Source organism: Camelus bactrianus, chromosome 31 (assembly GCF_048773025.1).
Source record: "Camelus bactrianus isolate YW-2024 breed Bactrian camel chromosome 31, ASM4877302v1, whole genome shotgun sequence".
In the NCBI taxonomy this organism is placed as follows: domain Eukaryota; kingdom Metazoa; phylum Chordata; class Mammalia; order Artiodactyla; family Camelidae; genus Camelus; species Camelus bactrianus.
In genome coordinates this window covers 21,105,337-21,176,176 of record NC_133569.1, presented here as the reverse complement: position 1 = coordinate 21,176,176, position 70,840 = coordinate 21,105,337, and the positions used below count along the sequence as shown (strand labels likewise).

Genomic DNA, 70,840 nt, shown 5'->3' with positions numbered 1-70,840 from the left:
ATGTGCATAAGGTAAACCCGGAAATATGATGGGTAGGAAACAGCATTAACCAAGGATTTTAGAGCTTTGTAAGACTAGGTGATAGCTTCCTACATTCTTTATTTTGCAGTTTTTACTTTATTATTATACCTTGTGGGGGGTCCTAGTCATAATACTTGAATTTCCTTGACTTAATTTACAGGTATCTCTCAGATTTTCATCTGTATTTCCCACAATTTGAGCTGTTAATTTCCAGATAGATAGTAAAAGGAATATTGACTTAAAATTTACCTCATTTTTAGTTTTCCAACCCAAATTGTTCTTGAAGTTCTGTATGTCTTGTTCCTTTCCTTTTCTTTTTTTCCCTCCCGAGTTTTTTTTTTCCCCCCTTTCCCAGTAATTAACTTTTGTTTCTTTGAATATACTACTGTCATTCTTTCTGTAGGCTAAAGTCTCAGACTTAACACATTCTGATTTTCTCATGACCCTTTCTGTCTGCAGTTTTCCCAAGGCCACTCTGTTGTATTTTGTGCAGCGTGATTCATTGTGCAGAAGCCTCATGGGTGGTGGCGAAGTCCTTGGCCTTTGCAGTCAGCTTACTTGGCTTTGAATCTCAGTTCTACCACTTTCCATCTTGGTTACTTGCAGCAAATTGCTTAGCATCTCTTAGTTTCTTTATTTGTAAAATGATGATAATGATTGAGTTAAAAGAATTAAATGGTAAAATCTTTTGCATAATACCAAGTGCTCAGTAAATACTAGCTTTTATTACTGTTTACTTTTCTTTCTAGGTTATACCAAAATAATCAATTCTATTTTTTCTCTATTCTCTTGCACTCTGAACTGACTCCTCCTCTTTTTTGTTTTGTTTTGTTTTGTTTTTTTCTTTCTGAATTGACTTTTTAAAAATTGTGTCTGTTTTTTAGTAAAAATAATGGATAGTCAATAAGGAAGATGTGGGTACTTTAGAAAAACATAAAGAAGGAAATAAAAGCATTAATAGTTTCATCACCCAAAGATAATGTCTTTGTGATTTGTTTTAGACATATAAAAGGTAATATTTTCAATGTATTTAATTTCCCTAAACTTTTTTTATATGAGGATGAATCTTTTCCTTATAAAATTATGATTAGACTATATATGGCTTTGTATTTTATTTTCATTTAATATTATGTCTTGAACATGTGATGTGTTCATGTCGTTAAACATTATTTGAAGATAAAGAAAACTTAAACCAAAGAAGAAAAAAGTTTATCTATAATCTTGCTTTACCAGAATAACCACTGTGAGCGTTTTGGTACATACCCTTCAGTGTTTTTTGTCTTTGTATATGTCCCTATACATATACTCACATGCAGTAAGTATTCAAATGGTTTCCTTTTTTCCTCAATTTTTTCAGAATTTTTTTTTGTCATTTAATATTTTTCTAAATATTTTGATTACTACCAGATATTTCATTTTATTAATAATTTCCTGTTCTTTTACATTCAAATTGAATTTAGTACTTTCCTATTATAAATGGTGGTTCAGTGAACATCTTTATAACCAAGTCTTTGCATGTGTTATTTTCATAGTCAGATGAATAGAGGTGAATTGTTAGGTCAGGGGACATTTATGTTTTTAGTACTTTTATTATATGTTGCCAATTGCTGTCTAGAAAGTTTCAACCATTTTTTACTTTTATAAGCATAGGGTGAATCTGATTCCTTCTGTTCTTGCTATTATGGTTATTGTTGTTATTTATGTTAGACTTTTATAATATTAAGAAAATCATCAAGGGAAGGGGATAGCTCAGTGGTAGAGTGCCTGCCTAGCATATGCAAGGTCCTGGGTTCAATACCCAGTACCTCCACTTAAAAAATATGTAAATAAACAAACCTAATAACCTCTTCCCCTAAAGAAAAAGATTTTTAAAAAATTTAAAAAAAGAAAATCATCAAAATTTTTTGATTATAGATAAAATAAGTATTTGTTGCTTTTTTAAGAAAGCAAGTAGAGCTCATAGTAAAAATCCTCCATAATTACCCTTCCCCCAGAGATAGTCTTTACTAAATGTGGACTCATTCAGTTTTTATAATGTATACATTACTATTTATTTTTTACAAAACAGGATTATATTAAATGCAATTAGAAAGTGATTTTTAATGATTGCAAAACATCTATCATTTTGATATGTCATCAACTTAGTTATCTTCCTATTTTTGGATGTTTAGATCTAATTGATTTATTATTCTTGACTTTAATGTGGTCTTTCATTATCTTTATGCTTTTTTCCTGCTTTTGTATAAAATATAATAGTAGTTTATGTTTAGCCTTATTAAGAAATTTTACCTTTAATCTACACTCAAGTTTCCCCTTAAAATATGTTTAAAGACTATTTTCATGTTCACCTTGAAATTATAGGTATTTTACATGCATCCCTGGTTCTAAAGAGACAGTGTTTTCAAATCCCTTTCTTGGGAGACCATGTTGGAAGCTTCACTAATTAAAGAGCAGGGCCTATCAGAATTTCATCTGTGTGTGTCCAGGGTTTTATTGACATCGACTCTCATTGCTAGCAGTTGTATTTTTCTGCCATTCTCAGAAGTTGTAACAGGGACAGGTCTATACAGTGGCGTTAACCAGGCCTCAGAACAGAATCAGTGTTTTTCTAAATAGTGTTTGCAGATGGTTCATGTCATAGGTACTTTATTTCCTGTTTAGATTGAAGGACGTGTTCTGCCAATGGAGAGAATTAACTTAAGAAATACATCATTTATCACTTCTCAGGAACTAAACTGGGTTAAGGAAGTAACCAGAGACCTTTCCATCTTGACTGTAAGTGACTTGTGGGGTGGTAAAGAGAGGCCCAGTCTTCCTAAAAGTGTGGAAATTAGGAAGTAGGAATTATTTAGTGTCCTCTTCCAGAGAGAAAGTATCAACTGAATTCCCATCCTGAATTATTTGCTAACCAGGGGTCCGTTAAACAAAAGCAAGTTGATGAGTTGTTAGAGGTCAGCCCTTGCTTGACTATAGACTTCAGACAAGGAAATAAATTGATATGGTAATTCACACAGTGCCAGCCTGTTGCCCACTCTCCCTTGGTTCTTCCTTCGTCGTTTCTCTTTCCTTCCTCTTTTCCCCTAGGGTTTCCATGAAAGAAGTAAAATTAAAACAGCCCCCCAGCAAAGCAACCAAAGAACAAAATGGTATATAATTGTTTTTAAATGTTTTTGGCTAACCTGGTCTCTGTGACCATGTATGAAGTACATACACTTGTTTCTAAAACTTTTTATTGAAATGTAATATATTTATATATTGTATTCTGATTGAATTGAATATATTTCATTGAATATAACATATTTTAATTAAAAGTACACTTGTAACTATATAGCTTGATGTATTTTCCCAAGTTAAATGAACGTATGTAATGAATGCTGAGGGTTGAGAAACAATTTTACCAGTGCCCCAGAAACTGCTCCATGCTCCTAGTTACCACCTACCTCTCACCCTTATACAGCCAGAGAACAGCCACTATTTTGACCTCTAACAGCACTGATTTATTTCAGCTGTTTTTGTACTTAATATATACAGGAAACCAAACAGTATATATTCTTTCATGTCAGGCTTCATTTTTTCAACCTTGTGTTGGTGAGTCTCATCCATATTCTTATGTATAGTTGGAGATCTTCGATTCGCATTGCTGTGTAGTATTCCATCGTAAGACTGTGTCACCGTTTACTTACGATACACGTCTATATTAGTAATAGCCATTAGGTAAGACAGGACTCAAGCAGAGAGAGTGAAAAGCAGTTTATTCTCCAGAATAACATCTCCTGAGTGTGAAATTGGAGTGTTCAAGTTGTGGGAAGTACTAAAGATAGTTCATGGTTGTTCCTAGGTCCCCATGCATTTCTGGGCACTGTTTTACCCAAAGAGAGCAATGGATCAGGCCCGAGAACTGGTGACCATGTTAGAGAAGACAGCCGGCCCCATTGGCATGCACATGAGCCCACCAGCCTGGGTGGAACTGAAGGATGATCGCATAGAGACCTATGTCAGAACCATTCAGTCCATGCTGGGAGTTGAGGTAATAAATTAATTTCATTTGAGTAAATTTAAAAAAAAAAATTTTTATTTTGGGGGGGAGGTAATTAGGTTTACTTACTTATTTTCAGAGGAGGTACTGGGGATTGAACCCAGGACCTTGTGTATGCTAAGCACATGCTCTACCACTTGAGCTAGCCCCTCCCCTCATTTGAGTAAATTTTCAAGATGCCTTTTCTGACATACTTGAATACTTGATTCTAAAGTATCTTGGCTATTGGTCTGCTGTTGATGATGTCCAGGAACCTGTGTGTTAGTCATGTGCACATGAAATACTGAACCAACAAAGTAGTCTTCGTGCCCTTTGGTTGGTTTTGCTTGTCTCATTCTGTGTTGGCACTCTCTATAGCGTTCTGTTCCTCACGTAACTGGCTGAGAGAATAGCTGACTTAACTTCAGTTCGTTATCTATATAGAACACGTTGTGCTCAGAAAGCAGCTTCTTGGGCCAGGTGCCGTCTTGCATGATTCAGTACTGAGCTGTCACAGTCCGGTCTGGCTTAAGATTCGTTTTGCTGCAGTGAAGAACTTGGCAGGAGGCCTATCAGCTTGGTCCTGATAGCTGAATGGGACCACTGGAGCTGAGCGGGTCACAGTATTCAGCAGCTCAGTGGTTCTGGGCTACAGCTCTTACCTGTCTGTACATAAAACAGAGGAAGAAGATGGAGGACGGAACGAAGTTTTTGGAAACAATTAATCCTTGAACTAAAGAGTCAGTTCTTGTGAGATCAGTACTCGAGATAGATTATCTTGGCATCATGCCTCTCTCTTTTGATCCACCACTCTGGGTGTGCCATCGGTAGCAGCACACTCCTGTTCTCTCTGTAATTTCCTCCTGGCTTCCCACGCCTTGGTACTCTGCCATGGCCTCCCTCTGGGCCTGATCATTGATGAATTCTGCTTTGTTTTCAAAAGAAAAACCCGGGTTAGTACATCATTTCCCTCATCTCACAACTTCGCATGTTATCTTTATGAGAGTGTACTGCCAGCAGCCAACAGTTTTCATGCAGCATGGATATGAGTTTCATTCATAATGTTTACTCATATTGGTCTTGTTATCTCTCTGCCATCTTCAGGGCATTCTGTTTTATTATTCTCTTTGTTTAGGGGTCATAAACTCAGATGTCTACAGGAGCCAGATGAGTAACACAAACAAGTGAAGTGGGCGAGGAGGGGACTGTGCTGAACTAGAGAGTAAACCCCATGACTGCAGACAACAGCCCAGCATTGTCAAATTGAGTTTTAATTTGTTTGTTTTTCAATAGAAGCCAAAAATCTAGATTTGCATGTGTGTGTACCTCCCTCAGTTGAGGTGTTAATTTAACAGAGACTTGTAAATCATTATAGGGACTAAAAAACCACATCTGTTTCCTAGATCATCCTGTAGGCTCCCAGCATGCAGCCTGCATTCTACGTGACTTTGGAAGTTCTTTGATGTGATTGCTGGAATATGTGTCCTCTGAGACGTCTTAATCTAAAACTAATCTTGACTTGGAATAGTATACTGTTGGTTTCCATTTCTGGCATAAAGGGTTGACAACTTTATTCCACTTGTGCGCCACTTTTCTTTATTCAGAATTTGAAAGATCCTCCTTTTTTAATATTAGAGCTCTTAAGCAGTGAGCAGTAGAAGATGCTGATACGAGATACACTGCTTACAATATCATTCTGTCTCCTAACTAGAGTTAGGATTTGGCAGCCTTATGAATTTGGCAATAGCATCATTTCCTCTGCATTTGGCTCTGAAGCCTTTCTTCTGGTGTTGCATTCCGTGTTTCCTCATTTAAAGTTCTGTGGCAGGAATGTAATAAATTTACTAAAGAGAGTGGTAAAAAGCATTGTAGGGAATTGAAATCATCAGATAATAAGAAACCTTTGCATATTTTTAAGCGTAGTTCTTTTCCAGGCATCTTAAGTCTTCTAGTAAATAAATCAGGTAATCAGGATCAGCTAGGTAATTTATGGAAACATACTACATAGCTATGCAAAGAAACCTGGAACCCAGCAAATGTCCACTCAGGTTCAAGGACCTTTTTCTGTGTTGGAATGTCCACCATCTTTATTTCAGTCCCCGCTCTACCCTGAAGGTCTTGTGGCTTTACAGACTCTCCAGCTACCCCTGAATGGAGCCCTACCAAGGTCCCCTGAGTTCCAAAGCCAGACTTACATGTACTTTGTCTCCTCAAGGGGAAGATACAGATGGTTGTTTGCATCATCATGAGCACACGTGACGATCTCTATGGGGCCATAAAAAAGCTGTGCTGTGTGCAGACTCCCGTGCCTTCGCAGGTGAGTGGGAGTTGGGCAGGAGGCGCAGGTGGAAACTCTAGCCTCCCCTGAGGCTTGGGAAAGAGGGGTACATGTGTTCAGAAAGAACACATGTTCTAACGTAACTATTAGAAGCGCGTGTATGTAGTCCCACCTGGTGAAGCCTGCCCTATTAGCGTAACCTGGCGAAGGCAGAAGCCCTTTGTAAATGCTGCTTTCGTGTTCCCAGATGAGTGCTTTGGCTTGTTCAGAGGTGAGCTGCCAGGTGGTTTCACGTGACTGGGTTCTGAGCGTATAGGCTTCACTTTGAAAGGGGAATGCTGGTTTTCCTATGGAGGTTAAAAATTATTTTTAGTCTGCATGAGATGGTTTTGAAAGTTTTTGTTGGTTGTTTTTGGTTTTGGTTTGTGTTGTGTGTGCGCACATGCCTGACTAGAAACTAGAATTAGAACTATTAGTGTAAAGTGTGTTACCTGCAAACGAGAGTTTCTCAAACAAATGTAGTATTCGCTTCAGAATTGTTTGCATTGTCTGAGAGGTTGACAGTGGCCTCCTTCCCCACACCTTTTGGTCCCTCCATTATAGGTCATCAACGTCCGAACCATTGGTCAGCCCGCCAGGCTTCGGAGCGTGGCCCAGAAGATTTTACTTCAGATTAACTGTAAATTGGGTGGTGAGCTCTGGGGAGTGGATATTCCTCTGGTGAGTGATGCAGGATACGTCTTCATTCGGTTCTGCTCTCCAGAGAGTCCTGCCTCGCTTCTTTCCTAGTTTTCCTTATTCTCAGTGCTTCATAGGCTTATTGTTTCTGTGTAGCCCACAAGCTGAGAATGGTTTTCACATTTTAAATGGTTGAAAAAAATAAAACCAAGACTAGTATCTCCTGACACATGAAAACTGTATGAAATCAGCTTTCAGTGTCCTTCAGTGCGGTTTTATTGGGACGTAGCCACACTCCTCTACGTTCTGTCTGTGGCTGCTTGTGTGCTGTGATGGCAGAATTGGATGGTTCCTCCAGGGCCTGTGCGACTCACAGGGCCTAAGATATTTACTCTCTAGTGCGCTACAGAAAGTTTACCAGTCGCTGGCCGGGACCTCTGACTTAGTGTTTAAAAAGTGTCAAGTTGTTTACGCTCTTTCTCTTCCTTTCCCAGAACTTACTTTCATATGTTGCTTTGGGGTTGAGGTAGCAATTAAAGATGGGGTGATGGATTGCTTGGGCGTCTTGGTTTGCTTTTGTTTTCTAACCCAGAAACAATTAATGGTGATCGGAATGGATGTTTACCATGACCCCAGCAGAGGCATGCGCTCCGTGGTCGGCTTCGTCGCGAGCATCAATCTGTAAGTGCTACTCCTGGCTCCGCTGTGTTTGGTTTCCTTATTTTAATACCTGATCTTATTGTAAAGCCAGCAAATCTTTTGAATATTGCATATTGTAGTAAAATTATGCTTTTATGAATTAGAATAAAAATATGCTTCTACATATTAGGTAAAAGTATACTAAATTCCTTCCTTCTCTACCTTCCTGTGATGTTAATTTGTGCAGTCTATTTATGAAACTCATCACATGGGTAAGTTTGTTCCGTGACTGCAGTGTAATCTCTTTCAGAATGGGGTCTGTGTCTTGGTGGTGGTGTTTTATTCCCCCCAAGAAGTGAGGGGTTTTATTTATTTGTTTGTTTTTTCTGATTGTAAAATACACTCATGCAAAGTGAAATTTCTTCATGGTCCATCTTTTATTAACCACCACCTAAGGTTTGATGTATGTATATATATTTGAGATACTCTTTTATGCGTGTATTAACACATATAGGTAGCCGATGTATATACACACACACCCGCCATATTACTGTGTATACTGTTCCTCATCTTCTTAAACTGTACATTTTCCCGTATCAATACCAATAAATCCCAACCAATTCTTTTTAACTGCTGCATGGGATTTATTATACGCTACAGCACTATTTATTTAACTAGTCCTCTGTTGGTGGATATGTAGGTTGTTAAATTTTTTCAATTATAAGTAGTTTTGTAGCAAATATCCAGTTATTTTTATTTTTACAGTCTGTGGATGGCTTACATATATCTTTTTCCTTCATCAATATGTGTTTTTATATGTAACATAAAGGAATTTGCTAGTACTTGTTGTTTGGTGCATAGAGAAGCCTGTGTGTGCTGACATCAGACTGTGGGCCTTCCTCTGTGAATGTATGTTCATCTTTCTCTCGTTCTCTCTCTCTCTTCACCGCCTCTGCCCCAGCACCCTTACAAAATGGTATTCCCGAGTGGTGTTCCAGATGCCGCATCAGGAGATTGTGGATAGCCTGAAGCTGTGCCTGGTGGGCTCCTTAAAAAAGTTTTATGAGGTGAGGAGAACAGCAATTCTGAAGTATCACGGTTTTAAGGACTGCCTTCCTGACCCTTTTAGGAGAAAGTCCGATTTAGTGGAAGGGATCCCAAATCGAAGGTGAGTTTCCTAAACAGACTGACGGGCAGCTCAAAAGGACTGTATTTGGGCTTCTGCTTGTACAGAGCAGCTTAAAGGGCTCAGTGCTTCGATTTGGTTTGGTAAGTGATGATTATTTGCCAGGTTCTCAGTCTGGTGCCTATATGTTTAACCTTCAGTCCCTTATTATGGAAGTTAGGGTAAATTTCAGTAATTAAAGCTGCTTATTCATTTTTTCATCTTTTTTGGCTGTCATGAGGCACTGCCTCTTTTCATTTAGGTTCAAGACAAATGCCTCCTCGAAAATTACCCCTAGAACAGCAAAGAATGCTAACCATGGGGAATTGCTGTCATTAAGCTGATATTGGGTCTGGAACAATGAGCAAGCAAGGTACTGGTTTTTGCCTTGGCCAGTACATCAAAGGAAGCACTGATAAGTGGCTTTCATTTCTTAGGGTCAGAGTTGGCCCTTTGCATAGAGATTAAACAGCAAGAAATTTAATGATTTTGCATGATTAAGGTCAGTCTCTAGAACTCCACCTTGTTTCTTTTTAGAATAACATTTCCTACAGTATCCTTCAAATAATTTGATACTGTTCCAATATTAGAGACTATGTAAGCCAGAATTTTTGTCTTTAACGAGGTCTGTGTGATATACTACTTTGTCACCGAGTTCTACCACAGCTTCCTTCTTGTTACTGTTTTCCTGCAAAGTTCTGTCTTTTAGGCCCTGGCTCAGAGGTTACTTCTGTGAGGCTTTCTCATTTTCCCTCCACTGCTCCATCCCTTAGCTAGACATTTCTTTATGCTCCTTTCCCAAGACCTTTTGTTTACATTATGTAAAGTGAATACCATATCCTGCCTTTTATTATTTGTTTGTATGCGTATTTACCTCTGTCTCTGGATTGTAAATTACTTGAGCACTGATTAGTTATTGACGGCTGTGTCCCTAAAACTTAGTGACATGCAGGGAGCATTTGTGATGTTCACTGTCAGGAAGTTGGACAGGGCACAGTGGGCTCCAGTTCCTCTCCTTGTGAGCCTCTTCCTGCAGTCTTTTCACATGAGCTGGTCTGGGCTTCCTCACAACATGACGGCTGTGGCTGGGTTCAGAGCCTGCGCATTCCAAGAGACTGAGAGAGCCAGGTGGAAGATGGGTTGCCTTGCATACCGTAGCCTTAAAAGTCACGAAGTATCACTCCCACTGCATTCTGTTTGTTGAGCAGCATCGTCGTGAATGTGCCTAACATTTGGAGGAGCCAGTGTAGCATAGGGTTGGAGTTAAAGAGACAACTAGTCTGCTCTATAAAGCCATTAAATTTTCATATTTTTGTACTAATTACTCGTTTCTCCCTGCTGTTATAAGGCACTGTTTGTACCTTGCAATAAACTTATGCAGAACTTCCTAGCATAGAAGTTAGCTGGCGATTAGCTAACCCTTTTCCCTCCCAGGCCAGTAATTTGTCTGTCAGTATTACACCCTGAGGAGACTTTAACCCAGTTTCCCAATATATTTGCTTATCAATGTCAGTATTATCATAAGACTTGTTTACATGATATAGTTGAATCTTACCAGCAAGGTTAGTCAGCCACATCACGCCGTAGTGTGGCAGAGGTACAACCTCAAATGTAAGAATCAACAGCAGCGCACGCCTGAAGCCCACTCAGGAAGGAGTAGTTAGTTCACTTCACCATCATCCTGGGTGACCAGAACATCTCCCAGAGCTGTGCCACGCAGGTTTGCAGGCTTCCGTTCAACACTGTCAGGTTCTAAAAGCAGGACTAGTCTCAGCAGCGTGGCTTCGCCACGTCAGGCACCTGGTATACTTGAGCCAACAGACAACATCATCTCTTGCTCTGAGCTGCTTTTGAGGCACCAGTGTAACATTGGATTTTCCTCATTGCACAGCCATTTATTCATTTCCTCATCCTCAGCTACCATTACCCAAATTTTTCTATGTTTAAATAGGGCGTTACGTTTAGCCACTGTGCTGGTCTAGGTTGCTGCCAGGGATGCTAGTCTAGCAAGTGCCTCCTCCTCAGTCCACTGCCATTCACGTGGGGTCGGATTACACAGGTACAGAACTAGTGGGCCCTCTCCCCGCCTCGGCAACAGACATGAGAGTTATGGAGTTAAAATATACACATAATAGGTGGCCCAGAGAGGGTAGGGGGCAGAAAAGACATTCTAAAAGTGATAAAAGACATCAAGTCACAGTTCATGTATAACTGAAAAATTGTGCTCTACACTGGAATTTGACACAACATTGTAAAATGACTATAACTCAATAAAAGTTAAAAAAAAAAGACATCAAGTCACAGATACAAGAAATCCAACAAATTCCAAGCAAAATGTAAAAAGAAAAGTACACTTAGGCACATTATAATAAAACTGTTGAAAGTAAGGACAAATATATATACATATTAAGATGAGTCATAGGAAAATGAAAGAGAGGTTACCTTCAAAGGAGCAACAAATGGACTAATAGTAAACAAAAGAAACAGTCTAAACCACAAGATAATAAAATAATAGCTACAAATGGCTGAAAGAAAATAGCTACCAACGTGGAATCCAGTATCCACTAAAAATAACTTTAATAGATGGAAAAGGACACTCCTTGGCAAATAAAAAATTGAGACTCTGTTACCAGCATATCTGTGCTAAAGGAAAATACTACAGACCATTTTTCATCTAGAAGGAAAATTACCCCAGAAAGAAACTTAGAAATGGTTACAGGAATATATATACGAATAAAAGAGGCAAAAATGGGGATAAATTAAAATGAATGCATACCATCTAAAATAATGTTTTGAGTGGGTATATATTTGTATATGTGTATATAAATTTTATGACGATAGCATATATATATCTGGAAGAAGTAAATGAAATTCCAATGCTTTTAGTTCCTTGAATTTTGAGGAAAAGGTAAAAGTACTAATTTATATTACACTTTAATACCCTAAAAAGCTGTGGTGTAATTTCTAGGGTAGCCACGGAAAGAATAATGAAAGAATATGTAACTATCAGGATGAGAGAAAATAAAATTTAAAAAAAATTTTAAAAAGGAAGAAAAGAATGTAGAACAAGGAAGGCAAATAAAATAAATAACAAGCAAAATGTTATGCTAAGTGAAAGAAGCCAGTCACAAAAGACCACATGTGATTCCCTTCCTATGAAGTGTTCAGAATGGGGGAATTGATGGAAACAGAAAATAGATTAGTGGTTGCTTAGGGCTAAGGTGGGGAGAGAATAGGAGATGGGTAGGTGGTGATAGCTTAAGAGTATGGGGTTTCTTGCTGAGATGATGAAAATGTTGTAAAATTGATTGTGAGGGGGCAGTGGGTATAGCTCAGTGGTAGAGTGCATGCTTAGCATGCATGAGGTTGTGGGTTCAATCCCCAGTACCTCCATTTTAAAAAAAATTGATTGTGGTGATGGTTGTATGTATCTGTGAATGTACTACAAACCATTGAATTTTATACTTTAAATTGGTGAATTATGTGGTATGTGAAGAACCATCCTGAAATTTGAGAATTGTAAAATGTAATAAATGAAGGGACTTAACATCAGATTTGATTAGGCAGAAGAAATGACTGGCAGATTTGAAGATTAGGTCAATGGAATCTTGAGGAAAAGAAAGAAGAAAAAAAAAAAAAAGAAGAAAAATTAATAGAGACTCAGAGATCTGTGAGACACCATTAGCCATACCAGTATATACATAATGTGATTCCCAGAAGGGGAGTGATGAGAGAGAATAGGAAAGAAAGAACATTGGAAAAAAATAATAGTAAAAAAAATTCTTAATTGATGGATAAGAGTAATCAGTTCATCCAAGAAGTCCAATGAATACTAAATAGGAAAAACTTATACCCACACATAGATACACCACAGTAAAACTGCTACAAGACAAAGATGAAGACGGCATCTTGAAAGCACCAAGAGAAAGCCACTCATGTTCAAGGCATCTTTAATGAGATTAAGAGCTGACTTCTCATTAGAAATTATGGAGACCAGAAGGCAATGGAATGACATATTCCAAATGATGGAAGAAGGTTGATAAGAATTATATGTGTGTGTGTGTATGTGTATATATATATATATATACAAACTACTGTTCAGAAATGGAGAAATCTTGTAATATTATACTCAGTGAAAGAAGACATAAAAAGCCACGTATTATATTCTTCCATATCTATGAAATGTCCAGAATAGGCAAATTTGTAGAGACAGAAAAGAGATACTAGTTTCCAGAGAATGAGGATGCTGGCAGGAATGAGGAGTATGCTAATGGGTACAGGGTTCTTTTGGGGATGATGAAAATATTATGGAATTAGGTAGTGTTGATAGGTATATAAATTTGTGAATAAGCTAAAACCACTGAATTACATACTTTAAAATGGTAAATTTTATTTATATAAATTTTTTTTTAAAAAATGGAGAAAGACATTCTCAGATGAACAAAAACTGGGAGAATCTGTCACTAGCAGACCTGTCCTACAAGAAATACTTAAAGGAATCCTTCAGGTAATGACACTAGACAGTACCACTGGAAAAGGTAACTATATAGATAAATGTAGAAGAGAGCAAAAGTACGTTTTTTGTAACTTTTACTCCATGTCTTAAGAGACAGCTGCATAAAGCAGTAAGGATAAATCTAAGTGGATGATGTATAAAGATGTAATTCGTTTTATATATTTTTTTATTGACGTATAGTCAGTTTACAATGTTGTGTCAATTTCCAGTGTACAGCATAATGCTTCAGTCACACATGAGCATACATATATTCATTTGCATATTCTTTTTCACCATAAGTTACTACAAGATATTGAATATAGTTCCCTGTGCTATACAATATGAACTTGTTTATCTATTTTATATATATTAGTATCTGCAAATCTCAAACTCCCAATTTATCCCTTCCTACCCGCTTCCCCCTCCCCCGTAACCATAAGTTTGTTTTCTTGTGTCTGTGAGTCTGTTTCTGTTTTGTAAATAAATTCATTTGGCTTTTTTTTTTAATTCTACATATAAGTGATATCATATGGTATTTTTCTTTCTCTTTCTGGCTTACTTCACTTAGAATGACAATCTCTAGGTCCATCCATGTTGCTGCAAATGGCATTATTTCATTCTTTTTTGTGGCTGAGTAGTATTCCATTGTATAAATATACCACGTCTTCTTTATCCAGACATCTGTTGGTGGACATTTAGGTTGTTTCCATGTCTTGGCTGTTGTAAATAGTGCTGCTGTGAACATTGGGGTGCAGGTGTCTTTTTGAATTAAGCTTCCCTCTAGGTATGTGCCCAGAGCCTTTGGAGGAAGCATGGCCCTGCTGATATATTGATTTTGAACTTCTACCTTCCAGAACTATGAGAGAATAAATTACTGTTTTAAACAACCCACTTTGTGGTTGTTACAGCAACCCTCGAAAAGAATTCAACAACTAAGTTGTGCAAGACTGGCTCAGCATTTGAAAATCAGTTAATGTGGTCTAGCACATCAGTAAGCTAAAGAAGAAAAATCCTATCACATTAATAGGTGCAGAAGAAGCATTTGATGAAAGTCAACTCCCATCAAAAACTCCCAGCAAACTAGCAGTATAGGGACGACTTCATAACCTTAATACTGAACATTGACAAAAATCCTGCAGCTAACCTTATACTTAACTGTGAGAAGCTAGACATTTTTACCCTAAGATCAAGAACAACTATTTCTTCTCTCATCACTCCTGTTCAGCATCATACTGAGAGTCTTAGCTAACACATGTCAGAAGTTAAAACTGAGAACAATTTAAATGTCTTTAAAATTTACTTGGTAACTCAGTACATGTTAATAAGATAAATAACATTTTAAATTAAAGATAACTACTTTCAAAATGTTTGATGATGTTTTGCATTTTGGTGAATGGCTTTAATGGTTGGGGTAATAAAAGGCAAGTAAATATTCTACATTTAATTTATTGCAATGTCACACACATCATTTACTCTCTGGAAAATTCTGCGGGATATTTGTGAGAGAATTAGAGTGAAAATGGCAGGTAGTGTAGTAGCAGTACCATGAAAATAGTTTTGACTTTGTGAATTCCCTAAAATATCTCAGGGACTCCTGGGTAGAGAAGGGTTGGAGCCCAGAGCACATGTTGGGAACCACTGCTCCAGCGCATACCATTCATCCGAGTTCCTAGACCATATCTCCAGTTTTCTGCGTGGCCCTTCTACTTGGGTGTCTCACAGGCTACTAAAAGCTAACGTGTGAGCCTGAGTGCCATTGTTGCCTTTCCTGTGCATGTGAAAAAACCACACTACATTCTTGACGCTTGCCTTAGCTGTATCTTGCATGGTTAGTAATCACTTGATGTTGAGTTCATCTGTCATTTGGCCTGAGCTTTAAGAAGATTGAACTCAGCCCCTGTGGCTGCTGGTGTGGCCCTGGTGTGGCTGCAACTGCACATTGCTAGACTGGTCTGACTAGTGTTTGACCCTGGAGCCAGAAGGAAGTGGGCCAAGGTATTGCCTTTGGAATCAAAAGTTGCAGGCAGCTGGCTTTAGAATGTGTGAGAGTATAGGGTCTTTGTGCTTTTCACGTCCACCTTCACTTCCCTTTTCTCAGCAGAATGGGGAGGATATTGGAGTGGAGAGTTATCTCGAGCAAGGAATTATTTTGGGAAAACTTTCAGACTTCAGCCTGCCCTTTCTCATGTGCCATTGCCAATAGCTTGCCTGGCCCCTTTTCTTCCTTTTTTTTTTTTTTTCCCCAAATTTTTTTAATGGAGTAAAATACACGTAACATAAAATTTACCATCTTAACCATTTTTAAGTGTAACATTTCAGCGGTATTAAATACATTCATAATGTGCAGGCATCACCGCCGTCCGTCTCCGTAACTCGTTTCATCTTGTAAAACTACAACTCCGAACCTCTTCAACAGCCACTCCCCGTGCTCCCCTCCTCTTAGCCTCTGGCCACCACCATTCTACTTTCTGTCTCTGAGTTTGGCTACTCTGAGTACTTCATGTAAGTGGAGTCACACTGCTTGTTTTTGCTGCGATTGGCTCATTTCACTTAGCATGATGCCTTCGAAGTTCATCCATGTTGTAGTATGTTGCAGAATTTCCTCCCTTTTTAAGGCTGAGTAACATTCTGTTGTACGTATATACCACATTTCACTTATCCACTCATCTGTTGATGGACACTTGAGTTACTTCCATCCTCACACAGGTGGGCCTCCAGTTGCTCACCTGTCCTGTCCAATCACAATCCAGACCTTGCTCGCGCTCTCCCTGGAACCCTTGACCTTTCTTTTCTGACTGAATTGTCTGCTGATTCTTTTGCTGAGGCATGATACTCACTTCCTTCAGAGAACACATGTCTTATTCTTCTCTGTTCTCATAGCATTTTGCTTATACCTTTAAATGTTATTTATAATGTATTGAGAACATTTTGGTCTGTATTTGTTTCCCTGGTTTTATTTTGAGTTCCATTAATACTTAGAAGGTATCAAAATAATCGTAAAATTTTCTGAGACTAGCACAATGGCTTATATCTAGTGGGCATTAAGAGTTTGTTCAGTGAATGAATGAAATCATACCAAAAAGCCCACCTCGAACTTTCAGCAAATACTCATTTTCTGCTGGGCCCTCGCTGTTGTGGTCAGTGCTGGGGACACCAAGCCAGCAAGCACAGTCCTGCCTTCAAGGTTCTCATTCACTGCTTCGTGTATCTGCCCGAGTACCGAAGTGATTTAATAATGTACCTTCAACGTTTATGTTTCAATTTTGTGACTTGTCTCTTATTTTGACCCCTTCCCAGATCATAGTCTTATCATCTGTGAAATGAGAGAATGGGCCAGGTGACCTAGAGAAGTCACCCTTGTTGCCTGTTGTTCTTAGAGTCTAAAGCTCCTTCATGACAGGAATCATGCCTTTCACTCCTGCTGGAAGCTTACATAGGGCCAGGCATAGTGTCTCACTCAGCGGTTGGTTAGCAGTAAAAGAGGCAGTATCAGTGAATACTTCAGACAAATTTGATTCTATTTTTCACTCCATTGATGTTGTCAGATCCCTTCCCTGTGCTTCAGAATATCCGTATTTCCTTGATCTAGCTCGTTCTCAACTTTTGTGTATAGTTTTAAAAAAAAACCCATACATACAGACACTCACTTTATCCCTCTTAACCTTGAGAAGAAGGTAAGGTGGTTTACCTCCACTTTTCAGCCGAGGAAACTGAACCTTAAAGATCATAGCTGAGGAGCAGCACATTCAGACTCAGTCCCAGGTCTCCTGACCCCGGATCCAGTACAGTTCTTCTCTCTCTATTCATCTGTGAAACCAGGCTTTCTTCCAGATCTAGGTGCTTTTGTTACCCACCCTCTAACCCAGCATGTAAGTTGGGGGTCTTTGGGAAGTCAAAGAAATGTGCTAACTTTGGCAAAATGGGGATTAATTGGTAAGATGATGGAGAATCTCCAGGGACTGGCGAGAAAGTGAGCATCAATCTGGGAGATGGACAGGAGCCACAGTAGTTCCTGGAGTTCCAGGAGCAGGGAGCTTCTTATTCTCTGCTGCAGAGTCAGAGTGAGGGAGGCATGTTCTACTGACGTGGCTTGAATCATCTCTGTGTCCTTGGGTTAGTGCGGTGGTCCTCAGCTGGGGGCAGTTTTGTCTTCCTAGGGGGCAGCCCAAAGACACTTTTGGTTATAACCAGAGATTGCTACTGGCATCTAGTGGGGAGAGGCCAGGTATGCTGCTGAACATCCTCCAGTGTCACCCCAAATAACGAAGGTCAACCGGCCCCACGTGTCAGAGGTTTAAGGCAGATAAAACCTGGGTGAGGGGGAGGCATCTCAGTTAATAATAATCCACCAGACTGTACCCTGTTGGAGGCAGGAGGACACTAAAATGCTTTTACCAAAAAAGGCGGGATGGCTGCTAGACAGCCAAAAACAACGTAAAAACAAAGAAGTACTACAAATGGGAACAACAATTCCAGTGTTGGAAAGTGAGGATGAATTACATGTTTGTAACTATAGTCCTGAAGGTGTCTCAGAAAAAGGGACATTTATAAAATACTTGACTTTCAAGCTTAAACTCCAGAAAGATTCTAGGTGATTACTTATTTTTAAAAATGGGTTCTTTGAAATGAAGCAAGTTTTCATGCTGAGTACCTATAAGAATGTATAGTGTATGTCTATGAAATTCGGTGATAATTTAGGGATTTAAGGGGAATTGTGAATAAAAACCTAGATTGAACCTCACTCAGAGTCAGACTGTCCCTTACTAGCTGAATTAAACCAAAGCACTTTTAAGGAAGCTTCTACTTTAAAATGAAACAGCTTATTTCTTTGAACTATTGAAGTCAGATACAACTAGAACATAATTATATTCTCTAAATGGGGAAAAAATTATTCTTGAGACTGATTCAAGCTGCCATTTAATTTGGACGCATGGACAGTTTACCATGACTGCTATTTACTTATAGTAAGACTGTTTCACCCTATACCTGATGGTGGGATAATATTTAGTGAAGGACCCTTGCATTTGTTAGCAATTCTGGATGTTGCTGATACACAAAAATGGGAGGGTAGCGGATCTGTGGGATGTGCGGTCATATGTTAGAATTTCTTAAACAGTTCACCTTGTTCTTTCCCTAGACAGTAATTAGTGTTAAATCCAAGTAGAAGGAAGACTGATTCAGCCCATAATTTTCCTTCCTTTTAACTTTGCTCACACGGATCCAGTATAAGCTGCATGTGACTCATAGCTTGCTTATTTGGTCTCATATTTTATAACACCTTCGCTGTACCAGACTTGTTTTACTGCCCTGAGGAAGCCTAGAGATGACTGGAAGCTGCTTCTCCTTGACCTTCTGACATGATGGCTCTGGGCCCAGCTGTCAAAGGGACCTACTGCTGTGTCTCCAGGTTGTTCGTTGAGTGAGCCTCCCGCTGCCCCAGGGCTGCACAGTTCACCTCGGTACGGTGTCGTTTCAGGTGAACCACTGTCTCCCAGAAAAGATTGTGGTATACCGTGATGGAGTGTCTGATGGCCAACTAAAGACAGTTGCCAACTATGAGATTCCTCAGCTACAGAAGTGTTTTGAAGCTTTTGAGAATTATCAGCCCAAAATGGTGGTATTTGTAGTTCAGAAGAAAATCAGCACCAATCTGTACCTGGCTGCTGCCGACCACTTTGTGACTCCCTGCCCTGGGACTGTGGTAGATCACACAATAACAAGCTGTGAGTGGTAAGTGGGCGGGACGTATTTCAGCCTGAACAGGTAGAAGAAGTTATCTGTTCCCTGGGTATTGGGCTGGGGAGGTTGCCTGGAGAGATGCAGCATGGAATCCTCAGAGAGCTTACTGTTAAAAAATAAAACTGTAAAAACTATTTTAAAAACACACAGACCAATAGTGAAGCTTTTATCTCATAAGTATAAAATATTGAACATACATTTTTTTTCTAAGAAGATGAGTGTTTGACCTGCATACAGATGTGTTTGCTTCTTAAATAGCCTGTTGAGTCAGGAGATCTGAGTTCTAATCCTGATTTGGTCCTGGTATGTCCTTGATCCAGTCATTTGACCTCTCTGAGCCTTAGGTGAAGGAGCTAAAATGATCTCCAAGATCTTTTCCAGCTCTGTTTGGCCAAACCCAACCATACCATTGCTTTGTACTTTTTCCTCACTAGGGTGGACTTCTACCTTCTTGCCCATCATGTACGACAGGGTTGTGGCATTCCTACCCATTATGTTTGCATTCTCAACACTGCAAACCTGAGCCCGGATCATATGCAGAGGTGAGCTGACCGGTAACTTACTCCGTCTCATCAATAATTCTACAGTGAGCTAAGTCTAAAACCTGGAATTTAAAAACCACTGAATCAAATTGGATCACTGGTTTTGGCTTAACAGTTTTCTGATTCGCTTTGGAAGCATTTTGAATTTCTCTTTTGAAATTGGATTTCCTATAATACTCACTTTCTCTTATACAGTCAGAAAAGGCAAATACTGCCCACCCCCAGGAGTGCTTACTTCTTGAGTTTCTTCGTGACTTTCATAATAATGGTATCTTTTTGAGGAGTAATTGATAATCCCTGCTGTACATTAAAATTACCTGAAGAGCTTTCAAAAAAATACTAACACTCAAGCCTCACCCCTAAGTATTCTGAGGCATTTGTGTTTTTTAAAATGCTCCCAAGGATTATGACATACAGCCAGGTTTGAGCCCTGTTGCTCTTGAGCTTAGATTATATAACTCTGCTGAGGTACTTAACCTTCTGCAGCCTTTTCTTGAGGCAAAAAAAGTTCTCCTTGTTGTTTTCCTTGTTTTAATACAAAACAGGAGCACCTAAAAAGTGAGGGAATTTACCCGTGGCCTCTTGACTTACAAATAGTGGGAGTAGAAGCAATTCCACTTAAAAATAATGATTCTAAAAAGTTGCATCATGTAATTATGTATTCCTCAGCCCCTCAAGTTTGCCGGCAAGTGTGCTGAGTGTTATGCACCCATAAGTACATAATCGTGTTCCAAATTGAGGGTGGAGAGTAAAAAGGATCGTGTTTTCTTCTTGGCCTTCAGGTTGACTTTCAAACTGTGCCACATGTACTGGAATTGGCCTGGTACCATCAGAGTTCCAGCTCCTTGCAAATATGCCCACAAGCTAGCTTTCCTGTCAGGACAAATCTTGCATCATGAGCCAGCCATCCAGCTGTGTGAGAACCTGTTCTTCCTGTGACTGGACAGTCAGGACATGGACTGGGCAGAGCAATCAGACTTCCGAACTCAGCTGTGAACTCAGCTGTGAACTCAGCTGTGCAGGATCCAGAGCGACTGAAAGGGTTTTTTTGTTGGTGTTTTCCCGTCACCAACCCAGTAGAATAAGATTATCTTCTGTTTCTCTTTTTTTCCTCTTTTAAACCTGATATCATCAAGAAGCAGGTTCCATTCTAAATTATCAGCTAGAAATTGTCTTGCTGCCTTTGTAGAGCCAGTGCTACTGCGTAGATGGAGTGGGTGGAGACGGGGGACCGTTTAAGAGCCTCCAGGGCCAAAGAGCTGTAGAAGCCTGCGGAAGCATCAATTACACCTACAAACGCTACTTACCAAGCGGTTCCCATTTCTGGCGCCAGAGGTGATGATGAACGAAGTCATTGCAGGTTTCTTAAAGTAGAGAGCTACTTTATTTAGGCAACTGGGGGAGGTAATAAAAAGGCAGAGTTTTTCAAGATACAGGCTGTTGCTGGCAAGTGTGAAAGGCGTGTAGCAAAAACCAGCTGGTGGGATAGCAAAAACCAACTCTCTAGGGATTGAGTTGGTGACACCTGTGACTTGAGCAGGCTTTGAAAGGGACACTTAGCTATTTCTCAGCCTCCAGAGAGAGGCCAGATGCATCTTTTTCTGTGGATTTTAGTTGCTTTGTAGTAGGCCATGTTGATTTCTTCCTCCCTCCCTCCTCCCCACTCTCCCCCTGCCCAGGCCACGTAGTTACACACACACACTCACACCTTTGCTCCTTGTTACTATCTTTAGTAAGTTTCCGTTTTTTTTAAAGTAAGAATCAGAACATGCGAAATTCAGCAGCTAGGAGGGTTCATGATGGGGCATGAGCTTTTCTTGACCCTTTCTCCTCAGGGTGTCGCCTTCTTTTCTGTTGATATGTTTGCAAATTGAATCACTCATTTCCCTTGCTCAATACCCACTTCCCGGCCATTGGCTCATTTTGTCAGGAATTTTTCTGAATCCACATTAAGATTTCCAGAAGTTGGCTTTGGGAAATGTGACACTCCTGCCAAAGCCTGGGCAGTTCAGTTTAGGAAGTTGTCACTGTGCCTGTGGGTTTCAGTGTTTTGGGGAAGCACTTTTTTGTGTGTTTCTTTTTCCCCATTTTAAAATCTTCCAGTCCTTTCAGGGCTAATTCAGTCTTAACTTTGCTTTACCTGGGTTTTAAAAGCCAGTTTTATTTAACCTTTTCAAATTTTTATTTATTTATTTATTTATTTATTTTTGGTGTGATGGCTGGGAGGAGATGAAGCAGAAATCCTCATTTTATATGACAGTGTGTGAGAAGAGAAACTTTAGCTTAAAACTCCTTAGAAGAAGAAAACCAAGCAAATGTTCTGTTGGCTGCAGTGCCTGGCAGAGGCGGGGAGGCCCTGGGTGTCCACCGTCTCGAGTGCACGTCTGGTCCCCTTCGGAGAGGGGGTAGGAAGGCTGAGACCTGGGATTTAAACACCAGGGGAACAGACACACTGGATCGCTGGTTTTGGCTGAAGTTTTCTGATTCCCTTTGGAAGCATTTTGAGTTTCTCTTTTGAAGTTTGATTTCCTAATACTCGTTTTCTCTCATATAATCAGAAAAGACAAATACTTGAATATAATACAAAAATTTCTTCACTTTTTAATCCTGGTTTTCTTGCCTTGGTTTTTCAGTCTTAATGTGAAATGACTGGGTCATGGGGTGGGAAACAAATAAAACCAAATTTGTATAAGTGTGTAATTTTATTTGAAATGATGTCATTGACATCGTATTGGTATAGTTCTTTCCTTCATAGAGTTCTGGCATTTGTTAGAATTATTAACATGCCACTATGCATGCTGGGTGCAGCTCCAGTATTAGTACCCAGGTAATTTTGCTGTGATCTGGGCAGTAAGATTTCTTGGAAAACACACTAACAGTCTTACTTCTGGCACAAATGAGGCGTGTGTGGGTGTGGGTGTTTGTGTGGGTGTGGTCTTGTTTTTAAAGATCTCTTTTCCTGTCAGTTTCTGTTAGCCTAAGTGAGAGGCAGCTCCAAAGGGGAGCCCTCTCTTCTCATCTTTTTCTAGTGCTTGCCCTTCTCTGCATATACCCATGGTGTGTTTTATAACCCTTAGAAATCCCTCCCCAAAGCACCCTGGCTGCTTGCGTTACCACTACATCCTTTTCTCTTTATTTAGAAGCTCGATTCTTAAAGGATGCAGTGCTTCTTGAACTCATTCTAGAAAGAACCGAATTTCTATACAGTGTTACAGGGCCCTGTTCACTTGGGCAGCATTTTGTTGAATGGTGTGAAAAAGGGAGCAGTTTTGTCAATGGTTAGCTCTTTATATTGAAAACGTTAAAATCTGTGCCTGAAATTTCTCAGTGATTTGGGATTATTGGAGAAGACCCTGCTTTCTCTTTGTGGTTCCACACCTAGCTTTTTCTGAGTTTCTTAGTAACTTTCCCTGCCTGGGCTTATTTTCTTTCTTTAAAAAAATGAGGCAAATCAAGAGAATGAGAAAACAAGCCACAGACTGGGAGAAAATATTTGGAAAAGACACATCTGATAAAGCGCTCTTACTCAAAATATACAAAGAACTCTTAAAACTCAACAATAAGAAAACAAACAACCTGATTAAAAATTGGGCAAGAAGACCGAAACAGACATTTCACCAAAGAAGGTATACAGTTGGCAAACCAGCGTGTGAAAATATGCTCAACATCACATGCCATTAGAGAATTACAAAGTAAAATGAGGTCGTGCTACACATCTGTTAGAATGGCCAAAATCCAAAACACTGACAATCCCAAATGTTGGTGAGCTCACATTCATCACTGCCTCAGAGAATATGAAATAGAGCCACTTTGGAAGGAAGTTTGTAGTTTCTTACAAAACTAAACATACTTTTATCATATGATCTGCCCACATGAGCTTACTGCTTATATCTACACAAAAACCTGCACATGGATGTTTATAGTTGCTTTATCCATAATTGTCAAAACTTGTAAGCAACCAAGATGTGCATCAGTAGGTGAATGGATAAACAAACTGTGGTACAACCAGACAATGGAATATGATTCAATGCTAGAAGGAAATGAGCTATCAAGGCATGAAAAGACCCAGAGGAAACTTAAATGCATATTACTGAGTGAAAGAAGCCAATCTGAAAAGGCTACATATTGTATGATTCCAACTGTATGACATTCCAAAAAGGCAAATACTATAGAGACAGTAAAAGGATCAGGGGTAGGAGAAAGGGAGGGATGGAGAGGCAGAGCACAGAGGATCTGGGGGGCAAGGAAACTTCTGTATGATTTGTAATGGTGGATACATGTCATATATTTGTCCAAACCCGTAGACTGTGAAACACCTAAGCATGGCCATGGACTTTGGGTGATTATGATATATATGGATGTAGGTTCATTAACTGTAGCACATGTACCATTCTTGTGGTGGATGTTGATAGTAGGGGAGGCTATGTATACAGGGAATCTCTACCTTCTGCAAATTGTACTGTGAACCTAAAACTGCTTTAAAAAAATTTTTTTTAAATTTTTTTTAAAGAATGAGTAAGGGAGACTTCTGGCAACACGGCAGACTGGGCTGACCACATTGACAAATGCTGGCTAAAATGGAAAAACATTTTTTTTTAATGTTAAGTAGCTGGATATGGGGGAAGTGGAACAAGGGGAGAGAGGAAGTTGTGGGTGGGGAGGAAGGAAAATATCGAGGTACAAGAAGGAAAGGGGAGCCAGAGTGGCTACAGTTGATGCTGGCACAGCTCCCAGGGCTACAGACAAAACGCAGGGACAGGAGCACTGAGGTTTTTCAGGTAGGGATACAAGATGCAGCCTTAGACCCAATAGGTGCAGGATTGCTGGAGTGAATTCTCCTGGATGAAGAGAGCTGGAGCCTTGAAGGGGAGTAGAGATTCTGTGCCAACCATCCTGGGGGAACAGCAAGAACACTTGGGGCAAAAGGCATTCATGAGAAATCCCCGAGCCTGGGCCACAGACAGGTGTGTACAGCCTGAATCCATGTTGTTAGCATGTGGAAAGCATGTCCACACACTGGACAAATCACCATGAAGACTGGCCCAGGCTGGTGTGAGCCCTGCGCCCTGCAGAAACAAAACACTCAGTCAGTTGGGTTGCAGCTAGAGAGGTCTAAGTGGGAACTATGGAAGAGAAGACATAGAAGCGAATGAGTTCCTCCAGGTTAAAACAAAGAGCCGCACAGTATGGAAGATATAAAGACAGGGTTTTCCAGAATGAGAGACAAGCATGAATCCTCCGCCTGAAGAAACTCACTGAGATAGCGAAGAGCACAGCCACCCCTGGATGTACTGTGGTGAAGCTCTAGGACACCAAAGAGAATCTTAAAAACTGCCAGAGAGACTGCTCACAGGGAAAAACTGGCAGCAGACTTATCAGCAACCACAACAGATACCGAAAACAAAAGGAATAATAACTTAAAAATGCAATGTCCACTTGTAATTCTGTTCCCAGCAAGACATTCATTCAAAGTGTTGCAGGAAAATAGGGCGCGAGAGGATGGTCACATTTCAGGTCTTGGGTGAGTCCCTGGGACGAGCCTCCAAGTGAGGGTCCTTGGCTTCACACAGGAAAGGACTCGACAGCGAACCGAAGTAGAGTGAAAGCGGGTTTATTCAGGGAGATAACACACTCCATAGACAGAGCGTGGGCCATCTCAGAAGGCAACAGTGGGCCCCGAGGTGGTGGTGGAGGGGTGGTTAGTTTTTATGGACTGGGTAATTTCATATGCTAACAAGTGGGAGGATTATTACAAATATTTTGAGGAAGGGGCAGGAATTTCCAGGAATTAAGCCACCACTCACTGTTTGGCTTTTTATAGTCAGCCTCAGAAGTGTCCTGGCACCTGTGAATGTATCATTTAGCATGCTAATATATTACAATGAGTGGATAATAAGGCTTAATTAAGATCTACTGGAAGTTGAATCTTCTGTCATCTTGGGTTCTAAGTAGTTTTTGTCCTATCCTCAACATTCTTTTAAAGGTTGTGCCCTGCCCCTTTCCCTCCTGTCTCAAAAGGTGAAGACATTTTCTAATAAAGATCAGAGCAGAAGTTAATGAGATAGAGGACAGAAAAACAATAGAGAAAATCAACAAAACCAAAAGTTGCTTCTTTGAAAAGATTAATAGAATTTGCAAAACTTAACCTAGATTGGCCAAGAGGAAAAAAAAAAAGACAAATTACTAAAATCAGGAATGAAAGGAAATAAAATACCTTACAGAAACAAAGGATTATTAGGGAATACTGTGAACAATTAAATGCCAACAAATTAGGAATCTTAATGAAATGGACAAATTCCTATAGATAACTTGCTATTGAATCGACTTATTTTTTCCCAGTTGTCCTTTTTGTCTGCTGAAACCATCAGATGATAACAGAAGTGACTGAGGCTTCTAAAGATGTTCTCTTTTGGCTGACAGAGTGTGGGGTGCTAGTCCTCTGACAGGATTTTGGAAAAACTAGAACCTTCACATTGCCTTTGATCCTTTTAAATTCTCTGACATGCCAAAACATAGAAAACTCATTTTTCTTCTTGAAAGTATCATAGAACACCAGCCACTTCAGTCTCTCTAGAGCTGGCCTGATAGCTGGGGAGTGGAAAGGGGATCTTTGCCCCACCCTGCTGACCAAGTTGCTACCATGTCAACGCAAACCAAAGAGGGGACTTTAATTTCCTGAGTCCCCAGTCCCTCCCTATACAGTCTCAGGGCTGGGGTTTCATTTCACTAGCTTCTTTCCCGAGACTGTGGGAAATCTGTCTGCACATCTTTTGGCAGACAGCTGTGGTATCTTGTCAGAAGGGAAATAGCTGTCACAAAAATGTCAGATTTTTGTGCAGTCCCTTAAATACTGCCCGACATTATACTTAGAGCTGGCCTTTTCATTCATCCAATATTTATTGAGCATCTATTATGTGCAAGATGTTATTGTAGGGGATACAGGTATATATAGAAATCTTCGGTAATCAAGAAAGATTAAGGTCTAATAAGGAGGTTAGAGAGAAATGAAATTTTAAGGGGAAAATGGAAGTACCATAAAGCATATGAACTATTTTAATTCTGTGAATCACAATCCAATAATGGAGAATGGAATCAGTTTGGTGGGCTTGTTGCCACTTTTTAAAAAACTGAAATAGAAATATAACATATCCATACGTTGCATATCTAAGGAAGTTTTCTAAGATTTTTGTTTGCTCTATTGTTATTTGTACTGGAGATGCAATGCAAAACATTTTTTTACTGTGGGTTACAGTTTAAAAATTTGAAAAGATAGATCAAATATGCTTTGAAAGAATCAAGAAGCTTTGTGAAGGGAGGGGGCTTTGAAGAGTTAGAAATACAACAAGTGGAAATGGGTAATAAGAGGAAAGAGGGGTATACGAGGCAGACAGTAAGATAGAATTGGGGCCCCAAACCTGGCCCTAGGCTGGAAAGACTGAGTGACAAGGCAGGACTTTGGGTGCACCTAAAGAATTTAGTGTGGGGGTGGATGTGGAGAGTTAAGACCTTCTGATTTTGAGCTGTGTTAATAATTAATTGAATTCCCTAATGGATTACTGATAGCTTATCAGCTCTGGTGGACTTCGGCAGCTCTACCCTTCACTGGTTGCAAACAAGTGAGAACGCTGTGATAGGCCCTGTGGTGGGGTGTCTTGTCCTGCCCCCCTCCCATCTCTCTGACACATGCCTTTTTCCCCCAGTTTGTAGAATTGACACACTGCCTGGAAGAACCTTTGGGATTGCTTTTAGACCTCAGTTTTAAGGGAGAATTTAACATCTCTTTGTAATACATTTATGGGTGTCATACTTTTCAGAGCTCTATATATTAGAAGCATGCTTGTTTCACTTAATCACTGGGTGAGTTTCTCATTCCTTTTCCAGAACTTCAAGAAAAGGGAGGGGTGGTAGAGACTGGGCCATTTCTGACAGCCTATTGGAGATGGGGTTGAGTCTCAAATAGATGACATAATGTCTGAAAAATACCTAAGTTTAACCAAGAAAGACAAATATAAAGGGTTATTACAAAGATGAAGGGGCTCTGAGGGAGATTCTGCAAGAGATACTATTACTTTGAAATCTCTTGGCAAATGAAAAGAATATCACCCCACCCCTTACCCAACTGGAGCACTGTAATTGCAGGGTGAGGATAATTAAATTTTAGAAAAACCCACCATCCAGCTAGTCTCTTCAAGAGTGGCAGAAACAGTCTGGCCTTCTCTGGCTTTGCTTCAGTGCCTTTCTTTCTTCCTCTCTACCTTCCTCCTAAGGAGGAACAGGCTGCCACTGAGTCACAGATTCTTCCTACCCCTTGCTCCTGGGATTGTCTGCTTCCCTTTCATATGGGAACTGCCATCATGGGCCTTCCTTTCCCTTGCAGAGTGGGATATGATCCCCCTTCTCTGTGCAAATTCTCAGAAACACTTAGTGCCAGCTGGGCACCAGTCACTGAGCTGGAACAAGGATGTGGATACTAACAGGCAACAGTCCTGCTTGGAAGGCCCTTCCTTTGAGTCCCCTAAACCCAGGTGGCAGCTGGAGTAGCTGCAGAGGAAATAATCCTGATGTCCAGCCAGAATAGAACAATAGGAGTTAAATGGTGGCTTATTTTCCCAAGAAATTTGCATTTCCGAGGCTTGATATCCATCTCAATAGAACCACTCCACATCAGAAAAGGGTCCTACGACAATCCTCACACAAAAATTAACATTTCTCCCAGTTTTCTGGTTAAAAACTATGGCTTCCTAGGGAGGCTGATCGTTTTGGGGGGAGTGGTTTAACATCTAGTTTGGAAAAATGAGTATAGTATGGCTCATTTGGAACTTGAACTGAAGTTTTTTGTTCTTTTGTCTGGTGGAAAAATGCAGAAGAAACACCGTCTGTGGGTGCGTCCCTTTCTAGGGTGCATTTTGGAATCGAACATTAATCAGAAGATACATGTGTTTATGTACATACATACGTATGACGTGGGTAGCAGTAGCAGTGTTACTCCGAGGGGATGGAGGCCAGGTTGTGAGAACGCCCCCGGTTAAGGAGGGAAAGGCCTTTTCTTTTTTTAGTTCAAGTATGGTCAGTTACAATGTATCAGTTTCTGGTGTACAGCATAATGTCCCGGTCATGCATATATATACATGTTTGTTTTCATATTCTTTTTCATTATAGGTTACAAAATACTGCATACAGTTCCCTGTGCTATACAGAAGAAATTTTTAATCTATTTTTATATATAGTAGTTAACATTTGCAAATCTCAAACTCAAGGAGGGAAAGGTCTAGTAATGGGAGGTTTCCAGAGGAAGGAGGAGCCTGTGGGGCCTCGTGAAAGATGAATGGAATTCGCAGCAGGGTTAGAAGATGAAGCTGATAGAGCAGAGCTAGGAAGTGAGCTAGGATCTGGTGAGCTAGGGTCTCGGCCGGCGCCTAGAGGCGCGGAAAGGCGCTGGCTCGCTCCGCAAGCCTGGGCAAGCCAAGCGCTGGTCTGGGTCTAGCGGGCGGCTGGCAGGCAGCTCACACACGTCGCCCTACCGCCAGCCGGGGTCCCACGTGGCAGGCCCTGGGGACAGCGGGGTGGGGCGGGGCCGAGAGCGGGGGCGGGCCGGGCCGTGACGCGCAGGGTATATAGCGGGGCATGCGCGCCGCGCGGGGTACAGACGCAGGCAGGGGGGCGAGGGCGCGCGGGCTGCCTGCGGGGACTCACCGACCTAGCTGCGCTGCCCGTGCCGCTGCTGCTGCGGGCCGCCCGAGGGCCTGGCTTGTGAGGGTGCAGGGGCCCAGTGGCGTCCGCCCTGCTTCAGGTGAGGGGCGGACGGCGTGTGGGCGGGGCCGCGCCATGCGCCGGGGATGGGGCATCGCGCGGAGGAGCAGCGCGCCGCCAGGGCTCGGGGTCACCGGGTGGGTGTGGGGGCAGGGTTGCGCCGAGGATCCGGAGCCCGGCCGCGGTTTCCGGAGCCGCTCCGGTGAACCGGACCGGCACACGGGCCTGGACACTGGATGGAGGCGACACCTGGCCGCACTGCCACGACGAGGGTTACTTGGCGAGGGAAGGGGAAGGCAGAGCTGCGGTCCCTTCGGCTGGAGAGCGCGGGATGTGGGAGACAGAGCAGGATGTCGGGAACGGCGACAGCCGCGCTAAAAGGCTGAGAGAGGTTTCCTGGAGCCTATGGACACCAGGACAGAAAAAGCATAGAGTAGACGGGCAAATCTGGTGGGCAGCTCTCGGGGCGGCTCTGATTGGGCACTAGTGTCTGGACTTTGCTTTCCGGGAACTGTGTCCACCCTCCGCTACCCAACCCGGCCAGACCACCTACAGCTAAAGATAAATGCCCCATATCTTCCGGCAGGCCGGTGGCAGGAGCTGGAGAATGGCAAAGGAGGGACTAACTGAACTCCAACCTGGCTTATCCCGTGGGCATGGCTTTTTAGCTATTTTTGGTCCCTACCGAGTGAGTTAGGTGGTCTGGCGCAGGCTGCCCTCTCTTGGTGGGTTAGGGCAATGGGTGTCATCCAGTTTCACCGTGTGATCCTGAGGTCCAGCTGAGTCAAGAAATTTTCCTTAACTCTGCGTTGTGGCTTCCGTTTTGAGGATCTAGTGTCTGCTAGGGTCTGGGTGTCCTAGAGGACCAAGAGAGCATGATTTGGTGAGGGGGTGAGTGCTCTTGATGGCCTAAGGAAAGCTGTGGGGACAGGAGGAGCTTTGACCTAACCCTCCTGGAGCCTCCCTGGGCATGAATTTGTCTGTAGTCACTTTTTCCTCGGAACCCCCACTTAGGTGGGCTGCTGGGAATTGGTGGTGGTAACCTGTAGTGGGTACTACCCTGGCTACCTGGCCTCTGTCCCAGCTCTGCTCCTAACTTGTCCTATGGCCTGAGGAAGGGTCTTGCTAAGTCAGATTAGATCTGTGGTCTCTTATCCACAGCATCTACAATTAATCCTTAACTCTTAAAACAAGAGCCATAAAAACTGAGACAGACTTGATGAAGCAAGAGAAAGAATGTCGAGAATCATAACTTTTAGCAGCTGCAATTAAAAACTACACATTCCATTTCTTGTTGGAGGCTCGGAGGTGAGTTTTTCGTAAATTGTATAGACTAGTGGTACTTTTCTTTGGTTTGCAGATATGACTGGAGGGCACCGAACAGAATTGTCAGCCCTCTGTGAGGTACCAGAGCCCTGTGATTCTAAGTATCTCATCCCCTCAGTATATAAATACATGGTGCCTGGTTTGCGCTTGGCTCTGCACTGGCCACTGGAGGGTGCGAAGAGAGAATGGGGCCTGGCTCCTGGAGACACTTGTTGGGGAGAAAGAACACCCATACATATAGAATAACATGGAGACACAAGAGAGGTCACATTTTTGTGTTCAGTCAAGTTCAGAGAAGACAGCGCTCTACTAGAGGTGGTGAAAGGTGGCGGGAGAATACCAGGCTTTTTTGAGTCAGATTAGATCTATTTAAGTCCTTGGCCCGGTCGCTCTCCAGCAGGGGGGTGCTGCAGCACGTTGTGATTGTGCCAGGAGCCTGGTAGAGGGCTTGTTATCGGCATCATCATCATCATTATCATCTCTGTGGGATGGAGTGGATTATTCAGGGGTCCTAGGCATAGATAGTTACGTTGGGTTGTAGGAATGGTATGAGCCCAGACTTACGGTTGATTCATCGTCTCCAATTTCCCTGCCTTTCTGGGTAGGCCTCTTTTCTTTGGCCTGCCAGGGATTGTTGCACAGATTCACTGCCCCTAAGGCTTTTTCCCACTTTTAGTTTTTGGAGCTACTCTGATTTCTTCAGATTATGGAAGTACTCCTTTTCTGGGCTGATAATTAAGCGGGAAGGACTAATAATGTGTGCGTGTGTATAGATCAGTGTGCGCGCATGCGCACATACAGTATCTTCCAGTCACTGGGTGGGTTCTGTTTTCAGACCATTTCCACCCTCTTTCTCTTGCCTTACCTCCCCACGCCTCTATTCCAGGAGGAACCTCAATCCATGCCCAATATTTACAGGATCTTGGCATCTAAGTGGTAGTGCTATGAATAGATGTATATGTCTGGAAATCGGGACCTCCTCCAAAATAATTCAGCCTGTTCGCCCTGGATGCCTGAAGACAGCAAGACTTAAACGTTTTGCAGAACCACAGACGATGGGAGGTTGAACTGGAAGGACTTTGGGAATCTTTGCGTCTAGGACTTTGTTTTACAACTGAAGAAACTAGGTATCAAGAGGTTAATTGGTGTTCCCAAGTAACGTTGCTTGCTGGTGGCCAAGAGGCTTGATAGAGAGGACCAAAGGAAGGTTTGATTTTTTATTCCTAAATGTTATAAAATTGCTGATAATCTTAGACTTTTCCTTGAAAACATGAAGGAGGAAGTGCTTATTTGGCGGGAGGTGGTTCTCTGCTTGTATGGATAGAAATTTCTTCTGGAGGAGTCTTCCCTTTTTCCTTCTCTTTCCAGACTCCCTAGAGACATAGGAGGGTGGGGAGTGGATGAGGAAGGATCATGCTGCTGGAGCCCCAGCCAGGACTTTCTAGATGTCTACAGTGAGACTTCTCTGACCTGGAGGCTGGTGGGCTGGCCGAATGCTGGCAGATAAGGAGTCCAGAGTCTGCTGCCAGCCAGGGGCCTCGTGCTCTCCCTGGGGCAAGCAGGGCAGCCTCATCACAAGGTCTCCGAGGCCCAGCTGCCCTGTCCTCATCCTCACCCGTGGCTATCGAGGTTCCTAGATGGGGACCCCCCCACACACACACACAAAAGCAGGGGTGGGAGGGTGGCCACAGAATCAGCCTGGAGAGAGTGCTTGGCTTGCTCATCTATGGGAAACCAAATTCCCTGCCTTGGAAACTTAAGATCGATCTGACTATATCCTCAGGCCTCCTAACCTTCTTCAAAACTCAGGCCCAGGAGAGTCCTGGAGTTCCCTGAAATGAGAATGTGACTCTTGAATTGGGTCCTCCTTATTCAGCATTAGTAATAATAAAAACTGTCAGCTGAAAGTTGGGAATTTTTTTAAAAAATCCATGTTTTAAACAATTCATTTTACCTTAAAAACATGTGCATGCATTTTTTTTCTTCCAGTTTTATTTTAAACAGCACTGTTTAGGGTGTACAGCATAATGGTTTGTTTTATACACAATTATGAAATGACTTACCACAATAAACTTAATGAACATACATCATCTCATAGACATACAAGATTAAAGAAACAGAGAAAAAATTTTTTCCTTGTGATGAGACAGCCTTATTAGGATTTACTCTCTTAACAAGTTTCATATATAATCTACCGTTGTGTTAACTGTGTTTGTCATGTTGTGTGTTACATCCCTAGTACTTATTTATCTTATAACTGAAAGTTTGTACCTTTTAAGTGCCTTCATTCAGTTCCCTGCTTCCCACCCCCATGTGCATGTATTTTTATTTTCCAGAACTTTGATTGAGGGCCGAGGTCTTTTCTTTGGGTCTCCAGGTCCCCTAATTAGACTTGCAAATTGTTTATATATACAGATCACACCTGCATGTATCACCTGTGATTTCTCATTTCACTTCTTTTATTAAATTTTTTTCACTATATGTGAATTATATCTCAATAAAACTGGAAGAAAAAAATTTTTAATGGGAAAAGCTTTTTCTCTAGGCTGTATATTCACATAGTTCAAAGATCAGAAGGATAAAAAACAGTTTAAAAGGCACACACACACACACACACACACACACACACACACACACTCACTCTCTCTCTCTCTCTCTCTCTCTCTCTCTCTCTCTCTCTCATACAGTGAAAGGTCTTAACCTCTGCCCACCCCACTCCCATTTTTACAAATGCTACAGGTTAGCATTTTAGACATTGTTTAGCATGTTGCTTTTTTCACCCAGCAGCTCTGGTAGATCTTTCCATATCACTGCATAGAATGCTTTCATTATTCTTTTACTATAGCTGCATATTGTTCCAGGATAGAGAAGTAAGGTAATTTTTTAACCAATATGTGTTGCCTCCCTCTCTCCCCTGACTTGGGTTGTTTCCAGTATTTTGTCATTATGTGCAAGCTGCTGTGAATAACTTTGTACAAATGGCATTTCCTACCTGTGTAAGTATGCCAACAGAAGAAATTCTTGGAAGTGGGATTGCTGGGTGACAGGATATATACATCTGTTAATTAATCTCCATTTAAAAAATAATAAAGCAAGAATTAAGACATTTACAAACCAGTCCCCTTGCAGAATGCTACTTTCTTAATGCACACACTGAATTTAATCTTTTTTGTTTGTTTGTTTGTAACACATCTTTCTAGATGAGCAATTCTCAAACTTTTTGATCCTAGGATTCCTTACTATTATCTTTTGTTTATTGGCTGTATCTGTTAACATTTACCATGTTAAAAAATTAAAACAAATGTAAAAAGTTATTTATTCGTTTAAAATAATAAAAAAAAAGTCATAACATGTTAACATAAAAGGCATATTTGTGTGAAAAATAACCATTTTCCAAAGTTGAAAAAGTAGAGGAAAAATGGCATTATTTTTACATTTTTGCACATCTTCAGGGTTTCAAAAAAATGATTTATTAGATAATAATGAGATAACAGATTATAATAGGCATAGCATAAGTTTACTAGTAAATACTCGGTTGAAGTCCTGAGAACAAACTGAGTTAATCTCTGAACACACACAAGTTTACACCCTAAACTTCTGCCTTAGAAATTTTCAGAAAACGTAAGACTGCACAGGCACAAGTTCATCACACTTCACGCAGCCTCTGAAAAATGGGAGTGAAAAACCTTTTAACGTCCTAATTTTATAATAAAACTAGTTTTTACCATGCAGACTTCCTGAGACAGTCTCAGTGACCCCAGGTGTCATCTAAGACCACAATTTCAGAGTTGCTGTTCTAGATCACTTAGTTTAATTTTTATAGAAATCAAAACTTTTTCTTCTGCATTTTAATTTCAGTTACTATTAACTTAGAATCATAAAAACAAATAGAACTGGCATGAAGAGGTTTGGGAAGAGGCACAAAGACTTCTGGTGCATGCATCCTGGGCCAATGGCAGCAAAAGGGGCACCTCCTTGCTGCAAGGATGTGCAGAAGGAACGAAGGGGATGGGCCCCAGCAGAGCCCAGCTAAGAGAGCTCCCACTCCACGGAGACAGGCAGACACTGTCTCTGTCCCAAAGATCCTTGTGTGGAGATGCACTGAGTACTTGTGGAAACTTACATGCTGTCGTGTGGCATTCTTTAAGCCCCACTGAGTGGAGCAGACAAGAGACCCTTAAAGAGGCCAGTGGAAGGCGAGGTGCTTTGGGGCAGGGGTGGTCTGGGAAGGCTTCCTAGAGGTGGAATTGAGCCAAGGTTTGAAAGCTAAGAAGAGGGGGGGCGTGGGGGTGGTCCTGGCCAGGAGAGTTGTGTGAATAATGGCACAAAGATGTATATTCCCGGGGCAGGGGTGGTCACTATAGGCCAGAGTGTCTGACAGAGGGAAGAGCAAGCGACATGGCTAGAAATTTAGCTTGAATCCAGTTATTTTAAAGGGCTTTGGGGTTTAAGGTACCAATATTCTCTGATAAGTCTAATCATTGGATTTAGGGTCCACCCTAAGTCCAAGAGGATTTCGTCTTGATATCCTTAAATAATTGTATCTGCAAGGGCCGTATCACTCAATAAGGTTACATTCTGGGGTTTTGGGTAGACATAGATTTGGGGAGATGTTATTCAGCCCGCTACACTCAGGATAGAGGAAAATGTCCTTTGTAAACTCTGGTTCGCAGAGCTGCAAGAGAAAAGGGAGATTTCTTTTTAGACCTAAGACAGAAAGCAGGCCTGACTGTCATGGAGGCAAGGGCCCAGCCTCAGGCTGCCTCATACTGACACAGATCTGAGAACTAAGTGGCTGTAAATTCTAACGCTGGCCTCAGAGTCCCTGCATTCTTGGGATCCAGACACTTTATAATACCAACATCTTGTCTCTGTGCAACGGCATCTCGCTGAGTGTTAGTTTCCCTATAGGATGGGCAGGGCAGAGATTGTGGTACCCATTTGGCAGAGAGGGGGAACTGACTTCAAAGAGTTTAAATAAATCACAGAAGGTCATAGCTAGTCTGTGTCTAGTCCAGCAGTCCTGACTAGACTGAAATGTCAGACCGGTGCCCCAGACAAGAATCTGGCAGAATTAGGTGGACTGATACCTGGATCTCACCCAGGAAGCCCTGATTCAGGTGGACTGGGGTGAGACCCTGCTCACTGGGGCAGCCAGGGTAAGGAAACCATGCACACACGAAGTCCAGACCACAGCAGATTAGGACTGGAATCCACCTCCAGGCTCTTAAGTGAGATCTTAAGTGAAGCTCTTCAAAGATGGGAGAGAAAACCCTTCTACTTGGTCATCATTAGGCGTTTCCCATTTCCTGATTGCACAGTTTTAAAAAGAAAGTAGTCAAGTTTTTTTTACCAGAAAAAATAAAAAAAATTAAATGTGACATTGACACAGGCTGGATAAATGGAATGAAACAGAAACATCCAAAAACAGACCTACAGTACATGTAGGAATTTACTAAACAATAATGGTATTATTCTTACTAGTTGTGGTGTGATTTTGAGCAACTCTTTTTAGCCTCCATATCCTCATCTGTAAAATGGGGATGATACCATATTTCCTTAATTTTAAGATGCTGTTTTGTTTTCATGTTTCTGAAATAGGGATGTGTCTCACTGATGTGTACATTTAATGGAGTCGCTTTTTCTACTCTGAAAAGTGGTCATTGATACTTATATATAGGGAAATACTGTAGAACCCATATCTTAAAGTTGTTGAGAAGATTAAATTAGGTAATGAAACAAATTGCCTAGCACAGTGCCTGGCAGACAACAATAAATCCTAGCAATCCTTTTTTAAAATCAGTATGGCTGATTTAAAATGTTGTGTTAGTTTCTGGTGTACAGCAGAGTGATTCAGTTATATGTATATATATTCTTTTTCATTATAAGATATTAAATATAGTCCCCAGAGCTGTACAGTAGGATCTTGTTTATCTATTTTGCATATAATGTTTTGTATCTGCTAATCCTAAATTCCAAATTTATCCCTCTCCAACCGCTTTCCCCTTTGGTAACCATGAATTTGTTTTCTATGTCTGTGGGTCTGTTTCTGTTTTGTAAATAAGTTCATTTGTTCCATTTTTTAGATTCCACATATAAGTGATATCATACATTTGTCTGACTTCACTTAGTGTGATCATCTCTAGGTCCATCCATGTTGCTGCAAATGGCCTTATTTCATTCTTTTTTATGGCTGAGTAGTATTCCATTATAGGTATGTTTGTATGTGTGTGTATATATATATGTATATATACACCACATCTTTATCCAATCATCTGTTGGTGGACATTTAGGTTGCTTCCATGTCTTGGCTATCTAGCAATTCTTATCATTATAAAATTAGGGAAGAAAGGATTGTGATTAATAGGAGTGCTCAGATGCAAATACTAGTGCCCTGTCAAGGCTGGTTTGGGCAGAGAGCATATGAAGCATCTGGCGATCAGCCGTGGGAAGCCAGTGTTCCTGCTCAGTTCCTCCTCAGCCTGCAGGAACCCAGGCTCTCTTCAATGCATCTTTCTGCTCTGCCATCCTTGGCACGTAGGACTTTCTTCTCATAGTTGTCACTTGCCAGCCTGTACCTCTGAGCAGGAAGGAGGAAGGGATAGAGATGGCACCACCACCGTATATTTACATTTTATTAGAACAGCCACCTGTGGCCTTTCTTAGTACAAAGGATGTAGTTGACTGCACCTCTGTGTCTTACGTTTTATAGACTCTACAGTTGAGGTTTACAAGGGAAATAAACTATTCATTAAACAACCGTGGATAATAGGCTAACTATTAAAAAAAAGTTAGTTTTTTTTTTCACACTTTGTCCAATTAAATTCTGGATGAATTAGAGATTTGCATTTTTTAATGCAAGAAAATATAGGTATATCTATAATTTCAAGACAAGAAAGAGTTTTTCAGGCATGGTACTAAAAGCGGAAACGTTAAAAAGAAAAGTGGGATGTATTGACTTTACTTAAAAATTTCGGCAGTAAGACCAGTTAACAATTTAAAGGCAAATGACGAATTAGGAAGAATATTTGTAACATGTGACAAAAGGTGAATTTTTTTAATCGTATGATGAACTGCTACATATACCGATAAGAAAAAAAGATAAATGGAGGTCAGCAAAAATGGGCAAAGGAGAGTCACAGACAATTTGTAAAAGAAGAAATTGAAATGTTGGTAAACCTGAAGATGTGTTTAGCCACACTGGTAATCAAAGAAATGCAAATTAAAAGAATTGTACGAATAGTTTTTTTAACCTATTTGGCAAAGATAGAATCCTATTTTAATACTCAGCATTGGTGAGACTCTCATGAAACAGGCATCCTTATCCACAGATAGGACTAGTAAATCAGTTAAATCTTCAGAAGGGTAGTTTAGCAAATTGTAAGTTCTTAGTATTTGTTGACTGCAGCCCTGGGGGCAGGGACTGGCCACTGGCCAACTGGCTCCTGGATCTCACTGATTCCTTCTAGGAAGGTCTCCTCTCCCCTTGGGGTCTTTTCCTGTGTCCTGCTGCCAGGTCACCTGAAGACCTTGCATACTACCCCTGCCCCCACAAACAGATGGCGGGAACGAGGTGGTGGGGTGCAGACCTGAACCCAAACCCAAACCCGCTGTTTTATTCTCACTTTTACTGGAAGCCTGAAAGGTTGGCTTGTGTGGGAGAAAGTGAGGTGGCGGATGTGTGTCCTCCTAGTCAAGAGAGTCCTGTAAATCACGGGGAGCAGGCTGAACTGCCGGCTGCCCTCCTTTCCTGGAAACCAGAGGGCTCCCGGCCAGCCCCGGGGACTCTCTCTTTTCCAAGAGCACAGAGTACGTGAGGCGTGGTGCAAGGTGGAGCCATGCTGGCCTGCAGGGAAGCTGGCCCTGCTCTCCCTCCTGGGAATGAGCCAGAGGCGGAAGGCCCTGGACTCCCTCCCTGCCTCTCCTCTCCCCCTGCTCGCTGACGGCCAGGCCCCGGTGACATTGATTAGCGCATGTGTATTTCAATACTGACCATTTCCCTGCTGTGGGAGCCTTTCCCGCCTGAGAGGCTGGGCAAGTTCTCAGCATACCAGGCCCCTGGGGGGTTTCCAGGGATAACAAGCCACAGCAGTTCTCATCACCTTTCCCAAAAAAGTGCAAAAAGTACAAAGTCACTTACTTCCCCCAGACTCAGGCCATGAGCCAAAGTGCCCTCTCAGGCACCCTGACCAGCCCTAGCAAGGGATAACGTCCTGGTTCCTGCTCCTGCCGCCTCAGCCACCCCCCTGATGTCCAGCAGATGCTTGGAGGTTCCTCCCACAGCAGAGGCCTTGACCGTGGGTAAACCATGGTGTGCACAGCTGTGCTGGCAGGATTATGCCTGTGACCTTGGCTGCTTACACCATGCCATCTTCTTGGCAGCAGCTCCCAGCTCCGAGCCCCTTCCCCTGCATTTTGGGATGTGTGTAGTTGGCATGTTGAGAGAGGTGGTGAGCAGCAGGACCGAGACTCAGAGTTTCCATGAGCTGCTGAGAAATTCTAGAAACAGCCTGCACTTGTACTTGTGGGGTTTCCTTTTCTTTTCTGTCCCAGCCATGGGTAAAAGTTAATGTGTTATTTTCGGCAGGACTATCAGATGTGCCTGTCCTTGGCACATTTGCTTTCAGGGCAGGGAAGGGAGGCTGCCTGCCTATGCCTACCTCTCTCCCACCATCTTCCTTTTGGATCCCCCACCCCACCTTATGTTCTATAATTTTTTTTTTACCTTATATTTTGTGTTCCTACGCCAGACAGGCTTCTCCAGCTCTCTGGGAGACATCATCTCTATTGAAGCTGCAGGAGGAGGGGTCCCTCCCCTTAAAGTTGCTAACAGTTCACCTGGGGGTCGAGACCAAAGAACAATAACTAAACTGGGGCACTGCGACCAGGGCGGGGGGAAATTAACACATCATTCTGCAGGTGTTTTTGGGGGGCTGTCTCAGTGCCAGGCACTCACTCCTCTAGACTCAGAGAAGAAAATAGGCCTGAGTCTCCTCCGCTGTGGAGTTTACAGTCAGTCGGAGGAGACAGATAATAAACATTTAAACAGAACAAAGATAACAGAACAAACATTAGATAGTGATATATGCTAAGAAGAAAATGAAACAGGGTGTTAGGATTCTGAATGACTTGAGTGGGCTTTTTTTTTTTTAAACTAGGTGACCCTCTGCTTTGAGGAGCTGACATTTGGATTGAGACTTGATATGAAAATCTAGGAGAAGAGCATTCTTGGCAGAGGGGGCTGCAAGTGCAACGGCCCTGAGGTCAGAATGCGATTGGTGAGCTAAAAGGATAAGAAGAAGCCCAGGGTGGCTGGATTCTAGTGAGATCAGTGGGGTCAGCAAAGGCCAGATGACACAGTGACTTTTAGGCCAGGAAAAGGAATTTAGATTTGATTTCCCTTGTACTGGGAAGCCATCGCGAGTTTAAAGCAAACAGAATGCCATGGTCGGATTTGTACTTTAAAAGGATGACTCTGTCCCTGAGCTGTACATTTAAGATTTGGACACTTTTTGTGTGTATATTATACTTAGAGAGAAGGGACCCGGACAGTTTGAGGGTAAGTGCCCAGTAGAAGCTGGAAGGCTGGTTAAGAGATTTTATTTATTATATTTTATTATTATTCAACTAGCATTTCAACATTTCCTCCACTCAAATCCCTTGTCTTGTGATTCAGACAGCCCTTCTACATCTTCTGGAGAGAGGTCTTGCGTGGACTGGTCTTGAGTGGGGTCTTGAAGAATGACTAACGTTTAAAAGGTGGTTGTTATTGAAAACTCGTCCTGTACACCCGGTCTTAATGCTGCTGTAGTCCGTCCACTTTGTTGTATACTATTCCGTCGTGAGAGTTGGTTAGTTTACTTATCCACTCCTGCTCGTGGGCTTTGGGGTTGCCTCCAAGGTTTTTGTGTTGTGCATAGTGCTGCTGGCAAGATCTTTTGTTTTCCTCTGTTTGAGGTCGAAAGTCACTCAGACTAGAGGATGTCTGAGTTGCAGGCTGAATCTGAAACCCTTTCCAGGTGGCAATCTGATTGCCCCTTGAGGTTGGTGTTGGCAGGAGAGGGTAAACCTTTAAGTCTGGTGAGAATGTTGATCCCTTTTTAATAGGCTGGCAGTTTGTAGGAGGCGGGGGAGGGGAAGGGCAAATGGAAATACAGGCAAGAGGGGTCGTCGTGTTGTCAGGGAAGTCACCTGTTTGCATTATATTGTCTGGAGACTGCTACTGTACCCACAGCCCTGAGGGCTATTTTAACCTGAGGAAGGGGAGCTTGGCCATCCTGCTGGCCCTGACCCCTATCTGAGTATGATAGGAGCCAGAACCAGGGTTGCCTTTGCTCTGGAGTCCATCTGTGTGTGCTCTTGGCAGCCTCTCTCTCGAGCTCTGGCCAGCAGAGGTGGGGAGTCAGGAGGGCAGAGTGTCAGGGTCCTTACCCTCCCCTCTGTACCTGTGACAGAGGGAGCTTTGAGAAGACACTCGTCCACTCCTGCCCTTGACCCCATGGCCCTAAATACTGCATCTTCAGTGAAGCCTATCCCCGCCATCCTGTACTCTGTAGAGAAGGTGAGGGTCTGTCTGTTTACATACGCATTTGTATTTACATGTTCCTGCAGCAAGTGCTTATTTAGATCCTACCAACCTCCTAGGATTGTTACGGAACAACCAAGAAAATTAACTGAAAGTATTGGAACTGTCATTCTGAGACAGGGCGCCTTTGAGCCAGAGCGGTGGGATCCAGAGGAAGGTGAGGATGCATTCCTGGTGTGGGGGATTTGGAGTGGATCAGAGGCGGTGCTTTTTCCTGCAGTTCATCCTTTTTTTTTTTTTTTTAATACATCCAGGCCCTTCACACTTGTGGAGAGTGCTTAGGACACATGTGGGCCACGTTCCGCTTTCTGACAATATTAATCAGACTTCCTCGTGGAGGAAGGAGACAGGAGGGTATGTGGTGAAAGGGGACACGGGTGGGGAATTCCAGGTGGATCCCAGGGTCCCGCCCAGAGAGTAATGGCAGCTGAAGATGAAAGGTGATGGGAGCTTAGTTGGAGAGACCCTTGACTGTCAGGCAGAGGGACTAAACTTTGCGGTTGGGTGAGGGGAGTGAGGGAAGTTAGGTGTTTTAGCCGGAGAGTGATATGATCAAAGCAGGTGCATTGGAGGGGATGGGGCAGAGGAGGGGATGAGGCAGAGCGGGAGTAAGTGACTGACACGAGGCAGTGCACCCCAGTGGTTTCTCTTCATGAGCCCGAAGAAGAGGGGTGCTTTGGTCACGTGGTGAGGCCCACGGTGAGGAGCAGAGGGTGGGGGAAGGCCTTCGCCTCAGTAATCCCGTGGTGCCTGCCAGCGACCTTGGGCCAGGGAATGAGCCGTGTAGGAGGTTTGGGAAGTGGGAGGGGAAATGGATTATGATTCAGGAATGTAATTACTCAATCTTCCTTTCTTTTTTGCCACCTTTCTTACTCTGGTTTGGAAATATGGGCCTTTTTCCCTTTTTCCCAATAACCCTTTTTCTCTTGAGAGTAGGGCTCACTTGTGACTGCTGATAAATATTTATGGTCACTGAGAAATCCAAGGCCCAGGATGCAGCCTGTGCCTGTGACCAGGTCTCTGGCCGTGTTGCTCATAAGCAGTAACTGTGGCAAGGGGCCACCACTAGACAATGGTTTTTGCCCTTGTTGTGAAGAAATCTGGAAATCTAATGATCTTTCTCTGAGAGTAGTGGTCCTCAGACTTCCACGTGTATCATGATCCCCTGGAGAGCTTCCTAAAACAGATTGCTGGGCCCACACAGAGCTTCTGATTCAGCAGATTTGGACGGAGGGGGCTGAGAATTTGTGCTTCCCACAGGTTCCCAGGTGGTGGTGATGCTGCCTGTCCCAGGACCACGCTCTGAGAACTGCTTTCCTTAGACACACTATCACACCCAGTTCAGCATCTCAGCCGTAGAGATTGGCGTGGTCGGAGTCTTTGAGGAGGATTGAGGGGCTTGCACTGGCTTAAGGATGGGAGGGTTGTAAAGGGGGAGATAGTGGTGCAGCAGGACTTGGAGGGAGGGAGGAGGGGTGGACTGGCCACAGGACAGAGAGTCTTTGCTGCAGGCAGAGCAGTGGGGCTGTCTGGGGCCTGGCTGCTGGTGGAGGGAGGTTCCCCGTGCAGGCTTGCCTCTGCCTGCTGTGGCCCAGGGTCTGTAAAGGCTCACTGTCTGAGAAGAGCTCACCTCACCTCCCAGAGAGAGCCTGGGGCTCAGAGGACTCTTCTTCCCCATTTTGGGAAGAAGGGAACATAAGAGACTTCTTGTGAGAGGCCGTTGGTGGCAAATTCTGCCCACAGAGTGTTGCTGCCCGGGAGTTGCAGTTGGCATTTACAAATGGCCCTCCTGCTACAGCAGGAGAGTGGAGCAGACTTGTCTCTGCCTGACTCAGGAAATGATGGGGGTAGGGGGTGGGCTTTTCAAGCTCACTCTGATGCTTTTGGTTATCAGGACAGTAATGTGGCTTAGTTCTCTCCTGGTACCCATTAAAGAGGAGACTGTTCCATTCTTTAATGGAAAACTACAAGGCCAGTAGCCCCAAGGGTCAGGGAAGCACCCCGGGCTGGGTTGAAGCTGGGAGAAAGAGAAGAAGCTTTGCTCTTTAGATCCAACTGGGTGCTCTGTTCTCCCACCTGGAACCCAAGGAGCCTCCTACCTGGGCTTCTGGGTTTTGTTCTTGCCTGCCTCCTCGTCCGTTCTCTACCATGCAGCCAGACCAGTATCCTAAAAACACAGATCTGACTGTATCTCTGCTGAAAATGATCCCCAGTGCCCTACAGATGAGATCTGGGCACCTTAACATCGCCTGCAGGGCTGTCCCCTCCCTGGCCCCTACCATGTCCTCTTGTGTACACCCTGGCCACACAGGACTCCAAGTTCTTAGATGTGCATTTTTTTTTGAAGTATAGTCAGTTTACAGTGTTGTGTCAGTTTCTGGTGTACAGCATGTTTCAGTCATACATGTACATACATATATTCCTTTTCATATTCTTTTTTATTGTAAGTGACTACAAGATATTGAATATAGTTCCCTGTGCTATACAATAGGACCTTGTTTATCTATTTTATGTATAGTAGTTAGTATCTGCAAATCTGCAAATGACTAACTACATAGTAGTTATTGTCTGCACAATGTGCCATCTTGGCCAAGTCTTTCCAAACAAAGCTGCATCTTTCTGGAACACGCCACCCCCTCCCCTCCCCTTCACCTCCACCTGGCCCACTTTTCCACACCCTCTAGGTCTCGGCTAAAATAATGTCTCTGTTTGGAGGCCCCCGACCCCTAACACTAGATTTGACTGCCCTGTCATCTTCTCCATAGCTCGCTGGGATCTTTGGTGGATGGTGTGGATTGCCTTGTTCACCAGGCGTCCACCCCAAGGCATCCCTATGTTTTACTCTTGTTGTCCTGGTTTGTTTACTAATAGCACCTCCTTTCACTATCAAGTGCATTACTTTGGATAATAAATTACAGTCCAACCTGCTAAAAGTAGAGAATCAAAACAAAACAAAACAAAACAAAACAAAACAAAGCCATACGCACTTTCCAGACATCCTTTTGCCAGAATTCCCAGTGTGACTTGCATTCTGCCAATTGCTGGGCTCGATCCAGCCTTCAATGTGTGGGCATCCTTTTCCTCAGGACGGACTCTGGGGCGGCCATTTTGCTGGTGTGGCAAGGGTGGCGTGGTCCTGGACTGGGCAGCGTCCTTGTGCCATAGCTACCTGATGGTGGTGGGGGCAGCAGCTCCTGCCGGCTGGCTCTGCACCATGATCTTGGGAGTAGCTCCCGGAAGCTCAGTCTAGGGTCCTGTTTCTTCAGCTTTTCCCCTGATTCTCTAGGCCCTTTCATATGTTGCACGAAATCCCTTTCTGCTTAAATTGCCTAACTGAACCCTGATCAGTACACAACCCTTGTCATCATTGTTCTTGTAAGTTGCTTGTTGAATTGTTTGCTTTCCCTGCTCTGTGAGGGCAGCTATGAGGCATCCTCTAGCATTATTCCCAGTACGGAACTGGTAGGCAATGACTATTTGTTGAATGAATGATTTCTTGGACTGAGGGTTTTTAAAAAGTCCGGCAGGTGTAGCTAGCCTTTTTTTCAGTGGATATAAACAAAATGGAAAGAATGGGGATTGTTTAGTCTAGAGAAGAAGGGAGTAATAAGTACTCTGGGCATCTGACTTCAGATAATGTTTGAAGGCCCTGGGAAGTGGGGGTGTGGGGGTAGGATGTCTGTGGAAGGAGGCCCTGAGCGCCCTGTTCCTCATCGAGCTGCAGGGGCAATGCAGGCAGACGTCAGTCAAATGGGAGGCTGGACTTACCTTCCAGCAGAAATTCTTTGCTTCTCCTGGCTGATGTACCCAGCACTGGTCCAGGCGTTGTATTATAGGGAAGAGTAAGGGGAGGACTCCCTTGCCTTCAAGGAACAAAAATCTGAAGACCCCCTGGGAGACCAGGTCATTAGGAGTCCAAAGCAGTTGGAGGTGAGTGCTCAGAGTGGTCCAAGAAGGCTTCCTGGAGGAGGAGGTAATCTGAGACTAGGCAGGTTCAGGTGTAGGTGAGGGGATGGGCCTGAAAGCTTGGACAGAGAACAGCAGGAACAGACCTAAAAGCTCTGACCTTTAAGCTCTCTCTAATTGATCAGAGTTCCCCCAAGAGACTGGACATTTCATAGCTTAATTGTGCTGATGGTACATGGTAACTTAGTGGCAGGCCCCAAAATTGAACCCGGGTCTGCCTGACTTGTCGTGCTCTCTGATGAGCTAGCCACTAGATCATACATTTTACTTTTGACCCTGAATAACAAGTTGGGGGATTTTGCTTCAAGTGGGTGATGTAAGTGGTGGGTGTGAGTACCTTGTTTCCTAAACCACATGCTGGGCCCCATGGTCTGACAAACAGGAATGGACTTAGAGGGACAATAGGTCAGAATTTTGCAATGGAGTGTCTGGGAAATGGTGATGGATGAATGATGAGAATAGCGGTGACTCTTGCCCTGGCCTCCGGTGGGGGAGTCCTGCGGGCTCCCGCTTACTGGGCTGCCTGACTCAGTCAATTAGTTTTGGAAGACTTCTCTGCTTGGTCTAGCCTGGGTCCCGCCAGGCTGGACGGGTGGAGCCTGGTAAATGCAGTCCTCTCCCCTGCTGGTCCAGCCCTCTGGGCCTGGCTGTCCTTCGCCTCGCTCCGGGCTCAGCGTGTGGCTAAATCAGCTGCCCCAGCCCTTCCCAGCCTCCCTCCCACAGGCACCGACACGCACAACGGGGGCTCAGTAAACACTGGCTGATGAGTAGCAGGCTTCTGGTTCTAATTTTGTTCCCTGCTTTTGGGTCACCACTCACTTTTTTTTTTTTTTTGGTAAGTTTTCTATCCTGCCTCTCCCAGCAATGTGAGGTTTCATAAGGACAGTGAGTGGGCTACCGGCTCTGGGTACCCCTGCCCCCCTCCTCCCTGGCAGCCCCCCTGCACTGTCTGCAGAAATCTCCCACCCTGGGTGGCCTTTGGCTGAGCCAAAGTCTGAGGCTAAGGTTCTGGGAGTGGGAGCTGGATGGAGGACAAGCGCACATCCTCTGGGAGTGCGAAGGAGAACGGTCGAGGGAGCAGAAGAGTCAGCCTGTTGAGTCTGGGCAAGGCCGAGGGCCGGCTTTCAAGCTGTGTTATTTGCACGGTGCTTGCAGGGCGAGGGGTGCTCAGCTTGTCCGAGAGGAGATTGGCCTCTTGGACGATGTTCATTTGGTGGGTGGGGAGGACTGCAGCTGGGTAGTTTTTCACAAAACTCTTTAAACTCCAGAGAGCCCGCAGGGGGATATGTGCTTGCGCATCAATCTGCAAGACTGTTGCTTTCCTAACTGGGTCTACTGGGAATACACAGAGGCCTGTGTCATCGTTAGTTTGACCATGGACACTGGAGGTACACTGTTTATAGAACACTTGGCACTTTTCGTAGTCGTATGTATTAATTATTGCTTTTACAGGTTCTAGGTTTTGTGCCATATGAGAAAATTCTCCCTAACTCCTTGTTATAAAAATAATCACCGATGTTTTCTAATATTGCCCTACCTACACCACCCCTTGGGACACATCAATGATGCATTAACAGAAAGAGTTAAAAACAAATAAAAACCCCAAAACACTCTAGATCCCAGCACTCAGAAGTCATCACTAACGTTAGGTGGCCATGATTCCAGATAACCTTCCAGGCATGCTCACAGATTAATGGACGTAGAGAAATAAAATACTCCTGTAAAAAAAAAATTATTAACACTTCCCTGAATGTAACAGAAGAGAAAGAAATCGTAGTAAAATTGAAGAAATTATTAACTGTAGAGAGATATGTCTTCACAAAGGAGGTGATTTCCTAAAAGACCCCAAAAAAGGTTAAAAAAAAAAACTTGTGAATCATCTCTGTAATTACTTGTTTCCATTTTAGACAGAATTTATTGACTCTGCTATGAAAAATGGAGATGTTAGCATTTTCCCATTTTTTTCCCCTCATCTCCTTTCTTTCCATCTTTAGATTGTTAATTATATTATTAAATGGTCCATGATTATAACATTTAAATTCTGTCCTACAACCATAATCTCCATAGTTTTTTAAAATTATTTATTTGAAGAGTTTAAATGCTTACCCATGATTTCTGCTTTCCTGAGCTCTTTAATTTTACTTTTCTGTTAATTAGCTGCATTTCATTATCATGTCATTTTTCCCACCTAGGAAGGGGACTGAATTCTTTCATGCTTGAGAATTTCTGCCTGTCGTCTTTACCAAATTTGTACCACATCTTGGCTGGGAATGATTCTCAGTTGGCTCATATTTTCTGTGTCTCGGAATTATGTAAACATTGTTGCCTTTCTTCTGATGCTAAATGTCGCTATGGAGAAGATGAGGGCAGTCTGAATTTTCTACCACTTAGAAGAAGTTCTAGTATGTTTCCTGATTTTTGTAGGAAAACATTTTGGGGGAAAAACAGTTTCTTCTGGATGCCTGGAAATGTCTTAAGTTCAGTAACTTAACTAGGCAGTGTCTCAGTGTTGAACCTTCTGCATCAAATTTTTGTGGAGTCCAGTGTAATATTTCAGTCATCAGATTCTGTTTTCCTTTCGTTTCAGGGAAGTCGTGTGTTATCTTTGAGCTTAGCTCCTGTTCCCGACTCGGGTTCTCTGCTTCCGGAACACCATTTATCCGTCCGTGATGTCTTTGTCTTCTCACTGTATGCTTTGATTTGTCCTTTCCATCTGCTTGCACTATAGTTATCTCATACCTTCTTGTGTCAGTATTTCTGTCTGACATCACTGGCAGCATTTTGTTCTCTGTGCATTATCATCTATGTACTAGTTCTTCAGCGTTGTCTTGTTGGTCTTTTTTTGGTAAGCCTGCATCTCCTTTTGTTTTATAATCCCATCTCTGAGCCCTGGTTTTACTGCGTGAATGTTCTAATCGAGTTATTCCACAGTGTGGAGCAGTTGTGAGAAATTCTTTTCTCTGGAGTGATGTGTTCCTTTCGGTTGACATCTTCGCCTCTTGCGTGATTGGCCCGCTGTTTCTTCTCACCGTCTCGATGCTGCCCATTTTTCCGTTCTGTTGGCTCTCAAATAAGACAGTGACTTTCTTCCCACCACACCGAGGCAGGCTTGTCCCCCATCCCCACGACAGCAGTGCTGAGGGCGGGGTATTGGTGGCTTGTTCTCTTTAGCCTGAATTGGATGGGGGCAGAGATGGAATTGCCCCTTTCTGGGACTTGGTGGCGGCCCCTGTGGTGTGGCGCGGTTCCGCCCACTGACTGGGGAGCTGCGCCCCATTCTGTTGGGGGGCGAGGAAGACTCACTGGAATTGGATAGTTTCCCCAGCTCAGCCTGTGGCCTCGGAGAGCCCATATATCCCTCAAAGGGAGTCGGTCCCTTGTTCTTGTTCCCAGTCCACCTGTTTCTTTGTTTCCCAGCACCTTTCCCACTACTCCCTAACTGAGGAGGAGGAGTTGGCTGCAGTTTGCCTCTCTCCAGATCCGGGAGGTTTAGTGAGAATTCTGGTTCTCCGTCATGACTGGAGCAGTCGGGGCCCGGCCGGGGCCGGGAGGTTAGCCTCGTGCCGTGCCTCCAACAGTCCTTCTCCTGAAAGTTATTATATCAGATACGCCTTTTTCCTTGTTTGCTTGCTGTGGGTGACTTTTTTTTTTTTTTTTTGGCTTTTTTACTGTTTTTTTTTAAGTTATCAAGGAAAAGAAAATTGTGTTGCCATTCCAATTCTCCGTCTTAATTCAGAAATCTTTATTTAGTGTTCCAACCTACTTTATCTTTCTTCGTACTCATAAAGCTCTGTGGCTTTGTTTTCCTCTTTCCAACATCAGGAAACATCAGACCTTGGAGTTGCTGCTAACTGGACCTCTCACACCAAGCCCAGTGGTCCTCCTGTTGCCAAAGTCCGTGCATCCCTCGTTGTTGGCACCCACAGCACAGAAGGCAGATGCCAGGGTTTTTGAGCCTTCAAGGCCACCACCTCCATCCTGTGGCCCGGCTCTGTCTTTGGTCTTCAAGTTTCGGGGTTTTTTAGACGCCTCTCCTGCTGGAGACTCAGGAATGTTGCTCCCTGCGCTCACCCAGACCATCTGCAGTGTTTACTCCTCGTAGGGAGTGTTCAGTGGGGAGACATTCCTATTAGACTGACAGGTGACAGCCTTAGAATGGGGTGGGCCCGGGGACTGGAGAAAGACCAGTGTGTTTGAAGGTCTTCTGCAGCGATGGGCTGTTGACTGAGAGAGAGCCCCTGGGGGTGGGGGGGAGGGCAGCTGCCTCGTGGTAGTTAGTGGGGCCTTACCATTCACTGTGCTCCCACACAGCCTGTGCTTCGAGGGGGCTCAGAGCGGGTATGAGGAGCCACAGTTGCAGGCACATCCTTTACCCATTTCCTGTGGCTTACCAGCTGGCCTTGGAAACCGCTGTGCCTTAGCCAAATTTGTCTCTGGAACATTCGATCTTATCTCCTGTGTTTCATTCCTTGGCCCAGAGGAATCTGAGAGGGAGAAGATAGGCTGCCCGCCCAGCTCGTGGTCAGGGAAGGGAGTGGATGTTTGAGGGCCCAGCAGTTCCCAGGCCCCTCAGGTCTCTGTTGTCTGTTCTGCTCACATCAGTGTCCAGCCTCTGGACCAAGTATCATGGCAGCTCACTGCTCTGTCACCCCAAAGAGAAGTTCATGTTTGCTCCTCTCTGCAAGGGAAGTGAGCATGGGAAAAAATGCATCGTGGTAAATGCAATAGTAAAGTCTGTCCTCGGGGCAGAAGTGCCAATTCTGGAATGAGCTACTTCTGGACCAAGTGGAGGGCTGACAGGCAGGTGCAATTCAAAATGAGGAGCCTCCAAGATGGGAAGGAACTTCTGATGGTTCCACAGAGGGTCCGAGAGCAGGCATCTCCTGCCGACTCACAGGCCTCGCTCCCCCATGGAGGGTTGGGTCTGGCGCCTTGAACACAGACCTAAGGCACTGAAATAATTTACTTCTTTGAACCCGAGCCAAGGGAACAAAGGGGTGGAGAGACTCCAGCTTCTCTTTCGTGGGGGAGCCTGGTCCTCTGCGCCAGCAGCACACTCGGGCCTTTGCCTCCAACTTGTGTTCTGCCCGGTCCCATGCGCTCTTCTTGCTCCTGGAAGGAAGGTGGCCTTGAAGGCAGATGGCTCAGCTCCCCCCGGCAAGAATGGTCTCCTGGGCCGCCCATTTCCACGGCCTTAATAAAACAGGCTTCCTCCTGCAGCCAGGGCCATGCAACGAGGACCCTCCAGCCTCACCATCCAGCCTTACCATGAGCTGTATGTGTTTTTCCTCTCTTCTTTCTTTCCTCCAAAGAATTTCTTTTAAACTTTTTTTTTTTTTTTCTAAGAATAACTTAAATCTCCATTGGAGCAGAAAGTTCCCCTTTCAGGTCTGCCAAAAGGCCCGGGTCACTTGGATTTGAAGTGTCTTTAGTGACTCCAGGATCCCTGGACCAGACTTCTTACTGCCCCCCAGTTGTTTCTAGACTCTGCTCTGACTCTGGGAAGCACGGGCCAGGCGGGAGGGGGCCGAGGGGCCACTGGGTCAGCCAAGAGCAAACACCGAGTACATGCTAACCTTGCTGTGAATGCCCATCCCGGTGAAGCTACCTTGGGTGTCTCACCTTTTTGTATGTTTATTGCTGTTTCTGAGTGTCCTGAAGTTGCTGCAAATACATTTGAGAAATACAGCTGGAGTGGGAACAATTGTTTGTTTTGTTGAAGAGATTCTGCAGAAGGAACCTCGTAACACGGCTTGTCCCCTAAGGCACATTTGGGGGTTCCCCTACACAGGTCGTCAGGGCATCTTATGCCTGCGTTTGGGGCTGGTAGAAATTGGGGAGGTTCTGACCAGAGACATGCAAGCTTTGGGGCTCTGCAGGGGACCTGGGTTGTGTATGTTTTTGTCTCCACGTGCCAAGGGGTTGTTAAGAGTGCCCTGACGTCAGCATCATTTAGACCTGATTCATGAAAAAATTTGGTTTCTGGCTTCACTGCTCTACTTGCTGGCTGTAGGTCACATTCCCTAATCTCCAAACCCCAGTTTCCGCATCTGTTAGATGAGGACAAGTATCCCACCTTCTCTTAAAGGAATCGGTGAATGTCAGGTGCTCAGCGGGGTCACATGGGTCGTGATGCTAGCTGCTGTCCTCATCTCTTTGCCTCCCCTTTTCTAAACCCGTGCAGCCCTCCTCCCCTTTGTTTTGACAGCACAGCACATGCCTTAGACAAATTACAGTGTGGTCAGGCGGAGAACAGCTTTCTTTGTACAGTGGGGTTTTGCTGTTTTGGACTAAGATCCATCCTGCTGACTGTAACTTAACTTTTGGTGCTTGGTGGAGATTTGAGAGTTGCTCGTCTCAAAGTGACACTTCTACAGGCTGTCGTTTTGGTTGATGCCTAATCCATCCATTTGTGTGACTCAGTATATTCCATTCAAGGGTCCCCAGATTCTGTGCATGCCCCATGTCCCGGGTATGCTTCTGGTCAGGGGCCTGGGTGATGTGTGTGCTGCAGGCCTGGAGTAAAGCTGGCCACGGGGTGTTCCTGATGGTTCCATTGGCAGCTTAATATCTGGACTGAGAGGGAGTCAGAGTGGAGGAACCCTGCTAATTATAAGTCTTAAAATAATCGCAGCCACATTGTATCAAGTGCTTTCTTGAGCCTAGTCACTTGCCAAAGCTCATGTCATTAAATCTTCATAATAGTCTAGTGAAGTAGGAACCAATTTTATAGATGAGAAAACTGTGTGTGGAGAGGGGCTAAGGAACCTGGCCAAGGTCACTTCTGGGAAGCAGTGTGGAAATTCCAGCCAGGTCTTTCTGACACTGAAGGCCGTGGTACACTGCATCAGTGCTCTGGGTGATTCTAGAATGTTGACTCTGGTTAAATAACTTGCCCAACATCACACAGCAAGTGAGTGGTAGAGTCGAGCTGCAGACAAGCCTGCTCTTAACCACTCTGCTCTGGTTGCTCTGTCCCAAGCAAAGGCGGGGAGGTGGAGTGGCCCCCACGAGGCATCAAGCCAGAGCCCTGGGTGCCTGGGGCTGCCTGGGAATAACTGCAGTGCCTGGATTCCTAGGCCTGGATTAAATAGGCTCATTTTCCCCTGCTGGTGTTTGTTTATTTCACTAAGTAAATTATAACTGTACGAAGGGGAATGATTAACAAAAGAAACTCAGTCCTGCTACCGTAAGCTTTTGATTTTATCTGTTCCTTGTCAGTTCTTAACTCTGTTTTACATAATGGTTCTGCTTCTTTATTTAACGTTAAACTCATGATGCCGAACCTTTTTATAGCTGCGTACTATTCTATGAAATTGATATAATTCACTTGACCACAGCACATCTTTCTGCCTGTAGGCTTTTTATTTTCGGATTGCTTCTATCAGTGTAAATTCTAGAAGTCGAATTACTGAAGGATTTAAATACATTTATTATCATATAACTTTTCAAGAATCATGTTATTCATATAGCCACCAGAAGTATGTTATTCTGTTGTTTGCCCTCACTAACATTTGGTTTTGTATATTTTTAAAAAAAATGTTTATTGAAGTATAGTCAGTTTACAATGTTGAATCAATTTCTAGTGTACAGCACGGTGCTTCAGTCATACAGGAACATACATATATTTGTTTTCATATTCTTTTTCACCATAAGTTACTGCAAGTTATTGAATATAGTTCCCTGTAGTATACAGTGGTTTTATATCTTTTTTTAAAAAATCTGCTTTGCTGTTTTAATAAGTAGCAAAGTAGCACCCTCCATCTTGTAAATTTGTGTTCTTAACAAACCAGGGAGACTGAGTATTTTTCATGTTGATTCCCTAATTTAGGCAGTTATAGAGATAACCCTTTGGCAGGTTTGATGGTGTGTATTTTTCCCAGTTTTTTTTTTCCTTCCTTCTTTTAGTTGTAGTATTATTTATTTATTTATTTATTTTTTAGATTTTTGTTTGGGGAAATTCAAAACATACAAAAGTAGACGGAATAGTATAATGAATTTCCATCTACCCACCGCTCATTTTGGCAGTTATCAACTCCTGCCCAATCCTGTCTCATTGACTCTAATGCAAATGTCCCCTCCTTTGTGATTTTGAAGCAAATCCCAAGTAAGGTATTTAATCCATGATGATTTCAGTGTCTCTAAAAAAGACAGGGACTTGAAACAAAAACCAAGAGCCATGTAGTTTTTCTATTTTTGTCTTTTTAAACTTAGTCAAACCTGTTGAATTTGTCCTTTTATTTCATGTTCTGTTCCAGAAGAAGGATTTTTCTCAAAAGCTAGGCATTAGAGAAGGGGTGAAGGGTCAGCGCAGGTACTGACTGGATTCAGAGTCTGAGGAGAGACCCCACCTGTCTGGAGCATGGCTGAGGGGCTGGTTGTGGTTGCCTGTAGCTGGGAGGGTGGAAGGAGAGGGTGGGTCTCCAAAGCCTTGCCCCCACCTGGCTTTTTGCTCTTGCAGGCTCACCTGTCGCCATGAAGCTGCTGCACCCAGTCTTCCCTGGCTGCTTCCTGCTGACCCTGCTAAGCGTATGGACAGCTGCTCCGGAGGCTCAGGCTGTTTCCCCGGGGATGCCCGCCATCAGCGCAGCCTCTTTCCTGCAGGACCTCATGCATCGCTATGGGGAGGGTGACAGCCTCACCCTGCAGCAGCTGAAGGCCCTGCTCAAGCACCTGGATGTGGGAGTGAGTCAGAACAACATCACCCAGCCTGTGCAGGGGCAGAGGAACCTCTCGACGGTAAGGTTTCCGGCTCTGCCCAGCGCTGCCTCTGCCCTTTTGAGGTTCACAATCTAATTGGGGACAGGCGAGCCTTGATGACAGAGCATGGGGCCACTTCCTCCCCTGTTGTCTGGATCAGCTAGTCTGAGTCCCCAGCAGCGCCTCCTGACCTCCCACATGGGTGTTCTGAAGCCCTCAGCCAAGGGCAGCCAGGAAGTAGAGGTTCTCAGCCCTCTAGATCCTTCCTCAGAGCTCACTGGGATCTCCTGGTGAGCTGGGGCCCCCAGGATGGCTAGTATTTCTAATAATGTTTATACAAAGCCCTTTGCCTGCTGTCCCAGGTGAGCCTCGAAGCACCGCTAGGTGTAGGTGGAAAATCTTTATTATGTCCTGTGTATGCTGAGATACTGAAGGCCCACAGTGAGTTCTGGAGGGAGCAGGATTAAGGCTCAGGTCTTCTGGCTCCTGGTTCTCTGTTCTGTCTTCCATTTCATCTTGGCTAATCAGAGTCTGAGGCCATGTGTGGAGCCAAATGTAAGTTAGCCAGCAACGCCTTCATGTGTCTGCCTTGTTCCCTGTGCTGTGTTGTGAGAAACAGAAAAATGACTACTGTTTAGGGAGTTTACCCTCAGGATGGGGAACTCCACCAACCACGAACAAAGTTAGCTGATACTGAAATGAAGCATTAGATGCTGTGGGTTGGACAGTCATTGTAGGATTCAGAAATCAGGCAAGGGGGTGAGAGTGCACTAGAAGATAGTCAAGGAAGCGTCACAGGGGAGGTGTCCCAGGAGCTTTGCCTTGAAGGAGAGTAGAGTTTGGAGGGACCACGTGGCCTGAAAACCGCAGGGGCATGGTGCATGAGCTGGTCGGGAGTGCTGCCCTGGGGGGCTCCTGCGGCCTGACCCCAGAGGCCTCCCAGCGTAGCAGCAGGATCGCGGGGTCACAGAGTCCAGCCCCCAGCTTTGTAAGCCCAGAAACTCTCGCTCATCATCACCGCCTGCAAGGGCTGACTCCCTTGGAGACAGACCCATGTAAAACCAAATTCAGATAAAGACTGACGTGGGTGAGTGTCTAATTAGAAGTAAAATAGCAGTGTTTCACAGGAACGGAATGTGAGAACCGCTTACCTGATGCCTCCCAAGGGAACTGAGAACTCGTGCCCACTGGCCAGCCCGCACTTGCCCCATGCCCATCTTTAGATTTCCACCTCCTTCCTTCCCTAATCTCTTGACAGCACGTTCAGCAGGCTGGGGACAAAACTGTGCTCAGTAGCTCCAGAGAAGTATCTGAAATCTGCATTTCACTGTAATAGCTCCCTGGGCTATTGTGAGGGAGCCAGATTTGGTATCTGGATGGAGCTGTATCTTCAGGTATGCAAATAGAGGCGTGCTTTCCAGCACCCACACCTTGCTCATAATGATTGGAATTCAGTTGTTCCCAGAACCATTGACAGATGAGTGTGTATAAGGTATGTATGGATGGCTGATTGCCAAGATTACTTGTCAGGTTTTCAAGCTTAGGGACTGTGTTGGAAATTAGTCTGTGGGTTCCGTGAACTATGGACAATACCATCTTCTAGTTTCCTTCTTGGGAGGCGCTGGGGCAAAGTGTGACTTTGGGCCCTAAGAGACTTTCTGCCCCTCCTGCTTCGTTTCAGTGCTTCAGTTCTGGGGACCTCTTCGCTGCCCACGACTTCAGCAACCAGTCGCGGATTGGGGAGAGTGAGTTCAAGGAGTTCTGCCCCACCATCCTCCAGCAGCTGGATTCCCAGGCCTGCTCCCCCAAGAACAAGAACAAGGAGGACAAGCCGACAGAGGAGGGGAGGCCCAGCTCAGTGGAAGGTGAGCTGGGCTGGGAAGGCAGGGCCTGGTGTCCATGCTAGTCCTCCTGCAGGCTAGCCCGGATCACCGCTGGGCTGATGAGATAGAGCGGCCTGCTGAATGTTTAACTGGTTATCACCCTCTTATCATCTGTGGGAGGAGTGAGTTGGAGTCTTGACTATACTGGTGTCCTGTGCTGCTCAGAAGACGGGTCCAGCGTTTCGCCAGACTGGGCAGCGTGGCCGGTGATGGTTCAGTGTTGGGCTTTCGGGCCAGCCTGGAGGTGCCCCTGAGCCACTCTACTGTTTTGGTTTTCATTAAACCACAAAGGGGGCCAACGTCTTGGTTTTCCGCTTAGCATTTAAGACCTTTCACAGTCTGCCCTCAGCCCACTTCATCCTTCTCGCTCCCCCCCTGCCCGGGACCTCTGCTCTGGCCACAGTGGACTCACCGTGCTCTGGCGTGCGCGTGGCTCCCATGGGCCTGGATCGCCCTTCTGAAATCCTGTGTGCTGCCCAGCACTTGGTCCTGTGGTATTTAGCCTTCCATGTTTTCACCTGCCCCTCCATCTCAGAGGTGAGCTGCTTTTGGATAGCAACTTAGGTGTATTTTTTTAGGCTTCTCTGCAGCACCCAGCAAGAGATGGACTTAGCGGATATTTACTGATGGGTTGGCGAATCTGCCTGCCCTGGTCACAGCCGAGTTCAGATCGGGCTGCTCCAGGTGGCAGGAGCACCCCCACCCTCGGTAATGGAGGCCCCCATCTGTTCTTGTTCCTCCACAGTGTGGGGCTTTGGTTTCCTCAGTGTCTCAGTGATTAACCTGGCCTCTCTCCTGGGAGTCCTCGTCCTGCCGTGCACAGAGAAAGCGTTTTTCAGCCGTGTGCTCACTTACTTCATCGCCCTGTCCATTGGAACGCTGCTCTCTAACGCGCTCTTCCAGCTCATCCCAGAGGTGCAGTAGACCAGAAACGTGCGGGTCCTGTCTCCCCGGGGCATCAACCGCCGGGCCCACCCCTGGCTCACGTCCCCGCCCCCACCCCATGCTCTCGGGCACCTGACAGCTGCCACCTGAAACATTAACTTCTTTCTCATTATCAAAGGATGCAAATGACTTCTGTCTCTGGATCTCAAGGGCCTCCTCTCACTCCTGGGCACCCAGGTTTGTCTCTGTTCTCTTCAGGGGGTGTCAGATGCAAGGCTCTTCACATCCCTTCCCTCCCCTCCACGTTGGGGGCCTCTCAGCCTCCTTCCCCAGTCAGTGCCTTTCCTGAGCCGGTGCAGGGTCCCTTCCCTGCCTTTGCAGGACTCAGAAGGAGAGCTGGAGCCGGTGGTCGCTGTCCCTGCCTTTGGTCCTCCAGACCCACTCTAAGTAGAGGTCCTGGCAGTACTCAGGTGTGGCCGCCAAGAGTTTATCCACCTGAAATGAGGTGGAAGGAAAGAGGTTACCAGCTGAAAAGCTGGATCGGCCTAAGGCGTACCCGATCCTTTTTTTTTTTTTTTAAAGCAGCCATAATCCATTAGCATAGAGGGCCAAATGTAGAATGAGGACTGTTTTACAAAAACAAGCGAAATTATAATGATATAATAAAGGAAAGGGACACACAGTCCTTCGCACCTTGCATCCTGACTTTTTCCTGATAGGACCGACTTCCTGGCGCCCTTCCTTGACTGTTTTGAAATGTTTGTTAATTTTGTCTTTTAACTGTAAGCGCTGAGGAGCTGAAAAAAATAAGCCCCAAGTTGATGGTCTGCCCACCTGTCAGCGCAGTCAAGGACGTGCAGTAGGGGCGATGGGTCATGAGCGGACCTCCTTTGGGAATGACGGTGGCCGCCTTCCAGAAAGAGCCTGTGTGGGCAGCTGCCCGGCCTTTCTCAGTCAAAAGACTCTCTCCCAGAAGAGACACCACCTGGGATGTCCAGGCCTTACCTTGCCTATTCCTTCTTCGTGATGAGAGAAGAAACCTGGTTTTAGATGAACCACCTGGACTCCATGTTAGGATCCCACGTGAATCCAGCAAACGCTTCTCGGGGCAGACTTCATCTTGGGCTATTTTTTTCAGCTCCAGAAATTAAATTTAATTGTTTTGCAAGATTGGAAATGAAATGCCATGTTGCCTGTTGAATGGGAATACAATCGTGGTACACACACTCCGCCCCTGCGCTCGCAGTGGAGGCCTTGTCCTGGCGCAGTTTTGTCCTGCCCGGAGTGTGTGCGACCCTGGGAAATGGCTGAGGGAACACCTTGTGACGGGGTGAGCTTGGAACTCTGTTTTCTCTGCTGGAGCCCTCAAAGCAAAAGGAAACAAACAGAACAGAACCTGAGGTGTTAAGAAACTGAATTTTTGGGCCTCGGGCCTTGCCTGTCCCCTGTCCCTTCTGCCCTGCACATGTGACTTGGTTGTGTCTTGCACGGAGCAGACCAGATGGGGGAACGTCACGTGTGCCCGCACAGCGCGGGTCGGCCGTGCAGACACGGCAGCGAGACGATCGGTCTCTTCCCTGAGCTCATTTCCTGTTTCAGAGAGCCCCCGGGTCCAAAGTCTGCCGGGCAGCCTCGGACGAGGCCCAGGCACCCCTGGGCCGTGGGCCAGACAGCTCACAGCAGCTGGCAGGCGGGACTCGGCCACCAGGAAGCAGGGGTGGGAGACACAGGGTTCCAAGGCCACCTGGGTTCCTCCCCATTTCTCCTAAACTGATTGAAGGAAATTTCATCAGACTTGAATCACTAACAAATGTTCTATTTCTCTCTCCCTCCCTGCTTGTCTCTCTGATTTTTCTTTTTTGTCGCCTTTGTTAATATCCACCAAAACCTCCCTCACTGCCTCCCGTCCTCTCCATCTCTACCTAAATGGTGGCTGCCGGGCTGTGGGGCGTTCGCCCCTCTCCCTGTCCCGGGTGGGGCTGGCTCTCCCCCCACGGCAGTGTGGGGATACGGTCTCCTCTGTGTGACCGTCATCTCCCTCTGCTCCCTCATGGGGGCCAGCGTGGTGCCCTTTATGAAGAAGACTTTTTACAAGAGGCTGCTGCTCTACTTCATAGCTCTGGCGATTGGAACCCTCTACTCCAACGCCCTCTTCCAGCTCATCCCCGAGGTATGGCAAGCCAGGGCCCCCTCACGCAGGAGCACGCCTGTCCCCTGGGGGGACGGCGGGGCACAGTGGGAGGGCCCTCCATCTCCATGGAAGGCAGAGAGAGGAGGTCTTCTCCTTTTGGAAAGTGATGCTGAGACGTAGGGACGAGCTCAGAGAGGCAGCAGAGTCAGTGTGAGAGCTGGCTTCGAATCCCAGCTCCACCAGCCACAAAGTCTGGGACCTTGGGCAGGTCATGTAACCTGTCTGTGCTTCCGTTTCCTTATAGGTAAGATGGGGGAGATAGGATGGACCTCAGGACGATATTGTGAGGATTATTTACATGAGTTAATGTTTGTAGCATGCCTGTGCCTAGTGCTCTATCTGTTGGATGAAGGGAGATAGTGTAGTTAGATCACGGCTCCCAGTCTGGGGATTTTGGGCACCTCAAAACCCCCCACATCAGCAGGTTGCATAAGTTTCAATAAAAAGATCAGTTCTCCTCAGTAGGGTGTTTGGGGGCCAGTCTGGTCTCACGCACATTGACAGCAAGCACCCTGGCTCCTTCGCCTGGGCTAACCAGAAACCCTTCGCAAAGGAGGAGCCCGGTGTCTGTAGGGTTTGCAAAGGGCCTTGAAGGAGTTTCTGATCTGGCATGGTCTCTGAGCAGACCCGCTGATGGCAGGAAGTATGAGACACTGCGCTGTGGGTGGTCTGACAGGTCCGGACCAGCCGGACGTGAGACAGAAAGCTGACGCCCCGCTTCGTAGAGCAGTTCATGTTTTCCAAGATGTGGTTTTGTGACGTCTAGGAAACAAGTAAAGTTTTATCCCTTGACGAGATACAGAATCCCACCTGCACAGGAGCTCCCATCCTAGTGCTTTCTGTGGAGAACAACTGTTAGTTGCCTCTTTTCGCCCCACTTTCCCCTAAGGTGATTTGACTCTCCCGGAAAGTCAGCCTGAATGTATCATTTCTATTTTAGAACTTGACCTTTATGTCTCGTAGAAAACCACACTAGGGGTAGAGATGGCATTTTGTCTCTTTAAAACAGAAAGGAAAAACACTTGACTTTAAGCAGTCCCGAGTCCCTGGTACCAGTGGTCACTTTTACCTGCGACCCGTTCATGAGAAAGCTGGCGCTGATTCGAGAGGCCCGTTTCCTGTTGGAAAACAGAGGAGCAGGTCACCAGTCACTTTCCCCAGACCCGCCCCACCAACACACACAAATCAGGAGCATCACTGGGAGTAGAATTCTCCTGATTTTTGCTCCTGTCTGCTTCCCAATGGATTCTTTTCTTCTTCTTCTTTCTCCCCCTTATTAAGTGAAGTTTCCAGAACTCAAAACAAAACCCCCCAAACTGACACGTGCAGTCACAGTCTGCTTTCTTGGCTTTGTAGTCGCTGGGAGGTCTGCGGTCAGGAAGATGCCGCAGTTCTTACTGTTTAACTGGGGAAAGGATTTCCCATTTTGGAAAGTTTAATTACACCATCTCGCTGGTGTTTACGGGCAGATCAGCCAGGGATGCTAGATAACAATGAAAACAAATACTAGTGCCCTTCTCCAGAAGCATGGAATTTGCCAGCAGAGTTCGCCATTGTAGCCAACCAGCAGGGGAAATGAAGGTAGCCCTCGTTAAAAGCAGAAAATCACACCCAAGGCTGTTTTTCCCCGAGACTAAAATTCTAAAGACGATTTGTCTTTTGCATCAGAAAATAAGCCAGAACCTAGCAGGTCTGGTGATGTGACATTAGGGAAACATCCAGGTTTAGGTTTTGCTGGAAAGAGATTGGGGAGATGGCAGAGTTGCCCCAGTCTCTTTCCTTTCCTGGAGTCAGGGAAGCAGTTAAGAGATGAGAGGGGACCAACGAAGATTTTCTGTATTCTTAAACTCACTTTGTTTTCCGGGGTCCACAGGCTTTTGGTTTCAACCCTCTGGAAGATAATTATGTCTCCAAGTCTGCGATGGTGTTCGGGGGCTTTTATCTTTTCTTTTTCACAGAGAAGATCTTGAAGATACTTCTTAAACAGAAAAATGAGGTGAGGCTTAACTGTTGGTAAAGGAAGTGACCCTAGGGAGAGCATCCATCTCTAAAATGCTTTCATGTCCTGGTAGTGGTGTTACCTCAACACCGATCCACTGAGCTCGCCCGGACCCTCCTACCTTGGATTCAGACCCACAGATTATTTCATGAGTGAATTTCCCACTTCATCTCAGGAGGGAATTAGCAAGGGGTGAGGGCAAACCGGAAACCAGATCTGAACTGTGTGCCTTTTATTAGGCGGTAATTTACCCACTGTGTGTTGATCTAGATTATTTCCTTAATAGAATTCCATACCTTTAGGAGATGAAGGACAGGCACTGTGTCTGAGGTATGAGCGCAAGGACACAGAACCGATGATGGCAGCATAGTCCCCCAGAAGTTACCTTTGGTGCCTGGCATGTAATTATCCTCTAAAAGTTGCTGAATGGAATAAAATTAGCCATTGCAAGGAGGAGCTCTAAACGTTCTTAGCAGTGCCTCCTGGATGGAATGAGTGTGGGCCCTGAGGTCACTGCTCTGAGATCTGTCCTCCACCAGCCCCACAGTGCCCTCAGTTCCGCTTTCTCTGACAACTTGCCCGAGGTCCCTGTCATATCGCCCGCTTGTGCTTTTTCTGATGGCGGGAGTGAGGTCTTCCCTGCCCTGTGGGGTGGTTTTGGTGAGCATTGTGCTGACCCCTCCCTGGGGTCCCTCCAGCATCACCATGGACATAGCCATTATGCTTCCGAGACACTGCCTTCCCAGAAGGACCAGGAGGAGGGGGTGACAGAGAAGCTGCAGAACGGGGATCTGGACCACATGATTCCTCAGCACTGCAGCAGCGAGCTGGACGGGAAGGCCCCCGTGATGGATGAGAAGGTCATTGTGGGCTCGCTGTCTGTCCAGGTCAGTCGGCTGGCCGCTGTTTGGCGGGCGGGGGCCCCTAAGCGGTAACGACAGGTTTGACACTCACCCTTTGACCTGGGGCCTTGGGGCTGGGCTCTCATCCAGGACCTGCAGGCTTCCCAGAGCGCCTGCTACTGGCTGAAAGGTGTCCGCTACTCTGACATCGGCACTCTGGCCTGGATGATCACCCTGAGCGACGGCCTCCACAATTTCATCGATGGCCTGGCCATCGGCGCCTCCTTCACCGTGTCGGTCTTCCAGGGCATCAGCACCTCAGTGGCCATCCTCTGCGAGGAGTTCCCACACGAGCTAGGTGAGTGTGTGTGCACCTCAGCCCCCCGAAACCTCCCAGCCCATTCCACTTGGGCTGCCTCCATTACTGGCCCAGGCATCCTTCCTGTGGCCAGCTCCTCCCCGACTTCAGAACACTTACAATTAACATGTTCTTTACGCTATAGGAAATCGAACCACCAATTCTTAACAGTTGAATGAATAATTGAAAATTGATCGTTGGAAATGACGGAGTTTTTACAGAGATGCTTGTTTCCCTTCGGCCTCACATCCTGTGGCTCAGTTTCCTCACCTGTACGATGGGGTTCATAATGGTACCTACCTCACTCTCTGATTTATCATGAGGAGCAAAAGGGAAACAATGGTGGAAAGGACTCCTACGCACCATAACGCTCTTCTGAGTGCTCAGTACAGGTCTCTTAGATCCTACCACTCTTCCAGAGGCTGAGATGTGATGTTAGAAGGCTAGTGCATAGAGGTAGATGAACCAGGGTTTGGAAGGTCCTTGGTTTTATCAGAGGGAGAGTGTAAAAAGCCGACTTTGCAGGCACAGACACTCAAGGTCAAGTCCCGGCTTTGCCATTTATTGGCTTATGACTTTGGGCAAATTACTTAACTTCCCTCAGTCACAATTTTGTTTCCTAAAAATACCATTCATTTTAGTTTTGAGGAAGGAAACTCCTTCTGTTTCACCATCAATCAAAAGACAAATGAGGCCATTGCTAAATGGCCTTTTGAAAATCATGTACACAGCTTTCAGCCTCTAGGCTGGAAGTACATGGCCAGCCTCGCAGATGGAGACGGCTCCCGGCGTGGAGATGAAGGGGGCCCTAAGTCTTGCCACTGTGGTCTCCAGTCGGGGGCTGTCTTGATTTTCACCCGGTCTCCATCCATCATTTAAGCAGTCTGTCCTCATCCAGTTCTGTGTCCCACGAGGTAGTATGACTCTTCTGCCCACACCCTCCCCTCTTGTTTCCCCTGCCATAGGAGACTTCGTCATCCTGCTCAATGCCGGCATGAATATCCAGCAGGCTCTCTTCTTTAACTTCCTCTCTGCCTGCTGCTGTTACGTGGGTCTGGCCTTTGGCATCTTAGCCAGCAACCACTTCTCTGCCAACTGGATCTTTGCACTGGCTGGAGGAATGTTCCTTTATATCTCTCTGGCTGATATGGTAAGTCTAATGTACTTTCTGCCACGTAAGCAAAACTGGATCCGTTATTAAAGTCATTAGCTGGGAAGACAGCTAAGGGGACATTAGTTAGGTTTTAATAACAGCTTTATTGAGGAGTCAGTTCACGTACCACACAATTACCTAAGTGTACAGTTCAGTGACATAAGGAGACATTAGATTTTAAAGGATGAAAAGCTTGTGTCATTAAAGAAAATGATCAAACTCAGCTCCAGTGTCCTTACTTAAGTATTACAGATAAATGAAAAGAAGGAAGCTAGGAGGGAAGGAAGGAAAGAATATTACCCATAATTATTCTCCCCCAGAACACCACCACCACTTGGGTTTGTTTCTTTTTTGTCTCAGTGCATTGTGTTTGTTTGTAAATAACTCTGATCACATTGAATATATAATGTTATATCCTGGTTTCTTTTTCACTTAATGTATCCCAGACATTTTTCATGTTGCATACTCTTTAAAAAGCATCCTTCTCAGTGGCGGTGTCATTTGGTGAGAGGAGTGACCTTATCCAGAGCAAGAACTGCTGGCTCAGAAGGGATGCATGGTTTGGGGCTTTCAATACGTATTGCCAGATTGCTTTTAAAAAGATGTACCCTTCCTTACGTTATTAGCAGTGTCTGAGAGTGTACCCTGTGCTGGACCTGCTAACCTTTGACATAACCACTTAAGTAGTTTTGAGTTTGCTAGTGAGGGGTCTGGTTTGTTGTTGCATCTTTTGTATAACTGACTGGTTGATTTCTTTCCTTGTTTGTTGGCATGACGTGTTCTTTGGCATGTTTGCATGAATTATTTTCCGTAACCTTGGAAAGTAGTATTTCTGATGCGATGATAAGCGCCTACACTCAGCCCAGGGAAACATCTTAGCGTCTCCTCTGTGGGTGGCCCTCCCTGGGGTTAGGGTATTTTTTGTCACCTGCCTTGCTGACCAACAGCAGGAGGCCTTGTGTCATAGCTCTGTTCTCTGGTTCCTTACACAGATACTCAGTTTTCCAAACACATGACAACATTTTGGTAGCCAAAAGACCTTTTCAGGTGCTTTTATCTGTTTCATTTTGGTTTGGAAGGGGGTGGGTAATTAGATTTGTTTATTTATGTGTTTATTTATTTCAGTGGAGGTGCTGGGAATTGAACCCAGGGCCTCCTGCATGCTAAGCATGCCCTCTACCACTGAGCTACACCCTCCCCCCTCAAGTGCTTTTAAAAGGTCACAGTAATTTTTATCAAAGTGGCTATTTTTAGCCAGCATCTGAACACATCCAGGGCTACACGCACATGCAGTACTTTGTTTTTCCTCAATAGTTGTAAAGTGGCAGTAACCACCTTGGAGAAAGGCTGTTAAGTTTATGTTCTAGAGGCTGCTGCTGTTGATTTTCCTTATAAGCCAATTATGTGTATATGTTAACTATGTAAAATAATAGCTAAAACAATATTTATGCTACTGTCTGTGTTGATATTCTCATATAAATATTAAGAAGTACTGTAACAATTCTTAGGTATAAATACAGGTACTCTCTCTCGCACTGAATGTCCTGCGAACAGGTTCAGACGGGAACTTCAGCTCTGTTGTTTTTCTCTCTTCCCCAGTTCCCCGAGATGAACGAGGTCTGCCAAGAGGATGAAAGGAAGGGCAGTATCTTGGTCCCCTTTGTCATCCAGAACCTGGGCCTCTTGACTGGTTTCGCCATCATGCTGCTCCTTACCATGTATTCAGGACAGATCCAGATCGGGTAGGGCCCTGCCTGGAGCCAGCGGGATTGGAGGTCTGGCCCCGGGCTATCCTGTCCCCTGCTGGAGGACGCCTCGTCCATGAAGCTCCTCGGAAGAGGCAGTCCTATTAAAAACTGTGACACGGACTGTATTCCTGCATTCAAGTGTCAGCTGTTTTTAAAATGCTCTGTCCTAGGAATAAGCTGCCCTGGTAACCAGCCTCTAGGTAGTGCCTCTCTCCTTCTCTTCTTTCTCAGAGTGATTCTGGAACTGAATGCAGCTGAAAAGACAAGCCTAACTTTTTTTCTCTGGTTACTCTGACCTCTTTCTCTTCCAACCAGCACTGAGACGTTCTGAATCCTTGGCCCTACGATGCAGAAATATAGCCAAGAGTCATAACTCGGTTAGAAATATCAGAAGTGTGGTGAATCTATATAGTTTGGGGCCCATAAATCTAACTGTGCATCCTGGGCCTCAAGGTGACCCATTTTTAAATGAATTCGCCTGTTTTTACAGAAAAGGTACAAACGACAGGAATCCCTCCTGTTTTTTCCAAGCTGTGCAGTTGCTTGCTTCTTTTGTCAAAGAGAACTAAAATTTGGAAACAGACAAGGAGAGGCAGGGATCCTCCTGAGAGGGGGGGAAGTAGACCCGATGGTGTGTGTCTCGTTGGGACAGTTACTTGTTCCCCCGGGGACGCCAGGCGTTGGTTCTGACTGCACCTGGGGTTTCCTGGCCGTCCAGGTGAGCAGACACAGAGTTCTGTGGCTGAACTTCCCCTCCTTTTAGGCAGTGACAGACTGGAGGGCAGAGAAAGGAGACACCTCCCCTTCCACACTCCCATCTCCTGAGAGACTTTTCCGCTGCCTCCCTGGGAGCACATTCTAAGCACATTCATGATGCTCATTGCAGAGGGGAGACTGCACACGTTTACCTCCCCGGTCACCGCTTCTGCTGCCAAGTGGCAGGTTGCCCCAGAGAATCGGGGTGCAGCTTACGCTTTTCCACAAGGGTAATCAGAAATGGAATCAGTGCAGGTGACATTTAGGGTTTGTTAATTCCATAAATAACAACAGTACAAGCCATAGAACTCTGAGAGACAAGGCCCAGAGCGTGGATGGGGGCACCGCTGGTGTTTGCAGAACAGAGGACCTACTGGTTACACTGCGCTGTCTGGGCTCCTCCTCCTTCCCCACCTCCCTCCCCCCAAACAGGAAGGGGCGAATCCTGTATCAAATTGGAATATAAATTGCTCTAACTCTTTTCAGAAAATGGACGGATAGACTCGTTTGTGAGACTGTAGGCCAGCCTCAGGCCCTGTGGAGCCCTCTCCTCGGCGCTCTGGCTGCAAGGGGAGCTAATCCCCAAGTTCACTAGGTGAATTGCTTTATTATTATCATATTGATAATGTGAGATTCTTTAGCCACTCTGGGGAGCCGACCTCTCCAGAAGCCTCCCTCAGCGGTGCCCACAGTTGCAGCCCAGGGGCTGTGCTCGCAAACTGACTTGTGCACGTGACTGGCAGGTGCTGGTTCGTTGCCACCACCTGTGACTTTTTCCGTTCTGCCAGGAAAATTTTCCATTCTATAGTAATTAAAAGCAGCATCTACTCTTTTTTTTTTTTTCTTCCTGGGGAACAACCCTCAAACCAGGAACATTCTTGAAAAGAACATGAGCGGGAAAACCTCCAGTGATGCTTTTTAACTTTTTTTTCTCATCTTGCCTGTTGGCTTTGATAGATTTGAGATGGGCGGAAGAGGAAGGAAAACTCAGTTCTCAAGATTCTAGATGAATTATCAGGACAGACTCCTGGTAGAATTATGGTCCAGTTTTTACCAAAGAATCAATTCCTTGAATGTTGGAATCTTAACTTTTTATAATATCCTTATTCCTGTTATTGTTAGTGTTTTCAAATGATTCTTTGTCTTTTCTGTTTTATTTTTCTCAAACTGCTTTCAGAGCTAGCAGAAAATAACACTCAAAAACTTTAAGACTTTAGAAGATTTTGCTTCCCTAATTCTCATCGATGTATTAAATTTATAATTTTAGCATTCCCTGTAGATCTGTCATTCCTTACAAATACCGTTATTCTTGAAGTAGAATACTAAGTAAGAATTAGTGGGTTTCTAGTTGTAGAAGAGCTCAAAAATGTAATCTTTAACAAATTAAAAAGTAAAAGATGGAGCGATAGGGTGCTTTCCCTTCTCGTGCACGTCTATGGTAAGAACTTTCCTTTCATTGACAGCTGCCTCAAAGGGAAATTCTCTTCAAACTGTAATTGGTCCAGAGGCCAGTCTAGTTGGAACTTAGGAGGGGTGGAGACACTTAAATCGTGCAACTGATTGTATGTTGCCATTGGCAACAGATTTGCCTCATGCATTGAAAATATGGCAATTTTTTTGTGACTTCTAAGCGTTGGATTTGCTGTTTTAAGCATTTGTACATAGTAGAAGTCTGAAGAGTAGCAAGTTCTGAGGACTTTTTCACCCCTGGCATTCACATCCTCAACTTCTGTTGCCCCGTATGGACCAGCTCCTACGAAGGATAACTGTAGGAAAGTCTGTCACATGCAGCAGTGACCCAGGAGCAAGGGTTCTGTTGCTTCTCACTCACCCTGGCTTTCAGGTTGCCTTCTGTCCTTGCCCCAAAGGTTGTTTTGTGTATAGGGTCAACTAGGGTCTTTCATTGGTCCTTCACCCTGGATTTAAAAAAGAAGGCTTCTCTGTTCTGGTATCCTAAGGTCTGTTTTTAGTAAGTCCTCTTCCCCGTGGTAATGTGGAGATGGTAGTATGTTGGAATCCACTTAGAAAACAAAAAGTTACTGATTTTTGCAAAAGAGAGAGGTTAGGTTTTTATTATTCATATTTCCTTTTACAGTTCTGCAGTTCCATCACAGTGTTTTTTAAATAACTCAGGTGTTATGAGGATAAATTAGAAAAGAAAATACCTTAAGTTATGTGGACTGTAAATGTTTTTATTTGTAAAATTCTATTAATAAAGCTATATTCTGTAACTGTTGAATCCCAAGTGTGATCTTTCACTGTATTGTGAGTGTAATGAAGACTGTTAAACACAAGGTGGCGACAGTGTCTCACTAATTTACAAAGCTTTGTTTTACTGGTCTACCTTCCATTTGGAGAGATTTAATTTAAAAAAAAATTTTTTTTTTTAATTGGCTGGCAAGGTTGAAGATGGAGTTTTATTTTTCAGCTTAGTAGGCTCTGGACTCTGTATTCTCTGCAACTATTTTCTTTCCTTTTTTTTTTTTTTAGTGGAGGTACTGGGGATTGAACCCAGGATCTTGTGTATGCCAAGCATACGCTCTACCACTGAGCTATAGCCCCCCCCCCACTCCCTAAGGGGATTTTAGAAGGAACCTCAGATAGTAAACATGCTCACTTTAAAATGATTAATTTAGGGGGGAGGGTGTAGCTCGGAGGTAGAGCGCATGCTTAGCATGCAAGAAGTCGTGGGTTCAATTTCCAGTACCTCTGTTAAATAAAAAAATAAATAAGTAAACCTAATTATCTCCCCTCCTCCCCCCAAAAAAGAACAACAATAACCAAAAAAAAAAAAAAGAAAGAATTTAAATGTTAACACAATAAAATAAAATAATAAAATGATTAACTTATTTCATGGAGCATGGGACTTCATCAGTGATGGACGAGTGTTTCCTAAGATGAACTTTTCTGTCTCACTGTTTTCCCGTATGTAAAACCACGATTTGAAAGTTGGAGAATCACTTGGTTCATTTAAACCACGTCTCCTGTATGTCTTACAGGGGAAAGTCCTATCGTGAGACAAAATTCTAAACCTGTTCTTATTCCAGTTTATGTATAGGGCCAGGGATCCGTTTATCTTCAACAACAAAAGTGAGCAGTAGGGTCAAAGAATTTGATGCCATCTTATTGCTACATACAATAGAGATCCCCAGATGACTATTGCTTGAGCGTCCCATTTTTCTTAAACTCAAGAATAATATATTGGAGGAGGGTAGAGCTCAATGTTAGAGCGCATGCTCAGCATTCATGAGGTCCTGGGTTCAATCCCCAGTACCACTGTTCAACAAACAAACAAACAAACAAACCTAACTACCTACCCCCTCAAAGAAAAGAATAATATATTAAGTGGCTCATATTGGTCTTTTAAATTGCATCAGCTGGGGGGGAGGGTATAGCTCAGTGGTAGAGTGAGTGCCTAACATGCACAAGGGTTCAATCCCCAGTACCTCCATTAAATAAATAAATAAATAAACCTAATTACTCCCCCCCCCAAAAAAAAGAAATTAAATTGCATTAGCTAGCTACTATATTGGACTAGCATCGGCTACAGTTTTTAAAATGACATCCACTCCAGCCTCCAGCTTGTGCCACCTCTGGAGAGCCTTCCCAGGCTGGGGTTAGTGCCTCTGTTTTTCATACCTCAGTTACTGGACTTGCATTATCGTTTCTGTTGTTCTTACACATCGAGTTCCTCCTGAGTGGAGGCTATCCCTCGTTTCTTCCTGTGATTCCGGGACCTGCCACACGGAAGGAATGCATGAAAAGAGCGGTGAAATGCCTGTAAGTTTCATGTCTATGGAAAGGCGCCTTTTCCACCGGCAGCAGTACCTTTGTGTTCTCCTGCTTTTGGTGTCAGGTTTGTTAATGCCTTGTTTCCTGGTCCTTCTTTATTTAGAAACAGGAGTTTGAGAGAGGTGAGTTTGTGGCCAGTGTAAAATAGAGCTAAGCAAAGTAAACAGGTCGCTAAGATCAAAACTTTGATCTATCTTAGCTATCTCTTCGTAATACTCTTTACCAGCTAAGCCATTTAGGACATTTTTGGTGGAAGGTGAATGCCCTTCTGTCGTGTTGCTTCTGCACACACTTACCATTCAGTGATGCTGAGATCTGATTTGAGCAAATTCCATTTTGAGAAATGATAAAAGACACCAAATGCGGACACAGGGTTTTTGATTTGTGGGAAAGCAATACTCATCTATTTTAAAGACTTTTGCTCTCTTAATGATGTAGAGCAATAATACCTAAACTTCTCAAGAATGATCGGTTTGAATCCCTGTGAATCCTTTTCATCCTTCTGGAATAACCTGAATTACATACCATTTAAGTAGGAAAAAAAAAATGGTGTTTGGAAAAGATCCATAGGTCCTTATCCTCTGCTAAGTCTGTTTAGAGCTGTCAGCCGAAAAATATTTTTCTTTCCCACTTCACAACCCTTCTTGCCAGATGTCTATTCCGAGTTTATTTTGAATGAAGGAAGGGAGTTTACAGACTACCCTTCCTGTGTAACAGCAATCTTTGACCCTGGCAGTGGGTGGGATTCTGAGACAGTGGCATCAATTATAGTTAAGGAATAACCTGAAAGTGTTCTAACCCTGGCAATCATAAGCCAAGAAGTAGTTATTTTTTTCCATTTGGCTCTGGGTTTTTCTCTCTCTCTGTGGTTTGCTTATAGATTGCCGGAACATTGAGGTTGCCTAAGAATAAACTTGGGCGATAATCCACACATGTTTTTATAAATATACACATGTAATAGCCATCAGAATTTCCCAGTGGAGGTCCCTGAAAAGAAATCTTTGGACGCGGCGATTCTAAATATGAAAAATGTGCTTTAAAAATACATATTGTCCTGCATTTGGCTTTTTGTGTGTGGGCTCATTTAATATGAGAGATGGGGTATGTCTCTGTGTATAGGGTGGTAGGCAGACAACCAGAGGGACTTCTGCCCTGAAGTAAGAGGCTGTTTTGGCCCCAGGGTGGGGGTTGGGGAGCAGATTGAGGGGACAAGGGAGATGTGTAAGGAGGGTACAGTGAAGCTTTGCACACATCCTTGGGACCACAGTCCAGCCCCCCTGCCCTCAGTCAAAACTAGAATCAAATAAATAAAGAGCAACCCTGGGGTTCGGAGA

The 70,840-nt window shown here is 44.3% G+C and overlaps 2 protein-coding genes across 5 annotated transcripts in view; both read left to right on the top strand.

Annotated features, from left to right (window-relative positions):
- PIWIL2 (piwi like RNA-mediated gene silencing 2) overlaps positions 1–22,258 on the top strand; it is a 53,344-nt gene extending 31,086 nt beyond the window's left edge. For 2 of the 3 annotated variants that reach the window (XM_010954993.3, XM_074355580.1), the window contains 10 exons: positions 1–11; positions 2,683–2,796; positions 3,860–4,048; positions 6,252–6,353; positions 6,918–7,034; positions 7,585–7,673; positions 8,593–8,698; positions 18,768–19,021; positions 19,465–19,572; positions 20,355–22,258. The exon at positions 1–11 is cut by the window's left edge and continues 130 nt beyond it. In XM_010954993.3, coding sequence (XP_010953295.1) covers positions 1–11; positions 2,683–2,796; positions 3,860–4,048; positions 6,252–6,353; positions 6,918–7,034; positions 7,585–7,673; positions 8,593–8,698; positions 18,768–19,021; positions 19,465–19,572; positions 20,355–20,511 — 1,247 coding nt within the window. In that variant the 3' untranslated portion in view covers positions 20,512–22,258. The remainder of the gene's footprint in view (positions 12–2,682; positions 2,797–3,859; positions 4,049–6,251; positions 6,354–6,917; positions 7,035–7,584; positions 7,674–8,592; positions 8,699–18,767; positions 19,022–19,464; positions 19,573–20,354) is intronic. The other variant, XM_074355581.1, reaches the window with a different exon arrangement.
- A 6,923-nt stretch (positions 22,259–29,181) lies between these two features.
- On the top strand, positions 29,182–67,953 carry SLC39A14 (solute carrier family 39 member 14). 2 transcript variants are annotated; one of them, XM_074355775.1, is made up of 9 exons: positions 29,182–29,362; positions 53,661–53,938; positions 55,581–55,764; positions 58,668–58,837; positions 60,732–60,854; positions 61,556–61,744; positions 61,850–62,057; positions 63,023–63,207; positions 64,810–67,953. In XM_074355775.1, exons 1-9 carry the CDS (start codon positions 29,197–29,199, stop codon positions 64,954–64,956), a joined length of 1,650 nt encoding a protein of 549 aa, XP_074211876.1. In that variant the 5' UTR covers positions 29,182–29,196; the 3' UTR covers positions 64,957–67,953. The 2 variants fall into 2 exon arrangements, with proteins under 2 accessions (XP_074211876.1, XP_074211875.1); XM_074355774.1 differs by lacking the exon at positions 58,668–58,837 and adding an exon at positions 56,528–56,697.
- Positions 67,954–70,840: the final 2,887 nt, after the last annotated feature.

Bases quoted from the DNA above. Each gene is read 5' to 3' on its own strand.
- SLC39A14 (XM_074355775.1), top strand. From the start codon at position 29,197: ATGCGCGCCGCGCGGGGTACAGACGCAGGCAGGGGGGCGAGGGCGCGC. The intron at 60,855-61,555 runs GTGAGGCTTAAC...GGGTCCCTCCAG, and splicing joins TTCTTAAACAGAAAAATGAG to CATCACCATGGACATAGCCA. The intron at 62,058-63,022 runs GTGAGTGTGTGT...CCCCTGCCATAG, and splicing joins GGAGTTCCCACACGAGCTAG to GAGACTTCGTCATCCTGCTC.